The 72,089-nt window shown below is 41.0% G+C and overlaps 1 protein-coding gene and 2 long non-coding RNA genes across 3 annotated transcripts; 1 reads left to right on the forward strand and 2 right to left on the reverse strand.

Annotated features, from left to right (window-relative positions):
- The first annotated feature begins 4,625 nt into the window (after window positions 1–4,625).
- On the forward strand, window positions 4,626–8,269 carry LOC108789066. Its single transcript, XR_001941377.1, has 3 exons — window positions 4,626–4,662; window positions 6,451–6,514; window positions 8,050–8,269. It is a non-coding gene; the product is annotated as an uncharacterized LOC108789066 (long non-coding RNA).
- Window positions 8,270–25,930: 17,661 nt separating this feature from the next.
- On the reverse strand, window positions 25,931–47,695 carry IL13RA1 (interleukin 13 receptor subunit alpha 1). Its single transcript, XM_018558989.1, has 7 exons — window positions 47,653–47,695; window positions 47,370–47,531; window positions 45,459–45,607; window positions 43,019–43,169; window positions 40,982–41,078; window positions 40,194–40,257; window positions 25,931–26,267 (listed from the first exon to the last, which is right to left on the reverse strand). The coding sequence occupies exons 1-7, from the start codon at window positions 47,693–47,695 to the stop codon at window positions 26,163–26,165; spliced, it is 771 nt and encodes a 256-aa protein (XP_018414491.1). The 3' UTR covers window positions 25,931–26,162.
- On the reverse strand, window positions 29,055–38,149 carry LOC108789063. The gene is made up of 3 exons (XR_001941375.1): window positions 38,069–38,149; window positions 29,589–29,596; window positions 29,055–29,067 (listed from the first exon to the last, which is right to left on the reverse strand). It is a non-coding gene; the product is annotated as an uncharacterized LOC108789063 (long non-coding RNA).
- Window positions 47,696–72,089: the final 24,394 nt, after the last annotated feature.

Consider the following 72,089-nt stretch of genomic DNA (forward strand, 5'->3'; position numbering starts at 1 on the left):
AATTCAAAGACCCCTCTTACCTCAGAAAGCTATATCAGTAAGACCACATATATTTTCTTTAAAAAAAATGTAATAGTTTTGTGATATCATTTGTACAGACAGAATCCTCTCCTGGAGTCACTGTGCATAGTGCTACAAATCAACGTAATATAGGTAGAAATGGGTTTATTTGTGATTATTTCTTTGATTTTCCAGATATCTGCTAGCTATAAAAGCCTGCATGTTCTGCCTCATGATACATACACAGTTAAAGTGCGGGTAAAGCTCTCAAGATATTTGTTATCCGCCGAACACAGTTTCATCTGGAGTGACTGGAGTAATGTAAAGATAGTTAAAGGTATTTCTTTTCTGTGTTCCTCTTTAACGTTTCACAGTGTCTATGAAGCCGTAGCTTATTAATATCAAAAGGGTTTCCTGGAAACATAAATTCCTCTACTTGTTAGGTACTTTCCCTGTAGTACCTACAGCAGGGCAAAATGCAGGTGTTGTGTCTTGCTGAATTAATGCACACATCGGAAAGAAATCAACAAAAACCCTAATATTCAAGTAAAAATTCATATGCCTCTCATATTTAGACAATATAGCCTGGAGTTCAGCTTGAGGTGTTGCACACACAGATATAGAATATCCCTGCATAAGGAAAGAGAGCAGCAATGACTGGTCCTTACATCAGGATGCTCCTGCGCAGGGCAAAATGCAGGTGTTGTGTCTTGCTGAATTAATGCACACATCGGAAAGAAATCAACAAAAACCCTAATATTCAAGTAAAAATTCATATGCCTCTCATATTTAGACAATATAGCCTGGAGTTCAGCTTGAGGTGTTGCACACACAGGTGTATCAGGAATACACATCGCCGCAGGCGAACATGCCAAAAAAACATGGAACATGCTCAACTCTTCCTGAATTTGAGCTTAATAGGGATGCGAGCCAAATGTGGGAAACAAATGCCCATGAACACGTGGGAATGCATGTCCTTGCATACAAATTCAGAGTAATCCATGTCTTACAGAGATCTCTCACTTCTGACTATCTTATGCAGTCAAAAATTAATTACTACTCACCACATTACTCATACTTTTTATTACATTCTCCTGTGAGTAATTGAATTATTTATCATTCGATGTGTGTGCAGTCCCTGATTTCACCTTCGAAGTGCTTGTTTTGGAATGCACATCTTAAGAAGTGCCTGGTGCAAAGATAAATACCTGCTGTTACAAATCAGAGTATCCATAACATGTAAAAAATATGTTCCACATCCGAACCATGCCTATTAAAAAAAGATGACGTTTATAGTTTATTTTGTACAAATATTAGTACAAAATATTATAGCTCCCGATTTCAAAAGCAACGTTTCAAGTCATGACCAATTAGCAACAAGCCTGGCAGGTGGATTTGATGGGAAGCCATCAGATACACATCATGTACAGACAAAGAACACAAAAGGCAAGTGGGTGTTTGAAAAGTTTATTAAACAAGTGTATTGGTCAATGTATCCCAATAGGTAACAAATACTAAAAAACAAAATTAAAACCAATGTGGTTAAATTCTACTGTAAAAAAAAGCAAATAAACAAGACTTTTAAAAAGTAGAAATAGGAAGGGGCATTCACAGCAATTTAGAATTACAAGGAATGCCAAAGAATGCAAGGGAGCAATCAGGGCAGCTAAAATAGGATACGAGAAACACATTGCTACAGCAAGTAACACAAACCCCAAACATTTTTCAAATATATCAATAGTAAAAAGGTAAGGACAGAACAAGCAGGCCGCATAGAGGATGAACATGGTAAGTTGATCACAAACTTCAGAGGGAAGGCAGATGTATTAAATCGTTTTTTTGGGGAACAAAAGTAGCTAACTCATTCAGAGATGATTTGAGGCTATGCAATGGAGTGATGCACAAATAAGATACATTTCTGTTAATAGTTACGATACTTTAATGCATTTTTTATATTGAACCCCTGAGTTTAGTGTCACTTTAAATAAGCAGGTCAGTTTGATCGTTAATGCTCAGGAAAGATGTTCTTGAATTAGAAAGAGTTCAGCGAAGGATAACAAAATGAATAATAGGACTGATAAACCTCACCTATGAGGAACAATTACCTAGATTAAACTTATTCACTCTGGAGAAGAGGTGTTTAGAAGGAAATATGATCACAAAGTACAAGGATATCAAAGGTGACTATAGTAACTGTAATAAACAGTTTACTCTGAGATACCTGCAGAAGATAAGTGTTTAAAATGTGAGGTTAAAAGAAAAGAGGTTTAGCCTTAGATTGCATAATGGGTTATTTACTGTTAGCACAATGAAAATGTGGAACTCCCTTCCTCAGGTAGTGGTACTAGCCGAATGTGTTGAAAAATTCAAAAAACATGTAGATGTATTCCTCAAAGAGCATAGTATACAGGACTATGGGGATTGTTTGAGCCTATACTGTATATTACATACTTATAAATAGGGTTGCACAGATACCAAGTACAGTACTCGGTACAAGTACGAGTTCAGGTACCGATACTTTTGAGCTCCAAGACTACACTAGAGAAAAATTCAAAAATTAGGAGGCAGCTGTCACTTGTAAGGAGCACACGGAGCTCCTGGGACTTGTACATCTCTGTTTTAATGTAGGATTTTGTTTTTATAAATATAAATAAAGTGATGCACAGATACCAGTTTTGCGAGTACGAGTACTGGTACTGGCAGAGTACTTACATGTACAAGTACTGATACATTTTTGTTTATTGTCATGTGACAGTTTTTCTAAAACAATACAGACTAATGATTTCAGGACAGTGGTGGAGTGCCAGAGCCAGGTCCCAGCTGCAACCGCTGCAACTCTGGTAGTTCTCATGAAAATGCCAAGTATCTGCACTGGTACTCGAAAAGTATCTGTGCATCCCTACTTATAAAGGTTGAACTTAAAGGACCTGTGTATTTTTTCAACCTTATTATGTAACTATGATATTGTGATATGGTTGTGCAAGTGCTCCTAGCTTGATAAAGAGCTAAAAAAGAGATTAAAAAAAAGCTTACCTCACTGATGTGGAAAAATTGTTTATGTTGTGGATGTTCTGAATTGATAAAGGAGGTATTTGTGTTTGCACAAAGCACTTCTTAAGGTGTACATTCCAGAAATACAAGCACTTTGAATACAGGCACTTTTAAAAGAAAACAAAACAATTAAGCACAACATTTTTTCAACTGTGACCTTATAATATGATAAATGCCCTCAAAATAGCGGTGTTGCTAGGAATGTGAAAGACCTGGGGCACCCTGGTCACAATGGAGGAGAAGTTTGCAGTGCGCTTTGTGCACCATGGCAAAAAGTGGGCTTGGTCAACTCGTGCCTTTGTGCTTTACAGTGGGAGTGGCTTAAGTAAATAGTTAAACTAAACCAATCTGTTTAATGTATATACTGCACATACATGCCACAGTACTTATCACAAGTTTATTTTTTTTAGTTTTAGATAGAATGGCATCAAGTTTTTATTTGCTGGCTGTGTCCTCACTGGTTTGATTCACCTCTCTATTTGTTCTGATGACCTTTGCCACAGAAACAGAAAGTAAGGGGAAATTGAAAATGTGATCACCAGAGCAAAACAACAAACAAATCGCTAAGATGGGAATTTCCTGTTCCTGCGTCTCCATGACAGAAAGTGAAGGGAATCTCCCAAGCTGGACAAAGGCACCAGCAAAATAACCTGACAGGGGCTTTACACCTAAATAAATATGACAGGGTTTTTCACTAAAGGATAAAGAGTTTGGAGAAGGCAGGAGAAGTGAACAATCTCCTGCCTTCTCCAAACTCTTCACCCTTTTGTGAATAACCCTGTCATATTTATTTAGGTATAAAGCCCCTGTCAGGTTATTTTGCTGGTGCCTGTGTCCAGCTTGGGAGATTCCCTTCACTTTCTGTCAGGGGAGAAGCAGGAACAGGAATTTCCCATGTTCATCATTTTGTAAATAACCCTGTAAAAAAACTGAAAATAAGTTTTGCCTTTACATACACTTAAATCACTGTACCACAAGCAACAGTCTCACAGACACACATAAAGCTCAGAACAAAGGATCCTTTTAGAAAAATTAGACTTTTTCAATACATATAATATGCATACAGAACATACATGGAACATACATTGAACAGATTGGAACATACATCAAACATTTTCCTCTATGTATATGTTGACAAATGCTGTTTACAAAAAAAAATCCCCTTTGTGTTTCTACGCTATTCCAGTTTAGCGTAACTGAAAAATGTATGATGTTTAGCGTGCTAGATAATAAAAATTAATCCATCATCCTCCAATATTATTGACTATTGTTTATAATTTTATAAAACTTCTAAATTTGGATTGTCCTTTTTTATAAAACAGGGTTAGGCAAACTCGGCACTCCAGCTGTGGTGAATCTACAAATCCCATAAGACATTGCAAGACACTGACAACAGAGGCATGATGGAATGTGTAGCATTACCGCAGCTGGAGTGCCGAGGTTGCCTGCCTTTGTTATAGAATATATTTCTTGCTTATAGATTCTTGACTTGCTTGTCTCTGGTTGCTTTCTAGGGCATGATGACGAAAGATTGATATCTATAATTATACCACTCGTCATTTCAGCTATAGTAATTGTTGCAGCAGTTTTTTTACTTGTCCATATGGAAAAGTAAGTTTTTTTTAATAACTAATAGAAATGTACCCATTGAATAACAGATTAATTTAGGCTGAATGTGTTTTTCCATTTTAATGTTTCGTAATATACTGGTATGCATTATAGCCCTATCAGTCTTTATATTAGTTGTACATGAATTTGGTCAAGAATTAAATCTCACTAGAACTGATCTTGTGGGCGGGCAATGTAAACTAAATGTGAAGCTAGGGAGCATAGGGGAGCTGTTCATGCTCCATAAGAAAAGAGGCACAATGGCAGCCAAACATAGGGGTGGTAGAAGGTAGTGTCGATTGGCAGGGAACATAGCATGGATTGGGCTGGTGCGAGATGGATGAGAAAGTAAGGTAGATGGGAAAAGCTGTCAGGGAACAAAGCATGGATGGATAAAGCCTGCAGGAAATATAGCTTACAGGGTGGAAGGGTTGACCATTTAGGGAACATAGCATGGATGGGGGGTGAGAGCTGCCAAAGAATATAGCATGGATGGGGATGGAGAGAGCTGGCAGGAATGTAGCAGGTCCATTGAGAGGAGGAACAAGGCACGTGCCACATTCACATTGTTGGTATATGCATAACCTGCTAATATAATTAGTCAGGCTGGACAGACAAGGAGTCTCCTCACTTATCAGTTATCTTTTGCAGTTGGTGATGGGTGGGACAGACCAGGAGTCTGTGCAGCCCAGGTCCAAGTGGTAAGTATGTTGCCACTCATAGTAGAAAGTAGGGATACACCGATACTAGTACTCGTACTCGCCCAAATGTTCCGTTACCTACCCCCGTGACCGGAAATTCCAGTCAGAGCGAGATTTCCTCTGACCGGCAGTGCCGCGAGTTCTATCAAAGTTGTGACTAGGTTGGAATGTGTGACCGGTAGCCATGGGGAAGAGGGGGTATAGCAGCCACTAGTCTTATGAAATGGAAATGGAAATAATGGACACTAAGCCCTTATTCTGCACAATTCAATGTAGGAAATTACATTGGCTGCATTGCAAAACACTAAGATATTCGATGAAGAAAAGAAATTACCTTTCCAAAAATGACAACATTTCTGTCCAGCGTTTAACTTTAAGGAGGCAGTACTGTTATTGTTGATTCTAACAGAGTAATATCAAAATAATGTTTCCAAGTACAGCATTTAAAAAAGGATTCTCCAAAAATAAAAAATATAAAAGTATCCCAAAAACCATAAATGTAATATGCTGCAGCTTACCAGTCCTTAGATGTGATGGCAGCATTCGTCTCCTTTTTTCAGACTTTCTTCCTTTATTTTCACCTGGAAATCCTGCAAATAACACACTTCATGTCCTAGAGTAGCTATGCTTACTTCTCCAATATATCTATAGACGAAGCCATGGTTGCAACCCAGGTGTGACATCAAACATATCTTCCTCTCTTCATCTCCATTACATGTAGGTGGGAGAGTTATTCGTTTACAGAAGAAAGTTTGGAAGCAAGATAACATTGTTTGATGTATCAGTCCCTTTCACATAAATGAACAAGGGCACTGCATTTCTGGCAAGATGAACAGGTATTTACTGTACTTGCTGGAATTGTTCTTACTTTGAAAGATAAAAACAAATGCAGTCCCTACATCTAATGACTGATAGGCAGCAACATATTTAGTTCTTGCTGTTAGGTTTAGATATCTGTATTTAAGTATTTTATTTTACAGTAATTTCTGGTTTGCAAAGCAACGCTGCAAAAAGTCTGAAAATATACAAAAAGCGCATTTACTGTAAAAAGATTTTTTTTTTGTGATCCTCTTTTTTTCTCTTAACACAGACTGAAGGTCTTAATCTGCCCTCAAATTCCAGATCCTGCAAGGATTTTTCCAAAAGATTTACAGGTATGGGATGAGGAGGCATAACGATTACACCTGCTGTAAGGAAGGTTTGGCACCGCTAATGCCACTTGCACAATGATATAGATGTTTGGTAGATCTAATGTATTTATGAACAGGTTTTAGGGATGTGTAGGGGGGAAGCACATATATGTACGTATATATAAATATATATTTTTCACAAGGATTAAGACGTTAAGTAAATGGTAGAATAATAGTAATAAAATATGACATTTCATAAGGGGAAATGTGGCACAATAATATTTTAGGGGACTTTTTCCTCGATGAACTTGACACTAGGCATGGGAAGATGGATTTTTTTTTTTTTCGGTTACACTTTTCACAATGACATAGATGTATGGTGATTTTAATGTATTTATGAATAGGCTCGGGGACTGTATGTATATGCGCATATATATGTACAGTTGTTTTTTTTTCCTTCTGGGGGGCTGAGAAGAATGACGATGTAAGATATTGTGACTGTGAAATGATTTTTATATGTATGTTTAAACTTATTTGTCTAATGTATTGTTGGAACATAAAATAAAAAGTTGATACAAAGGATTTACAGGTAAACATTTACACCTAAGAAACAATTGTAATAATGCTGAACCTGTAATTTGAGAAATACATAAATCAGTTTCTTGCATTGCTTCATACTTAATTTCTCGATCCATTGAGCCTTGTGTTATAAATTGAAACCCAGACCCAATAAAGTGGACCTTTACCCCCTTTTACTAGAAATCATATCAGTATACAGCTCTGCATGCGGATGTAAAATCATCTTACATTCATTAGTTAAAAAAAAAAGTTTTGTTTTTTCGTACAATTACTGTTTTCACTTGTGATGTAGCCCTGCCCTTACAGATGCATTCTGGGAACGCTACATCACTAGTTGCTTCCTGGGATATCTAATTTTGCAGGATACTATTGGAACCAGATGTTCAGCAGCAAGCGAGATGGCAGCAGGGAAGACAGGATCATAGTCAGACGGGCCGGGTCAGCACCTGGCAGGCAATGAGGTGCAAAAACTTAAGGCAGAGGCGTAGTCACAGGAAAGCCAGATCAGAGCCATGCCGGCAAGCAGAGCCAAATTGGAATCCAGAAGGGTAGTCAAGACAGGCAGGGGTCAGCAGGCAGGGGGCACACAAGCAGGGTTCAGAGACAAGCAGGGTCAAATCCAAGATACCTGTAAAACAGGAATAGCAAGTACAGGATGAGGAGCTGATGATCTTCCCTCTGCTGGCAGCTGCTTCTAGCATCTTTAAATAGGCCACCTGGTGCCAACAGGTGGAACGGGCATGCACATAATGTGAACACTTAATCGGTTTCTATGCATATCCGTGCGCAACAGTGCGTGCAGCGTTCCGTGCACTTGTACTATGGTCGGCAGCCAGACCTTCCTGACAGCAACCTTGAAACAGTTTCCATTCTTTGAGAACATTCATTACCTTTTTTTAACTTCTAATGCAAATCATGGAATTATTGCCATAAACCGTGACTGTGTCCTCTTCTTTCTTTCTTTCTTTCTTTCTTTCTAGCAATGGTTAAAAAACGACATACACATTGCCTACAATAAGCCAGAGAAAGAGGAAATCTGCCCTGTATATCTGATGGAAAGCTCTCCAGCCACAAAATGTGTGTAGGACTTTGTTTGACTGACTTGAGAAGCATGGAGTTATGTTCTCTTCTGCACCTCAGTCCATTGTTGTGAAGTCTGTTTCAGATGTAAGGATATGTGACTCTGCGTTATCTGAGAAAGGAGAAAAGGACCGACCATAAATCCTTTCGTGTATTGGTGCTATGCCTGTGCCTTGTGACCATAGAGTAAGCACTGAGGAGAAGCAGATATGCTGAGTGCATGATTGTAAAACACGTAACTAAGACTAAAGATTAGTTATGTCATCCAAGTCAAACCATAATACACTGGAATCATGGTTTGTACTTATTATCATCAGGAAAGTCACTGGGTACATCATATGCAGGTCTGCAACTTGATATTCTTGCACTTAGCCAGAAGAGCTGGTATCTCTGAGTTTCTGTGGACTTGTTTGAGCGCCTCTGGGCACCTTTTACTTTGCTTGTTTGTTCAAATGCCAATGCCTAAGTTACATGCTATGGTTGCCTTTAAGTCAAATAATTTCCTCAATGGACTGTACTCCTAAATTTCTTAGAAAGTGTGCCCAAGCCAGTGGACAATTTTAACCCTTCCAGTATGTTCAAGATCTGCCTTACGGTCTTCTCCTACCTGCACAATCCTGGAACTGCTCTAAAAGGATCCTTACAAGAGTTTCCACTGAAATATACTGTATGTTCTTGGCTTTCCTATGTTCTTATTCAATGAAAATGTACAGAGAATAACATTTTAAAACCCAAAAATGTAAAGAACATTTCCAAAACATTGTCCCCAAGAATATCTGGGCAGAGGCCTTTGGAAGTCTGCAGTTTCTATTCAGCACTGACTGGAGATGTATATTTATTTACTGTTTGGGTGTTTAGCTATGTTTCTAGCAATTTCATCATTGGCACTGTATTGAGATTACATGGAAAGGACATGCAAACTGTGCAATTTTATTTTGCTTCTTTGGATATCAAACTTTTGAACTAATGTACTACATTTCATAGTTTTGTAAATGTTACACTTTATGCATTGTCATTAATAATGTACATGTTTTAAGTTTAATATAACTGCAGGAATATTTATTTTTTTACACAATCGCTTTTCTTTTCTTTAAATACAAGAACATATTTCAGAAAATCTATTGTGTGTGTGTTACTTTAAATGTTACTCTGTTCTTTATTTTGAAAAAAAAAAAATAGCTATTCAGTAGACATGCAACCTGTACAAAATTTGTTTTGTTTCAGATCCATTCAGTTTTTAATTTCTCTAATTTTTCGAATTTCGGATCCAAAAGCCAATTCGATTTGTTATTCGGTTTTCGGATGCGAAATTTGGTTTGGTTTTCGGATCCGTCCGAATTTTTGTGTGGGAACAATACTCAACAGGAAGTCACATCACGTGCCTGTGATGCAACCCCTAACAGTCAAAAATTACCCATCTGATTGGCCAGAGAACAGTCACATGTCTGATTTAGTTTTGTTTTGAATGAAATTCGTATGAATCCGAATTTTCATTAGGGCTGATTCCCACCAGATGCGTTGGGGCTGTGCTGGCTGTTTTTTCCAGCACAGCCCCAATGCAAGACAAGGCAATTTGCCTTGTCACAGAGGAGATCGGTTCACACCACCGTGTTGTGATGGGAATGCGGTGGTGTGTGCTAAAAAAAAGTATGACATGTTGTACTTTTTTTTAGCGCCTTACAACGGCCTCGCACCTCACTGTGCCCATAGAACTGAATGAAATATCACTTTATTTCAATAAAGTTCTACCAAAAAAACAACACAGTATCATGTGCTGGGATCGGTGCATCTGCATTGTGCCACAGCAACCAATACAGGATGCTGCACTAATTGAAAAGTGTCTGGTGTGGGTTGCCCTGGCAATCGTGCTGTCAATCATGTCTCTACTATACAGATGTTCCTCACTTACCGACTTACCTGTTTTGCGACCACTCGCACTTACGACGGACCGCCGATCGACCTCCGACCTTCCGCGTCAGCGTCAGTGCGACGGGTCGCCGGCGGAAGTGACATCCCCCGATCTTCACTGCAGGTCTCGGTAAGTATTTCCATTGCCGGATGTACAGTACACTGTTCGGTACTGTACATCGGCAACGCTATACAGTACTGTACTAATGCAGTATAGTACTGTATAGAGTTCCTCACTTAACGACCAATCCGTTTAACGACCTGGTCGTAGGAACGGAACTCGGTCGTTAAGTGAGGAATACCTGTATATCCTGTAACGATTTTGAAATCATATAACTCACACTGTGCTTTTTCTTGCATTTAGGTGCATTTAGTTTACCTAATAGGGCAGATTAGATACTCTGAATACATCTAAACGCATGTAAACGCATATACTTTCAAATGCAAGAGAACCTGTTCTGGGAAGTATAAAGTTCTACTTCCCAGATCAATTTCGCCTTCATTTAAATAAATCGAAGGTAGGAAGCGTGTGTGAATGAGGGTTTAAAGGAGAACTATGAGGTGAGTGATTTACACTAGTCCTCATAGTTAGAGCCAACGTGTGACAATGAAACGGTCACACGTCGACTCTATAGATCGGGAAGTGAGCAAACACATACCGTCGCTCACTTACTTCCCGCTTACCTACCTGCAGAGAGTGATGACTCAGTTCTCTTTTAAGCATACAATTCCTGATTAGAATTAGCAGAGCACCTAAGTAAAAGGGGCTATGCATAGGTACCCTCCATTGCTCTAACCTCAGAGGAGCTTCTAACCTCCAGTTGTTTGCAGGATACCCCATACACTATTGCTTCTTATTGAATTATTACACTGATGGTGTCATTAGCATATGGGGTCTAGGAACAGGAAGAGCTATTCCGCAGAGACACTGTGCAATGGATGAAGGGAAAGAGGTCATGTCAGTGGTCTGGTGGTATGAAAAAAAGAAGAAGTGTACATTAGGAAATTAAATTGAAGTGATGCAATGTGTGTAGTCTGTACATTTACTGTACTATTTCATACAGCTTCATTTCAGAGGCATGTTCCTCTATTCATGCTGGGTACACCAGCGGCACTGAGGATTCGCTGTGAGAGCACACTGATATTTATACTGAGCCATAATGTGTGGACGGATGTGCTGTAAAATGTTCCTGGCTTTCATTAAAAATCTGCTCACCTGAAGTTAGGGTTGTAAATTAGGTTTCACTGTTCACTGATGATTTTGCAGCCTAAGAAAGGTCTAGTTTTATTGTTTTAAAATAGACCCATCATTAATTTATCGATTTATAAAATTTAAAAAAAATACTCCCAATCTGTCACTTAGAGCCTTATGCATTAATGTATTCTTATTAAGTAACAGAGTGGGATCTCAAACACCTACCAGCATCAGACCTGTCCTGAAAGTCTTCCTTTGGGTACCTGTAGGGAAATAACACCAATTGATGTGTAAGGCTCAATTAGAAAAACACCGTCTGGTAGACTTGCAAGTAATCAACAAGGCTCAAAGAAAACAGAACCTGCATATGAAATAAGCAAATATGGCTGCTCCATGTACAAAGAAAAAAAGTTTTTTTGCGGCATACACACACCCTCATAAGAATTTGGTTGTTACAATTGCTCTTGATAATGTGCTAAATACAGGGCTGGATTAAAATAGGGGCTACTGCAACCCCAGCTCCAGGCCCACCTCTAAAAATAGGCTAGGCCTGCCCAGATTGCTTCGGTATGCCCAATTGCAATCCAGGCCGGCCGAGCTGAACACAATCAGGCAGAGGCGCACGCGGCACTCTTATCAGGCATATTAGGCGGCCGCTTACTGGGGCCTCATGGGGCCCCATCGAGGAGTGAGCGTCCTCCTAAATAGAGAGAGCAGCCTCTGATGCTTCCCGTCCGACTGACCGATAGCACCAGGCCCATGATGCTTTTAATCCGGCCCTGGCTATATATTTAAATACATCTTCCCTTATGTTAATGCCCAGTTATGTAAAATGTGAGCATTGGAGCTTGCAGCTCCATTATACAACTTTGTGAGCAGTTCCATTCTGTTCTGCTGGCTGGTGTTACCTTTTTCCAACTTGCATCTCTATCTCAATATTCATAATATGAATGCCTGGAGAAACTGAGCAGATAATTAATTTGGCAGTGGATGCCATGCCTGGTACATAGACTGCATGTGTAAAGTATATCATCCCAGATACACGCATAGAGAACAGAAGCCATATAAGGTACCTACAGATGATGGTCAGACATGCAAGCACTTTGCAAATGCTAGGGTTTTTTGGTGTTGGTACAAGATCTTCCCACAAATACCCACACTTAAATCAGCTAAATCAGAATGCAGTGAGCTTGCAGTAGTCAACCCTAATACTGGGCTATCTTGGGGAAAACATGAAACCAGTTCCTCAAGGTACAGCTGATGAATATATACTGACATACAATATTTCCATGATTTAGTAGATCTCGTTTTTGAAGTCACCGCAAGACTGAAAATACCGTTTAATTTTGAAGCAATATACATTTGCAGAACCGAGTGCAGGAAGAGAACTATGTCTTTCTCATGCCTTCTTAGAACTGTTACTCATCTTACTATGAAGTGATAAGTAACTTCTGTGTACTGTATTTTGAGTAGAAACTTGTGCCCAGGGGCGTAACTAGAAATCCCAGGGCCCCATAGCAAAATTTTGTAAGGGCACCCCCCCCCTCCCCACAACGAAACCCCCCGCCCCCATTTTAATAGAAATGCGCTGATCATTTTCCTGTTGAATTTTGTGTTTATCATGTACATTAAACCCGTCTGTTTCCTTGGTGAATACCGACGAGAAAAAAGTATTTAGCGCCTCAGCCCTCTCCCTGTCGTTTGTGAGTAACGTACCATTTATGTCCTTTATTGGGCCCATCTGGTCCTTTCTCCCCTTTTTACTGTTTATGTATTGATAAAAAATTTTGTTTAGCCATATTGGCTTTGTTTTCGATCTTTTATTAAACGATGAAAATGATCATGTGACCCATCCAGGCATGTTCTTCATTGTTCTTTGAAGCGACAGGAAGTCTTTCACAACTGAAATTGTTTAAGTCAAACCTATCTATAAATAATGTTCATGAACTCCTTCCTCTATATGTTGCTCCACGGGAAACCACAAAATCAAGATCTGATAATGATTATGGAAGTGAAAGCATAGAAGCATGACATTCAAAGCCAAGTGCTGTGGACAACAAGGTGCTGGATGCAGCAATGCATGCAGCCCTGTGTAACAGAGCCAGAATTGGCCCACTTTGCAATCCAGGTTGGACTGTATTTTCATTTTTGAACAGGTGGAGTGTTCTGTCCCTGCTACACGTTACCCTGTGGCCTGTGTATAGCACCACACGCAGCTCAAACCTCCTATTCTACAATAAGCTAGACTGGAAGAAATCTTGAAGCTTTATTAACAAAACAGGGTGGGTGAAAAATAATATACACAGAGAACATACAATCAATACATAAAATATGTAAATACAGTGTTAACTCACAAATATAAAGTGAAACAAGTCTGTTCCTACAGATCCCTCTAGGCAGTGTTGCTGCCTAGAGGGATTTAAGCATTTTCCTCCAAACATGTGCTGGAGATGGCTCTGGATCCTCCTCTCCGCTATTCCAAGATGCAGTCCAAGGTATCAGGATACACCTGTTTCTTTCTTGGGCTTTAGGTTGCTGGGAACCTACCATAGAAGAACAGTCTGCTCTGTTGTAAAAAGAGATGTTTCTCTACAGCACCATTTTGTGGCCGATTTTGAGATGGCAGGTAAGTAAGTCAATACATTTTATACCTGTGTGGTAGAACATGGAGCATCGGTCTTTATTTTAAAATGGCTCAGCACAAAGTAAAGCTGACTGTTTCCTGAATGGTTGCCTGTACTAAGCCATACTCATCATGCAGTGGGGCCTGATAACCAAGCTGTGAGAAGAAGGAACAATCCATTCTGACAATGTATATTGAGGTCTAAGTCCTAAAGCATATATTTAATTTTCTGATGTAGCATCAGAGACAATGCGTCAATAGCTCGGTCACAGATGAAAGACTATCAATACAGCACCTACAGTTAAAAAAAAAAAAAATCGCACTACTAAAATAGACCTCACCAAATCCACAAATACCCAAATTTCCTGTTTCTCAAAATCTAATTTTATATATACACATTTAGTGGAGAAGGTGTTAGGAATACCTATCCATGCATTCTCTTCACTAAAATGCTTTCTGGATGTTTGTTTAGCTTTTGTTTTGAGTTCAACAAGGATCTCTTCCTGTTCTCTGGGCAAGCAAGCTACATATAAGCATACCTCCTAAGTTTCTGAGATGCGAAAAAGGGACACCATCTAGCACATTGTATTTAGGCAATGACACACCCTTTCTATGCCCCCAATTAGGCAGACCATTAATAACACTGGGGGGCATAGAAAGTTTGATGTTGCATTGATACCAGCACTTGTTCTTACCTAATTGGAGTGTGCTGAAGTAAAATCTGAATTTATTTTTTCTCTGTAAGCTTTTTTCCAAACTTTTGACACCTCTCGTATGATGACATGGTCTGTCTGAGGAATTTATGGTCACACAGTCTTAAAATTAGGCTTAAACAATTGCCTTGGCAAAGATATTCTTTATGTATTCGCAAAAATATGTAGGTGCATCACAGTATGCATTAGATTTTGAAAAAAAGGCAAAAAAATAACTTGTGTGGAGTAAAATATGTATCACCGCTTGCCAAATCTGAAACAATTATCCATTATAGTCAAATATGAGTATGCACTAATGCTTTTTGCTTTAAATTAACATGTATTTCAAAATAAAGATGATAGGTGATTCAGAACAACTGAAAAGGATGGGATGCAAAGCAGGGACGTGCGGTCAGGGGAGGCAGATGAGGCAGAGCCTCACCTAGTATTATGGAGGAAAAAGCTGTCAACTTCAAGTCTGAAGCTGACAGCTTTTTCTCCATTCAGATCAGCTTGTAACAGGTTGCACAGCAGGCAGAGCCTCCCAACTGTGTAACCTGTCATGGACGACGGAGTGCTGCCTGTTAATTACAGGCAGTGCTGCATCCGGCTTTTGTCAGGTAGTTAGGTTACACACCAGCAGGCTTCCCCACTGCTTGTGTAACCTAACTAGTGAGGCAAGAGCTGTCACGGCCTCTACTCTTTGTTAGAGGCGTAAGCTCTGTGGATGCTTTGGACCAATGGCAAAGCGCTATTGGTCCAAGCTGTCCAATCAAAAAAAGAAAGAAAAAAAAAAACACTGAGGTGATCTCAGCAGTGACAAGCAAGTGAGGGACAGGAAGGCTCCTCCCTTCCTCCTCCCTCCCTCCTTCACACTAGCCCATGCTTTGTCGGGATGGGGGTGAGGCTTTGGTAGGATATGGGTGGGGCGTAGGCATGCTGGGGGCGGGGCTGGGCGTACTAGGGGGCAAGGGTTGAGGAATGCTTCACCAAGAAGCAAAGGTACCGCACTTCACTGAGGCAAGGTTCAAATATGTCCTATTCAGGCAAGAATTTGTGCTTGTAGCTTGTGCTTGTAAATTCCTCATCATGTACAAAGGCACGAATTTGAGGTCCATCGAACGGACCTGCTTTGATCTTCTCAAAAGAAAAAAACAGAAAAAACAGAAACTAGCCGGGTTATTCACAAAAGGGTGAAGGGTTTGGAGAAGGCAGGAGAAGTGACCAATCTAGGACAACATAGCTGAACTAGAAAAAAGGGTGCTGAATTGGAGAATTTTTCCAAATCGGCTATTTGGTCCTAGATTGTTCACTTCCCCTGCCTTCTCCAAACCCTTCACCCTTTTGTGAATAACCCTGCTATTATGTGGAAAACATTCACCATCAATACTTAATGCCTTCACAAACTGTTTCATCAAGAAAATCAAGTCAATCAGATAAATCTCTATAATCCAAAATTAACAAAAAAGATAAAGACTATTGATGCTTGCAAAAAAAATAAGAGTCATCAGTCTGAGGTTAGGGTAGATGTAAGCCTAGTTCTCAAGCTATCCCTAGTGTAAATAGCAATGGGTGTCCTTTTTTTTTCAAACAATCACAAGTTTTAAATTGCATACAGACTAGAACATGTAGAGAAAAAACGATTTCATATTTGAAATCAGCGTTGAAAAGACACTTAGAATCAGCTGAAAAATCTCATGCAACATAAGAAAAAATGGTTCCCCAGTGTAATTTGTATGCCAAAATGATTGGTTAAACCCAGGATTATTTTTTTTCACCATTACATTTTCTTTATACTGTTTATTTTGAAATAGCAAACAAGAGAATTCATAGATAATATAAAAGCTTTAGTTCAGAGTCACTTGTAGTTAAATAGAACCTTTTCATAGATATCTGTACATCAAACCACAAAGGGGGACAACTGAGGAGGAAGGAGGGATGGAGAGATTTTGTTCCCAATGATGGACAGTTGGGAGATATGCATAGGTGGCCACTTCTGGTTTTCCCACACCTTCTCCAGACCTGTAAGGTTCAGAAGATCTTGGTGAACTTCCAGCTTTGAGAATGAAGCCTACACTGTTTTTTTGGGCCCTCTCTTCGAAACATCAGTGCTGATAAGATGAGTGCTCTATGTACAAGCCTCTATTTAACTGTGAAACACATGGGCAGGTTGGGGAGAACCAAAAAACATTGAGCAACCCATTTCCTGGTATGTCATAGTTATCAGTTAATTTAAGGGAGGTTGTACAATCACGCTGTAACGTGTGTTTAGATAAAAGACCAACTCCAGTCAACTGTTTTTTTAGCCTAGAAAAGAGTTTCTCTGCTCCAGTTTTGATCAATTCCACTTACATTGCCTTGTTCTGTAATACTACAGGGCACCACTATACACCACTGTCACCCAGTGGACACCAGCTACATGCTAAACTGATATAAGGCTCTGTTCACATTTGCAGCAATATGCCTGCATGTATGCATGTTTTTGTGTGTCGTTAACAGGGCAGCCCTATCATTTTAATGGGCCCCCCTATATACAACAATCAAACCAAGAAAGTTCCTACACCTTGTTGTAAAAACACACTGCACCAAAGTGCAATGGTACATGGGTACCATGAGTTTTGGTGCAATTTCACGCATGTGAAAGTGCATTGTGCAGCAAGGTGGATTGGGGCGCCATTAACAATGATTGGCACAGCAGTATGTCTTACAAAGTGTCAGGTGTATCAGCACGCTGTGTCAATGCGCATCTTCATGGACTGTGCTCCAATGTATAGATGGGAACAGAACATGGAGTTGAGCATGGTTCCATTCAGATAATGCATATCGAATGCATAATGCTTAATATATGCGATGAAAGAACACAGAGGGAAAAGAGCAAATTGTAATGCAGATGTGTGAATGTACCTTAAGGATGCATTAAGGTTCTGGTCACATGTGTTTTGGAGCAACATGTGTTTTTATGCATAATGATGCGGTGCACCAAAACACTTGTTATTTTGTAAAACACGCTGCTGTGCCATTCATTGTTAATGGCACTCCAACGCATGTGAACTCATACCAAAATGCTTGGCAACAAAGTTGTGTGTTAAATGTATATATTTTTTAAAGGTGCAGGGACTTCTTTGATGCGATTGCTGTGCGCAGGACAGCACATTGAAATGAATAGTGCATGGTGCATATGCATACACGCTCTCGCACCTGCACAAGTTCAAATGGAGCCTAACATTTGTCTGTTTCTAGGCTCATGCTTTTTTTGTCAAAAAAGGTTTTTTTTGTATTTCATATGTCAACAAGACATATGAAGAGGACTTCGACATAGTGGGTATAGCGGAAACCTGGCTGGACAGCACGCATGACTGGGCTACTAATAACTCACATTGACATGTTTTTCATGCATTATTATTGACATAAACTATGATGCTGCTTGTAGAGTATTGTTTTCATGCAGTGATTATCTGCTGCCCTCTTGTGGCCTTCTCAGGAAATACCTCTGTAATGTTAAAAACGAGCAAATATTCTTCTATTTGTCTTACAAATTGGGATGGATATGAGTTTGCCTCAAGCTGGCTCACTTATCCATAATCATCATTTTATGGTGTCTGAATTTTCAGAGATCCAGAATACTGCCTATTCCATTATTTTCATTACTTTTATCATAGGTGGACTAGGTAATATCACTCTGTGTTTTAGCGGCCTGTGATTGCTGTACTTTGCATTAGGGCTGCAGCTAACGATTATTTTCATAATCGATTAGTTAGCCGATTATTAAGTTCGATTAATCGACTAATCGGATAAAAAAAAAAAAGGGTTCAGTGATGGACTACTAGTTTCTATTGAGATTGTAGTCCATCACGGGAGCAAGCTTGGCGCGGTGGAAGTAAAAAAAAGAGTGTGGTGTGCAATATAGTACATTATACAGTGGCGCAGTGCAGAATACCAGCAGCTATAGAGGAATGTAGCAATAGTACATTATACTATAATGTACTATTGCTGGGATTTGTAGCCCTCTGTAGATGGGGTTATTCTGCATTGCACTGTATATAATGTATTCTTGCTGGGATTTGTAGTCCTCTATAGCTGGTGGCATTCTGCAGTGCGCTGTATAATGATTATACGGCGAAATGCAGAATACCAGCAGCTATAGAGGAATGTAGCAATAGTACATTATACTATAATGTACTATTGCTGGGATTTGTAGCCCTCTGTAGATGGGGTTATTCTGCATTGCACTGTATATAATGTATTCTTGCTGGGATTTGTAGTCCTCTATAGCTGGTGGCATTCTGCAGTGCGCTGTATAATGATTATACGGCGAAATGCAGAATACCAGCAGCTATAGAGGAATGTAGCAATAGTACATTATACTATAATGTACTATTGCTGGGATTTGTAGCCCTCTGTAGATGGGGTTATTCTGCATTGCACTGTATATAATGTATTCTTGCTGGGATTTGTAGTCCTCTATAGCTGGTGGCATTCTGCAGTGCGCTGTATAATGATTATACGGCGAAATGCAGAATACCAGCAGCTATAGAGGAACAACAAATCCCAGCAATAATATATTAAACACCCTGTATAATGTATTATTGCTGGGATTTGTTGTTCCTCTATAGCTGCTGGTGTTCTACAGTGTGCCGCTTTTTTTTTTTTTTAAACAGGAAACATTAAAACAGGTCCCCCTTACCTGTTTCTGAACCCTTGTAAGTCGCGGCGTGCTCTGCGGGCGTGTGTCCGGCGCGGTGTGCGCGGTGGGCATGGCGTCCGTGGCGTGCATAGCGTCACTCGTGTATGGAGCTGCGAACAGGTGGGTGTGAGTGGGAAATTTAAATTTTAGTCGACGAATCGACGATGGAAAACGTTGGCAACGTTTTCCATCGTCGATTTTAATTGACTTAATCGAATAATTGTTGCAGCTCTACTTTGCATTTGTTCTTGAGGATATTTATGTAAAGGACCTCTGCATGAAACATAGAAAAGTGATGGCAAAAAATGGCCAATCAATTATCATGCATGAAGGCAAAAGTGATGGCAACAAATCATCAATTATGACCCCTATTCATTTTTTCCTTTTTTTTTTTTATAGGTCTATGTTTGTCACAGGCATGTTTAAATTCACTTACTGTTGACTGACACCTTCTCCTGGAAGTCTGTTCCAAGCATCAACTACTCTTTTGGTGAAAAATTACTCCAGGAATGATCTAATTTTTAAACGTACATAGGGCCAGCTTGGTTACATGTAGTTAGCCATGTTTCACATCATGAAGGCTGCTGGGGATGCGGAAATTCACTGTAGTAGTCTGCGCTACATACAGTCAGCACTGTGCTGTTTTGGATGCTGCTGGAGCGACTTGCCATGTGTACATTGAATACAGGGAGTCACTTGCTCTAGTGTCTCTGCCATTTGACAGATGTCTTGTATTTTTTTTCAATTGATGCAAGGTATTCTCTGATTGGATGAGGCAGAGAGGAGGTGGACAGATGACATCATGATCACCATCTCTTCCAATAAGGGAACACCTGGCTTCTGCCTTGCAACACTGGGTGTTCCCGGTCCGAATCCTGGCCAGGTCACTATCTGCAAGGAGTTTGCATGTTCTCCCTGTGCTTGCGTGGGTTTCCTCCGGGTATGCCGGTTTCCTCCCAGACATGCTGGTAGGTAGGTAGGTAGGTAGGTAATTGTCTCCTCTCTAAGTTGGCCCTCTCTAAGTTGGCATGTGAGATAGGGACTTTAGATTGTAAGCTCCTTGAGGGTAGGGACTGATGTGAATGTGCAACTATGTAAAGTGCTGCGTAAATTGTCGGTGCTATATAAATACCTGTAATAAAGAAATAGCCATTGTAAAAAAAAAAAATACAAGGCATTCTCTGAATGGCAGAGGTACGATAACGAGCGACTCCCCGTGTTCAGCGTACAGAATGCTCCAGCAGCATCCAGAAAAAAACCCACAAAGGGGATATGCAATAGGCTTGCTTTATTAAAAGGCAAATACACTTTTCACTTTGCAAGGGAAGTTCCACTTAGCTTAATGAATGTAGTGAAGCTCTGCTGATTTCTATCATCGATTCATGTGCAAGCAAAAACACTGTTTTTTTATTTTGCTTGCATGTGATTGGTTGTTCTTTGTGAAGTGAATTTTCACCTCATTCACTAAGCTAAAGGAAAATTACCTTGCAAAGTGAACAGCCTACTTGCGTTTACTAAATCAACCCCAATAGCTCATTGAGCAAACACTTCATATATGTAATTTGCTCAACAACACAGTCTTTGTAACTGTAATGTGATATCCAAGAGTCTGGCATACCTGGCAACCCTGCAATAGTGGAAAGACATTAGCACTGCTGGTCTCTCTTGCAGTACTTGAATGGATAACTGGTAAGGTCTTATAGCGTTCATTGCTGCTTCACACAATAACAGCAATCACATTCCCCTCTCACAATCACCGACAGAGGCTTTTCCTTGCAGCACACTCTCCAGTAGACTTCTTGTCCAGGCCTTCTCTCACACTCTCGCCATAATGTTCTATACTGTTGGTAGCAAATTTTAACTTCTTGAAAAGCCAATCCAGGCTTGCCACTCACTCCAGCCTTAGTCCTGTGCACATGGACCCACCTATTGCACACTGAAAGTTCTTTCTTATAGATCATTATCTGCACTCCCTTTCATAGCACTTCCCTGGTTCACTTTAGTGTTGTATTAACAACCCCCAGCTGGTTCTGCCCTATTCCTCCCCCCGATAGACCCGCCGCATCACCCTGGACACAAAAAGTCCCTTTCTATACTACATGGCCACACGGGACAAATTCTGTAAGGAGCAAACCTTCCTTTACACATTTACAGTGCTACACCTTATTTATTTAGAGTTGCATTTTATTCTTTTACAATTTTTTTTATTAAAGGTCAATAATGATATACATGGTTGTTACAGAATTTTATGCAACAAAGGTACTTGTCAAAACACCAGGGGTTTGGTTTACTAAAGGCAAATAGGCGCATCACTTTGCTAGGGAATTTTCCCTTAGTTTAGTGAATATGGTGAAACTTTACTTTGCAGAGAATACCCAGCCACGTGCTAGGAAAAAAAACCGAGGAGTATTTTTGCTTGCACGTGATTGGATGATGAAAGTCAGTAGAGCTTCACCTCATTCACTAAGTTAAGGGATAATTCCCTTGCAAAATGAACAGCCTTTTTATATTGAGGTAGGTTTGTGGGCAATTATTTTATTCTTTTAAAGTGAACCTTTCATAGGAGAATCATAGAGGCTGCCATTGCTACATTATCCTTCTAAAATGTTTCCTTCTGGTAACTGATTTAATCAATGAGCATTTTTTTAATCAACAGAGAACACACAGACCAAACTCTCACATCGTTGATAAGTGGATAAGTCCCGCAGCAATGGTGTATGGTTCTGATTCTCCAATGACACTGTCTTCACTGAATTTATATGTTCTCCAGTTTCTTCTATGTTCCAAAACACACTGGTTGGTTAATTGGCTTCCACCCAAGCTGGCTGTAGAGTATAGGGCTTTTAAAGGGGCATTGGTTTTTCAGCATATTTTAGGGCATGGAGTGGTGCGAGTTGCCTACATATTTAGTAAAGTAATAAGGAATTTGCTGGTATTATAAAGATTACATAACAGATAACACCTGAGTAATGTGAATCCAAACCTTGCTGCCCAGGTTAAACTAACTAGCAATAACAAATGATGCAACTGTAAGTTGGGGAGGGACAACAGTGATTCACATTTTTTTGCATGTGTTCTTTGCAGACTGGGAGGATTCCTTGAACGCCCTTCAGTATAAAACACATGCAGTATATTATAAAATGTATTTATAGTTAAGGCATATAATCATTACAATGACTATATATGAGAAACAAATAGAAACTTTATTATTATAATAAACTCTGTGTTACAAGCTCAAATAATACATAATATATACACCTCACATTTTCAGCAATTACACCATGGTGTGTGTAAGTATAAAGAGCGTCATTTTAAAACAAATGCAATACACATTGTCCTTAAAAAGTAGCTACATATTTACATGTATTTACAAGAATAATAAAACATTTTAAGTGCTGCTTATAGTTTAACTCCAGGCAAATAGCCAAAATACAAAGTTGAAAACATTTGTGTGAACTGTTTTAACTTCCAAAATAGATGTAATTCTTCAGCCACTTTTGCGATCTAGCAACATTAACAGAGAGCACTGCTAGGCTAGGGGCATGACATTTCTTAAGTTATTCAATAAAGCTTGGTCACCAATCCGCCCCAGCCTGTGGATGGACAATGAAGGCACAATAGCAGACTGAGGTGTGTGTTAGCTGAAATGTTATCGCAGAATAGGGATCCACAGATACCGATAGTAGTATTCGGTACTCATACTTGCCCAAACAGCTGGCTCAATGCTGATGCCGCCCGGCTTCTTGATTGGCCAGGAAGCCGGCTCCATGCTAGCGGAAGTACCGGTATCAGTATTCGGTGAGTACCGATGGGTAAATATTGGTACTCGTGCTCGATACCGGAAAAAACGGTATCGGTGCATCCCTACTGCAGGAATAACCATACTACCTGACTTCCATAATTTTGCGCTGCTGAACTCCTCAGGCCCCGATTCTTAATCTGTATGGGTGATGTGTATAAGGCACAAAGTGAGAAGTCCTTGTTCTAGAAATTGTTTATAAGTTTTATGCAACAGGGGCACATGGACCAATTCAATGCTCAATTGATTTGCTTAATCCATTAAGTATTTCTGGCAACATTTCTCTCTATAGGAGCAGTCACTTCCACTGTAAATTATACATTTGTATCTGCTACTTAAATAAAACAAAAAAAACAAAAAGGCCTGCAACCACCTGGAGCTTTTTATGTCCCCTTTAAAATCCACTCCTGTGTCCCAAAGTCAGCAGACTTATGCCTGCTATCAGGTAACAGCACAGAGCCCTGCTGCAGTCAGGAGGATCTCAATAATATTGTCAGGATCCACCCCGGCTTCAAAATTGACAGATGGCTACGCCTCTCCGCACACAAGTGTGAGCTAGAGCAAGATGCACCCGCTCCTCCCCTTTCTGTAGCGCCAGTGAGCGTTAGAGAAGCAAAGAGGGGAATCCCTGTGGGGGACAGTGAATGACAGTCACTGTGCTCTACTAGGAGAAGAGAGAAGAGGGGGAAAGCTGACTGGACAGCAGATACATCTCACTCAACACTCCTTTAAAAAATGACTTCTTACTGACCTATGTAGAAGCCGTCACAGTGGAGCAATTAATTCTCAAAGTTTACTTCAGTAGCATTATGGTTGCCTAAGTCATTCTGCAAACAGCTCAGCTTGCCCTGATCCCATCCCCTCCCAGAAGTAACTAAGGAGCCTTTCAGCCTTATAATCTCTAATGTAAACAGGTGTCCCAGGAGGTTGAGCTGAGTTGTGAGAAAATTACTTGTACATCAATGCTTCGGTTGTAAACTTTGAAAATCAATTTTTCCACAGTGCCTGCAGCTAGAGTGGTTGATGAGGGCTTCATTTGAGAGCTTATTTACTGCTTGCTATGAATAAGTAAAGAATTCAATGTCCATATTCTGGCTACAGGTTCACTGTACAGCAAACCTGTACTGAGAGAAATACAAGGGCTGCCATTGCAGCACTAGTTGACTGGCTGTCTCTGGTATCAAAGCTTCCTGAGATACTGACCCAGAACAGACATGCAGATTAAAAGCAGATTAAAATATTAAAGCCATTGAATCAGAGTGACAGGCAGGTAGCTGGGGAAATCAGCAATGACAGGGACCATGATCTCTTAATACAGGTTTCCTTAAACATTAAGCAGGCCATTTACAAAGCTGGGAGGATGAGCTGTTCCTTTGATAGTAATTCTAACCTTGAAAAATCCATTGTATAAGCAGCACACATCCTCTGTTTAGTTTATTCTTTTCAGACATTCCTTAGTTTGTGAATTATAACAGTAACTGATATATAAACTTTCTGCATCATTATATAAATACCCTTTACACTCACAGTGAACAATAAAAAAGAATCTTAACATCTATTTCCACCCAACCAGTCAAATTGTTTTTGTCTGATTTTGGTACCCTGTGGTTTAGCGATATTTTCTAGTACATATTGCACAATTGAGGAATAGCCATTCATTTTAAAGATGATTTTTACAAGAATGTCAGTGCTCCTTTTTTCCACATGTGGACACACTACCAGTTGCCATTGACAAGCAGGCCGTTTTGAACATCTTTCATCATCTCAGAGGCAAAGAGTTCCCACTCTAGTCTAATTGAATTGTAAATAGGGATGTCCCGATGCCACTTTTTCAGGCCCAAGTACAAGTACATCCCCTCATGTACTCGCCGATACCAATATAAAATGGCTTAACGCATGCCCATTTAAAGTGAGCCTGTTCCTATTTTATTGAGAATAAAGAAGGTATTCCTTCCAAAAAAATAATTAATACTTACCATTTCCCATTACTGTGACATTGAACTCTGTTGCATTGAAGAAAGAAGCATGCTAGCTTTCTTCTTGGTTTTTTGGATGCTTGGTTTTCTGCTGCCCTCTGTGGTTCCTTTCACCACCCGCTATGTCACTACTATGTCCTGCAATGATGTAGGGGATGGTGGAGGAAGCCACGCATTAAATGATAGCATTGAGCACTCCTGGAAGTCTTGAATGCGCAACCTTTCTCAGCAAGCCAGTTCCTTCAATGCAGAGGAGTTTGGTGGCATGAGCAACAAGACAGGTAAGTAATAAATTTTCTTAACAGGGATGTATTCTTTTGTTTTGCTTTTTTCTAGAAAGCAGCAGGGTTGCTTTAAGTTTTGGATGATGTTTGTCCAGGAAAAAGTAAACATTTCACATTAAAAAGGGGCTTCTATATGTTACTCCCCCAATTCTAAGATTCCTATGGCACAATTTCTAAGAAAGTTTAAAGAAACCTCATGAAGAACTGATGAGCCATGTTTAATTTCAGAAGTTGCAAAATTAATCTGCAGCATCTGTTTTAAATTCTGTTCAGATATGCCATAGCCCAATGTAAACTGCTGCTGATAATAAGTGTAGCACACCCTGATGTATACATTTTGCAGACACCTTTGACCTGAGAGGTTGCAAATCTAATAAACCGGTGTAAAATTATTTAAAACACTATTAATCTCTCTTGAACTGGTAAAAAAATTGTTTTTCTTCAAGCAAGGCTGTGTTCAGTTATCAAACCTGAACAGCGCTGCTTTTCATCCAGGGCGCCCTCTAAGTCATCCACTTTTTTTCCTGAGTGTTTTATAGAGTGTAAGTAGACATTAGCTTAAGTATTAAGATTGGCAACCTCATTGGCAGTAGCACAGGGTGACAGAATGATGCTTAATATAGAAAGATCCTCAGCTTGTTGATGAACGGTCAAAACCATTAGCTCTCCTTGGTGGATATATACACGAAGCGGAGTGCTTTTCTTCATCACCTGAGTCCAGAGTTAAAAAACTATGGCGGTGATCGGTCACAACAAAGCTTGTGTTTAACTTTCAGCTGTCACGAGATGTAAACCTAAGGTCCAGAATAGAAATCGTCTTCACATTTTCCATTTGGTTTAAAGAACGTAGAGCTATTCCACGGGAGGAGACGTTAGAGGGGTTTCCAACATAGAAATAGGACATATCTCCTCCTTCCTGGGCTCATTGTATACAGTCCTGCCATTCTTTAGCCATTGCTGTAAGGAAAAGAAAGGTAGTACTGTTAACAGGAACAGATAATAAAAATGTAAAATAAATCATAAAAAAAGCAGTATACAAGTTGGGTAACCATGTTTGTGTATTTGTTTAAACAGATTTTAGTACATGACAGCCTTCTGGTTGTGGACTGGGTCTTGTAAGGTCTCCCTGATTGCCAGTCAGTGCTTCCAATTCTCAAATCATTCATTATCACACGCAGATATTTTTTGTATAGAAATCTCTGCACAACAGATTCTGAAGGGTTAAAGAAAAGTATAACTTTGCTCACATTGAGGACATTTGCTCACTACTAACTAATAATGGTGAGACATCCAACTGCCTTTGGCTAGCCTTTTGCTCCACATTCATGATCATTATATGTCTCACCCAACAGTCTATATCAGTTGATTGGTTTGTTCAGCTTTATTGCTCTAGAAATATTTGTCCATTGGCCAGAGCTGGATGGACCAAATTAGTATTATTGCTATTATACAGGATTTATATACCACCCACAGATTTGCACAGAACTTTACAAAATGAAGGGAGACATTTATAAAAACAATTTCAATACAGGAGGGTTAGGAAGACCCTGTGATACAAAATGCATTATTTGCGAGGGATGTGCTGATGTTAGAAGTAGAGTTATTATGTAGAGCTAGGATAGGATACCCTGAAGACATGGGTTTTAAAGGATCGCCTAAAGGTGGACAGAGTAGGAGATAGGTGGACAGATGGGGGTAGGCAGTTCCAGAGGATGGGAGAGGCTCAGGAGAAGTCCTAAAAGGTGAGAATGGGAGGAGGTAAAGAAGGCGTTAGAGGGCAGGTGGTCTTAGGAGCAGCAGAGAGGATGGCTGGAGTAATATTTTATATAAAATACAATGGACCTGCCTTGTGTAATCGAAGGTGTGTGTCTGTGCTGCTAGCTTTGCGTAACAAGTTCTGGTACTTGTCTTGTAAACAACACAATATAAACTGGGTTTCCCCTTTATCGACAATAATCATTTTATAGCAAGCATTTGTTTCCATCCATCAAACAGATGTAAATTGTTTCAACAATCCGAGCTCTTCCTGTGGGAAGTGGTTAAGACATTTCCACAGCAGACAGGAAATGTGCATAGACGGAGCATAGCTTAAATCCTAACACTTATTTTCCACTGTTACTTATGCACACACAAATATGATGGATTGCATATTTAAAGGGGGAACTTCTGTCAATAGAAGAGTTACCATTACACCCACATTACATGGGAGTATGTACACGTGGTTTACAAGTGCCCATACTGAAGATTAAAAAATCGGGCTTTGATTGTTAAATGTATATGCAGTAAAGGTGTTTTCCCTCATATAATTTTTTTCTATTAAATACGATATGGATATGCTTGTTGGTATGCAAAAATACCAAACATTTTTGTAACAAATGTAAGAATACACTGAGTGGACAGATTATTATGACCACCCCATCAGTACTTTGTTGGGCCGCCTCGTGACTCCACGAGATGTTGAAAGGTGATGCGAGGAATCTGACATTGCACTGTTGCCCTTCTGTTGTCTTGTACCAGTCTTGCCACTCTCCGTTCTGCCCTAACATTGACTAGTCGCTGACGGCCACAATTTGAACGTTTAGACCCAGATTTTCAGCTGACAGTCCAGTCTTTAAAACACTTTAACAACAGCTGCTCTTGAACATTTAACAAATTCTGCTGTTTTGCTGATACTCGCTCCATGGCTCCAAGCGCCAACAATCATCCCACGTTCAAAGGCTGTTAAATCACGCTGTTTACCCATATCTTCAGAAAAAAAATCACTTCTACTGTCGTGGTAAACAACCTGCTTCCCTATTTATGATGGTCTGGCCTTCTAGCAACTTCAGCGTGAAATTATAGCTAATTATAGCTAATTTGCCTACAAACGTCAGGTGGTCATAATAATCTGGCCACTCAGTGTATACATCAGTTTTATTCATGTCTAAATAATATCACCCAGAATCCCATAGTAAAGTTACTACTATGAATCTCAACGAGATTCAGTGATTCTGGAGCTTTAAAGAAGAAGAAGTTTAAAAAAAAAAAGTAGGGCTACCCCCACACTGCATGGACTGCATTAGACGTGATGACCTCAGTGGGGCTTAGACTGCCGGAGCTTGGGGGAGAAGAGCAGCCAGGCAGGATCAAGGATGAGGTGAGTATATTTCTCTTATTTGAGCCCCTAGACCATAACAAGCAGTTAACCCTTGCAGTGGAGGGGTAGCCCCACTGCAAACGCTAACTTTTTAGATTCTCTTTAAAGGAGAACTATGAGGTGAGTGAAAATAACTCATCCTCATAGTTCGAGCCAACGTGTGACAATGAAACTTTAAACACGTCAGCTCAATAGATCGGGAAGTGAGCAAACACATACCGTCGCCCGCTCACTTCTTGATCATCTCCCTGCAGGGATTCTGCCCCTCCCCGCCCCGATCCTCTAGCGCTGCCTGTAGGAACGAACGGGGGAGGGTACAGCTGCTTCTGCCTCTAGATAGGCAGAGCAAGCTGTCACTCACGCAGCTGGGTGGATCTGGACAGTAATGTCGGGATCCGTCCCGGCTGTGGCGGTCTCAGTATACTGCGAGCTGTAGCTCGCGATATACTGAGCTTTGGGTCATGGGAGGACGCTAGTATATGTCCTCCCATGACCCTTAAGAGAACTATGGGGAAAAACACTTACCCCATAGTTCTCTTTTAAGCTTGCAACTATTGACGTATGGTGTTTTTTTTTATGGTGCTGTTTTCTAGTTTGATTGCAGACCAGAACTGTGCTGCACTTCATAAAAAATAAAATAAAAAAAATGTCTTGAGCTGAGCTCGAAGTATTGGTGAAAGTTATGTACTGTGGCTTTATTTCATTTTAAAGTGTTAGAAGGAAGTTTAAGAATTAAGGGGACTAAGAGAAAACCTAGATGCACATATAATTAAGTGTTGCAGTGCATATCGTTTTTAACAGGAGGCCATAGTTCTAAATTCTAAAGTAATTCTATAGGGCAATTGCAGATTCTGATTAAGTTTTCTTTTTCTATGGTTATTAATTTTATAATTTTTTATGCTATTAAAACTAAGGTCTATTCACTAAGCTGCCAAAAGATCTAGCCGTAGCTTTGGCCGATCCTTCGGCTAGCTTCGGCCCCAGGACCCCTACCCGGCCGCCAAGGAGAGAAACACTGCTGTTTCTTTTTTTTCTTTATTCTGACACGGAGCCGTGTCAGAATAGAAAAGTTCCATAGAACATAAACTTTGAGGGAGCCCCGCTCCAGATCTATCACGACCTCTCATGGTACACACTGCAACAGCGACGCCTTTTACAGCCACTGCTAACACTGCTACGAGATAACAATATCCCCTATCGCTGGGGATATCCTTTTAGCCTTATAGCCCGGAGAGATGGGAGAAGCGCTACCTTAAGAGTTCCAGAGGACTTACCTACTTTCTGCACCGACCTACGGTTGGGCTGTCCAGTCCTGACAGGATGGGACCCTTTACCCAAACTGGGTCCGGAACCTACCACATGGCAAAAGGTCACTCCCGGTAAGCGGAATGTCAGATTGGATGCGACTACAACCACCCCTTTCCGCAGACCACCACGTCCTAGGGAGGCTTCCACTCCGAGACGCCCACGCTGAGGCCAGTGATTCCTCCTATCTTGGAGCCCATGATCGGCAACGTTTTGTGTTTTATGGAGTGACATTGTGCAATGATGTTGTTTCCAAAGCCCCCTTTCAGAACAGTTTTGCCTCTAGACCCTGATGGGACACTAACTTTGGTTGGTCGCCTGACCGCGTCGGTCTAACTGTACCATGCAAACTTTGAGCACATGCTAAGGGAATTATCTAACATGGCCCATACAAAGGGGTTCGAGACATGTTGCTCACTGAATCTCCATATAATGGCTGTTAGGCTGCAGCTCATTAGCACTTTTCTAGAGCGGTTCCGGGACCAGACGCCTAGAAAACTGGTTCTTTTTGAAGCTACAATCTATTAGGTGATAGGAGGAGTATTTGATTGTAGTATTCCCTCACCCACCCCCCTCCGCCTTGATCACACAGTGGGAATTAATAGATATTATAGTCTTCAAAACTAATAGTTGATAACGTGTAATTACTGTTGATCTTAGGAGATGGTAATATTCCCACCAACTAGAGTTATTTTCAACATTGTTTATGCATATGCTTTAAAAGGGAGCTATTAACCTCCCATGGCTAGTCACTAAGACTGTTATATTTAACGTTGTATATTTACTTTTTAGATTGACTCTACTTTGTCTTTTTCTTTCCTACTCTACTCTGATGTACCGGCAATTCCAGGACCCAGATTTCCTCCACATTATCCGAAGCAACAGATGCCAGGTTAGTCCCCAGAACCCTTTATTCAGGGCATGGACATACCCATTAGACTTACTAAAGACACCTGCTCTTTCCTACCCAACTTGGTCCTTACGGATAAGGGGGGAAGATATGTAATACTACATGGAGACTGGCAGGGTGTACCGACTACCTTATGCAACATATACGCCCCAAATTCAGGACAGGTCCGTTTTATCACCCAAGCTTTAAATAGAATCGCCACTTTAGAACACACATTCCTTATTATCGGGGGTAATTTTAACTTACCATACTCAAATGTCATGGACCACATGGGATCTTTGGGAAAGGGGGCTCCAAAGGCCACGGAATATAACTCGCGACACTTCCGTCGCCTGTTAAGAAAGCACTCCTTATTGGATTCGTGGTGAGTACTACATCCCTCAGAGAAACGCTTCACATTCTACTCCCCGGTTCACCACACACACACTAGAATAGACTATTTCTTGGTGAATACTCCAGCCCTGAGAAATTTGAAATCGGCTGATGTGGGAGTGATTTCATGGTCGGATCATGCACCAATTGATCTGACCCTGACTTTGGAACCCACTCGGATCAAAAACTGTCAGTGGAGGCTAAATGAAAGTTTACTCAAAGATGAGATTCCTAGGCAAGACATAATGAGGGCCATTGGCTCCTACTTCGAACTGAATGACGGCACAGTCTCTCAAGTTTCAACTCTATGGGAGGCCCATAAAGCTACGATCCGAGGTCATTGCATAGCACTGGCGTCAAAAATCAAAAAAGACAGACTGGCCACCACAATTCGTTTGAAGAGGGAGATAATCACCCTAGAACAAAATTTAGCTCTGACAACTTCCAAATCACTCCTCCGAAAACTAGTCCAAACTAGAACGCGTCTGCGACACCTGTTGACACACAAGGTCGAAGCGTCAATGACTCACTTAAGGCAACGGTACTATGAAAGGGGCGACAAGGCACACACTATATTAGCCCGTAAGTTACGTGAGGAAGCCAGTGGAAGGGGGCTGACGGCAATTAGAGATGCAAGGGGCACTATGCAACATCACCCAGACATTATAGCTAACGTGTTTAGGGATTATTATACTGAACTTTACAATCTCACAGACACTGCCTTTACCCCACTTGATGCGCACTTGAAGACTCGTGTACGGGACTATTTAGCGGGGTGTGACCTGCCGAGAATTTTGAATGAGGCAATGGAAGCCTTAAACGTAGATATATTACGCCAGACGAACTTAGGAATGTCATCCGTGCATTACCCACAGGCAAATCACCAGGGCCAGACGGATACCCATACTCGTACTATAAAACATACACAGAAATCCTTCTCCCCCATATGACGAACATGTTTAATGGTTTTCTTCACGGCGCGATAATACCAACATCGTTTCTAACCTCTCACATAACGGTGTTCCCCAAACCGGATAAGGATGGTCACTGTGTGCCAATTATAGACCAATTGCCCTTCTCAATTCGGACTTCAAAATCTTTACAAAAACTTTAGCTAATCGGTTAGCCCAACTATTGCCAACACTCATACACAATGATCAAGTAGGCTTTGTGTTGAATCGCCAAACAGGGGATAACACCCGTAGACTGGTAGACCTGGTAGACATTGTAAACAAAGAGAAAAAGGAAGCGCTGTTAATCAGTCTAGACGCCGAAAAAGCCTTTGATAGGCTTAGTTGGCTATTCTTACATGCAACGCTATCCCATATGGGAATCAGGGGCCCCTTCGCCCGAGCAATCCACGCATTATACTCAACTCCCTCTGCCTCTATAAAACTGAGAGCAGCGACTTCCACACCGTTCCAGATACGCAATGGTACTAGACAGGGTTGCCCGCTGTCCTCACTGTTGTATGCTCTCTGCATTGAACCCCTTGCGGCACGGATTCGTGAGTCACCAGACATTAGGGGAATACAGATAGGAACACAACAATTTAAACTAGCATTGTTCGCAGACGATGTCATCCTTTCTTTGACGTCCCCAAAACGGTCACTGCCGAAACTACAATCGGAACTTCATAGTTATTCTATGGTGTCGGGTTATAAACTGAACTTAGGCAAAACCGAAGTCCTCCCATTGAATATATCCCCCGCTAAATTGATCTCCCTACAAACTATATTTCCCTCCAGTTGGAAAAGTGATAAAATTAAATATTTGGGAATTCTTCTTACAAAAAATATACACTCGCTTTACGCGACCAACTATAAACCAATGTTTCAAACACTACGCTTACAATTACAGAGATGGAAATCCTTGAGATTGTCATTCACGGGTAGATTGACTTCAGTCAAAATGACATTGCTACCAAAATTGTTGTATTATTTTACAACATTGCCAGTTAGAATACCAATCACCGATTTAAGATCTTTTCAAAAAGAGGTGTTAAACTTTATATGGGATGGGAAGCGACACCGGGTATCACAAAAGATACTATATGCTTCATCAGCAAAGGGAGGCCAGGCTCTGCCACACTTTATTACATATTACCATGCAGCCCAATTGAGAGTGGTGCCGGCTCTATCAAGGTTTGATCCTCCTATGAGCTGGGCGAAAATAGAAGGCCTCTGGCTTGCACCGACCCACCCCAATGCTCTACTATGGGCTGACCCAGTGCAAATACCTAGGGGCGCCATGCTTTCCTCCACAGGGCTTACGCTGGAAATATGGAATAAGTTTAAGTTAGCCAAAGGACTGACGACAGCTCGGTCCCACTGACTCCCTTTCTGCTGAATCCAAAACTACAGGCAGGGGTGTCTAAGGACTGGGTGAAGATGTGGCAATCCAGGGCCCTTTTTCACCTTAGAGACCTACTGGATAGGGTCACAAATAGGATAATGCCCTTTGAACAACTTAGGGAGAAACTAGATCTCCCTATCAGCGCCCAATACGCATATTTACAGATTAAACATTTTGCTTTGTCAATTGCTAAAACACGGTCCTTCCCCTCACGCACCCCATTTGAGACTCAATGTTTGGCGCCCCATTCCTCTAAGGGTGTGATTTCTTTTTTATATAGCATACTAAATGAAGATCCAGTGCAGGAAGAGGTAAACCTACCCTATATGCGGAAATGGGAAAGCGCTCTGGCAACCACAATCTCACCCCAGCATTGGGAACGAATATGGAGGATGGCAGCAAAGTCCTCAATTTGTTCGGTTTATAGAGAAAATCAATACAAAATAATGTACCACTGGTACCACACAACGGACTTTCTCCATACACTCAATCCAAAGCTATCCCCAAATTGCTGGAGATGTGACGGTTCTAGAGGCACCCTGTTCCACATATTCTGGACATACCCTAGCATTCAACCCTATTGGGGAGAGGTCAAACGCATTCTAGAACAGATAGTGGGTCAGCCACTCTCGGACCTTCCCATACACTACCTCCTGGGACTGCCCTTCCCTGACCTCTCAAGGGCTAATAGGAAATTGACTATGCATATCCTCACGGCAGCCCGCTGTCTCATACCACTGCAATGGAAACTCCCCCCATCTAAACTGGATCTTTTTGCTAGAATTAAAGATGTACAGGTAATGGAATACCTGACAGCACGGCTAAATGACACAGTTGAAGCCCATAAAGGGGTGTGGAGACCGTGGGATGCCTATGAGGTGAGCATGAACTGAGAGGTTTGAGGGGAGTAGACGGAGGGGGGAAACTGACACAGAAGTAAGGAACCAAGGAGAACAAGATTTGGGAGAAGCCTTGGTATGTGTTGCTCATGATGTCCATACAGACTGTTGTCCTGGAAGACGCTTACATACTTACATCCACTTTCTCTTATTTTCTTCTTTCTCTGCTATATTTTTGCATTGTTATAAAGATGTTCAGTTAATTGTTGATGCATCACATTTGAAAGGTATAAGCCAGATAGTTCAGATTAGACAAGAGAAACCAGAACAAAACTTTATTTGCTATATAGCCATGACATACAGAACGGTAGGGTGGCGGATGGGGAATATCCCGTCTTCTACGCTATAGTAAAACAACAAAATTATGTTGGTATAATGGTCTCTGGTTGAATGTTGATTAAGCTTGATACCTCAAATGATGTCATAAGTTTTGTATTCTCTATATGCAACCTTCAAAATAAAAAATGTCAATTTAAAAAAAAAACTCCAAATCCTGTATCGCTTCCCATGCTGGGAAATTGTACTGCAGAGGGAGTGTGACTTATCACCATAAAAGTACTAGTTAGAGGCTCCTGAACACTGATGAAAATAAATGTATACCTGCATAGGTGACAATAACAATCTGACAATGTTTCCCCTAATAAGCTCAGTCGGCTGTGTTTGCATATGCTTTGTAGACATTACAGTGTTGTCTGATGCATCTAGAATGTCCAGGTTGGGAATCTGTCTCTAATGTCTGTACTTATTCTGACGTGACAAAACTGTCGAAAGTCAGTTCTTCTCTGCCTACAGCATTGCTCCATAGCTACTAGAACCAGTAAAGTGTCCTTCAGCCACTGTTTCCTCTCTAGTGACTGAGATTCTGCAGAATTTTAGGCAGGGATGCAGTGACATTTATTGCAAAAAGTGACAGATGGATCTCAGTGATTTTGACACCTCACCAGCATGACATTGGCCAAAGGCAACAGGAGCTTCACCCATACACTGCAACCTGACAGGACATCAAACAATGTGAAAAGAGGCTGTATCCTGCCCAAATGCCCTGTGAAAAGCTTGATGGATGTGTCGGTAAGTGATGATATGAAACTCCAACCAAAGGAAACTATGGGCCCATTTATAATAGAGCATACCAAGGCCAGCCTATTCCTAAAATGTGGGCCACAGTATGCAGTGGTATCCTACAGAGTACTTTTTGCTTAATGAAGCAGAGACAACTATATGATTGGAAGAAAGCTGGTCATGTGACTTTGACTCGTCATGTGACCAGGCTCTCCTTCTCCCAGCTTTTTTTTTATAAAACAGTTTTACATTTATTATTATTGCACTTTACTAGCTAAGGGCTCCCCAAGCCAGAGGAGTGCAATGCACATTTGTAAAGCAGTCATTTTTCCAAAGCAGTTAAAAGGCCATACCAATACTGCTTAAATAGACCCTAAATATAATTTTGCATAGCATTCAATTGACATTAAACTCAGGAGCTTAATTTTAAAAATGCATTCAAGTACCCAAACTAGTAACAAAAATGTATCTTATTTGTGTATCACTCGGCTGTAGATCCTCAAATCATCTCTGAATTGGTGCTGACACTGTCCTTCCTTCTGGAGGGTGGCTACTTTTATTCCCCATGGTCCCTGTGTGTGTTGTAAAGTAGCCACCACTCCAAGGTCACTCCCATGATGGACTACTAAATGTGAGATTTTAGTCCATCATGGAAGTGACCTTGGAGTGGTGACTACTTCACAAAAAACTCAGGGACTATGGGGAACAAAAGTAGCCTCCAGAGGTACTTGAATGTATTTTTAAGATTTTACTCCTGAGTTTAGAGCCACTTTAACTGTTCATTAATTGTTTTTAACTGTTGTTTCCTGGAGTTTCTCTTCAATCAGCCTTTTAACACCTTCTAAAACTGCAGGGAAATATTTACCCACCTTTAAAGCAGACCTTCACTCTCCCCACCCACTTTACCTCTCTGCCCTCCTAACCCCCTCTTCTCTTGTAATTGAACAGTTACATTTTTAAACTGAACAAATAAATACCTTTTTCCCTTGGGACGCCTCCTGTCACATCTGGGATTCTCACCTACGTGTAAATTACTTTCTATTCTCCCATGCAGCAGCACATCTACCACAGAGCTACTCTATGGCAAAGGCACAGGCTGTTTCTTGCAGCTGAACCCTGATGACACGTCACGACACAGGCACGTCATCAGGGGACAACTGCAAGAACCTGGAAGAGACAGCCTGGCCCCTGATGATGTAAGTGAAGAAAATAGTGTTGCGGGACCTGCGGCGGGGGATCAGAGGACTGCAGCAGGACAGCACTGTAGGTATAAGTGTATGATTTCATGATAACACTGCAAACAAGGTTTGGAGGATTTAAAATAAAATAAGGGGGACTGAGGTTCCTCTTTATGTAGCTAAGCTTTCTGTCCTAACTGCAGGTATCTGGTCTCTGCTCTTGATTAAAGTGTTTATAACTGCAGCAAAGCTTTGCATGCCCTGTGTAGATGAGGCCATGCGATTTTGTAAAGAAACTTTACAAACACTGACTCCAGTGAGGAAAAACACTTAAATACTTTGAAAAGTTTACTATAACCAGCTGTTTCTTTCCAGGAAAAAAAATCAGGCTTGGTTTTAATCTTAGTGTAGGCTAACAATACTACTATTTGTAAACGGAACAGGATCACTTGGTAACACGCTCCACAAGGATTATATAGTTACTTTTCCCAGAACCTCCTGCCACCCAGTCTATTACTGTGTCCATAAAAAAATGCTTGGGCAAGTTTTGACTTTTACAAAGTAGAAATTTGTTCAGGACTGTCAATGCTTGGGCCCCGAGCACTGCATAGTGGGAGGTAGAGCGAGTGTCACGTGTTACCCAAGTACCAGGTTTTTGCTAAGCTGTAGCAGCAGAGGCATGCAGGAGGCATGGGCTATCAAGGTCAATGGTATTTTATGTAAGCTAGTGGTAGTACCATTATGCAGGCATATAACATTTATTTCCATATTATAGGAATGCTGAAACGTTTAGTTTAGTTAGAACTTTCACAGCGGTAACCCTAAACTGCAGGATGATTTATGTGAAAAAGCTATCCATAAAATGAATAGTCCTCTTAGGAATCATTCAAAAGTAAACCTGTTTTCTCTTAACAAAACATTTGGTCTGCAGGGCAAGTACAAGAGAGCAATTTCTAGGCAGAACAGACAGGTAACTAGCTCAGCAAAATGTCATCCATAAAGCAGAGGCAGAAAGTAGGCCCTAACTCAAAATTAAAAGGATATCAAAAGCCAAAAGTTTTTTTTTGTATCCAAAATATATTGAGGGACAGGGTATGGCTCTAGTGTTCCACATGAGAAGTAAAGTGCCCTCCACAGGCACCAAGTCTTGAAAAATAAATACTTTAAGCTAGGGATGCACCGATACCGATACAAGCATCGGCATCGGCGGCGATACCGAGTATTTGCATGAGTACTCGTACTCGTGCACATACTCCAATACATAATCTAAATCATGGTTTTGTATTGCTTTAGAAAAAATGTGACCTGTCCCTTTAAGAAAAAGTATCGGTAATTGGTATCGGCGAGTACTTGGAAAAAAGTATCGGTACCCGTACTCGGCCTTAAAAAAGTGGTATCGGTGCATCCTTACTTTAATCCAAACACAGGCTTTACATGTATTTGCCTCGGGAACAGTTAGTGCTACTTCCTCTGGGAAGAACAACCTTCTGTAGATTGAACCTTGTCATCAGCAGGCTGATAGAGGACACTTGGGAAGCCAACACACTGCACCACGGTCTGGGCATGGCTGAACGCGGTATTGATCTTGTAGCATCCTGAACATTTGATGTCCATGAAGTAAGGGTGGTGAATGGATGGATTTGAATTCCCTAATTCTAACACTTCCCTACTCTAAAGCAAAACAAATGACCAGAGTTGGGCTCTCATGTAGGAAGAATCCTTGTTTCTCTGCATAATTTGTAATTACATTTATACATGGTGGTGGTGACCATGTTAGCTTGTGACACACTTCCTGGTCGCATTTTGCTGATTTTCTTATCTCATTGCAAATCTAGTAAACTGGGGCTGGACAATAGACTCTTTTAAAGGATATCTAAGCCTAAGAACAAACATTTCATATTTTGTCATATTCTTTTAGTTGCTCTCTAAAAAGACCAAAACGCACAAAATTGTGCATTTCCCACCTTGTGGCAACAGTTTGGAGAATAAACTTTTCTGTTCCAGCACGACTGTTCCCTGAGTACTAAGCCAGGCCCCTCAAGATATGGCTTGGTGAATTTGGTGTTAAGGAGCTCAAGTGACTTTCACCCCAATTAACACCTTTGGGATAAAATGGAATGCTGACTGTGAACCAGGTCTTTTAATCCAACATCAGCGCCTGACCTCACAAAAGCTCTTTTGACTGAAAGTGAAAGAGCATAAACTTCAAATAACACACTTCAAAATCTTGTGGAAAGTTGTCTGAGATTATTATACCCACAACTTGGGCGACGGGGGGGTCAACTCTATATTAATAGCCATGGTTTTTGAATGGGTTGTCTAACAAGCTCAGGTAGGTGTGAAGGTCAGGTGTCCACAAACATCCATATGATGTATGTAGAATAGAAGTGTGTATATGAGAAAGGAGTTTATCTATAGGAAAACTGGGATAATCACTATCATATACATGGGAAACTGAAACAACTATGTGCAGAACTTCTATAGTCATAATTTTGTCTGACTTGACATGGTTTAAAAAGTTTTAAACGCAGGTTCAAGGAGCTTCCAAACCCAGATCAGGTGGGTTAGACTTCAGTTGATACACTACAGTTTTTATATTTATTTATTACAGGTATTTATATAGCGCCGACAATTTACGCAGCACTTTACATAATTGCACATTCACATCAGTCCCTACCCTCAAGGAGCTTACAATCTAAGGTCCCTATCTCAATTTTTTTTAGAGAGGAGCCAATTAACCTTCCAGCATGTCTTTGGAGTGTGGGAGGAAACCAGAGTACCCGGAGGAAACCCACGCAAGCACAGGGATAACATGCAAACTCCTTGCAGAGAGGGACCTGGCTGGGACTCGAACCAGAGACCCCAGTGCTGCAAGGCAGAAGTGCTAAACACTATGCCACTGTGCTGCCCTTTATACTTAGTACAAACATGCATTGCAAAGAGGTCACTCAATGTGACCTCTTAACTAGTAAATTAAATTACAAAAGTTATAAAAAATATATTTAATTACATATAATTATAAATTTCAATTATAAAAGTAATTTGAATAATATATTGTATAAATAATAATTTTACTGGAAATGTTTAGGAGAGCAAGCAATATATATGGTTCGACATATAGGAAAATATGCCAAACCTTGATCACCAGGATAAAATTACTGAAAGTCCAATATTTCCTGTTAATGTAAAAACAGACCTGATTCTGTAGTCCCATGAGCCATTTAAATCACCAGCTTACCCTCCAGTGCTTGCTAAATGTGCCAAAACATCGTTGTCTACGAATTATCACAATATGAGTGTGCAGAGCTTTGCAGCTGGCCATACACCTTACAATTATCTGCAGATTTTCAGTGGTCAGATGGAAAAGGTGCAACAGATTCCTCTATCTACACTTAACTGTGTGGATGGAGTAATCTACACCTGGGCCAATCTGTTGCACTTTTTCCATCTGACCACAGAAAATCTGCAGATAATTGTAAGGTGTATGGGCACCTTTAAGCAGTAAAATAATGCTTTTTTGCTCCCATGAAACTATAAGAAAAAATATGCATAACAAATATTTTTTATGTTATTGAATTATACTGCATGTCTTCTATTCGCATTCATTTATATGCTGAGTGTAGATTTACCTTCAGGGGACATTGTAAGCCTAAGAGTATCTGTATTTACCTGCAAGTCATTGGATAACACTTTTCCAGGGTCAGGAATTCGAGGAAATATTAGTATCTTTAACCTAAAGAGTATATGTAAAAAAAATATCATAACCAAGCAAAATATAATAGCTGGAACACATATTAGAAATCACAAAAACTCTTTTAAAGAGAAATAGGGAGGCCACCATCACTAACCTCCTTCTGAAAATGCTGGCTGCGTGATCAGGAAAATTGGAGTAAAGTTGCAACTACTTATCTGCATACTTATGGTTAGGTGACTTTAAGTAGAATTAAAGTCTTTCGTTTTTTGGCACATATCTAATGCTAGCAAGCAGAAGATATAATCCCCATGATTTCAAAAAATAATAAAAATTCGACAAATAGCAAATTACTTACCTGTTTCAGCACCGCTCACTCCTGGCTGAAGAACACTCGGCTCACAAATGGCAGTGAAGGAGGAAGTATGCGGGAGCATGCACAGTATAGTGGAGGGAAAAAAACACAATGGCAGTGAATGGACGCAGCCGGGAGCGTGCACGCCAGACAGACACTGTGGGACACAAGGAGTCTGCGATGGATCAGAGACCGACACCAGTGCTGGAGGGACTGTCAGAAAACGAGTGGAATGAAGAAGATGATCGCACCACAGGGTCAGCATTACAGCGAGCTTTTACAGAATGAGAAGTCAGTAATGGCATTTACCAGGTTTCTCTCAGAAATTGTATCCTTTAAAGCAAAAAATATAAGTACTTGCCATATCAATCAGTTAATCAGATATTGATTATCATAAATCTGTGAAATTACCTTTTCATGTAAATGAGCAGGAGGACTGCTGCAACAATTAGTATTGCTGGTATTAACAGAAGTAACAGGATATATGGAATTATCCCACTGTTTGTTCCTAGAAAGTAATAACAGACAAATGAGCACTCTGTAGCATTGAAAAGCACAAATACTGAACATACATTTTGACAGACAATGCTGAAACAACAACTAAAAAACAAAAGTGCTTTGTTTTTGCTTTGATGAAGGGGAAAGCCCTTCACCATCATCAGCCTAGGATCTCCCCTAGTAACAGTAAGCATGTCAGAGCTCAGTCACTGGAGGAGACGGAACACTATTGAGTGCAATGATTTTATCTATACACTTTCATTAAAGTCTAAATTGCTACACTATGCCAGTGCTCTTCTGTGCTTTGTTTTTTAGTTTATGTGACTGCTCTCTCCCTGTGCAAGGCAGGACTCTAGCAAATATTGATTTTATGTACCCATTTGTGGCGATTTCACCTGTCTGTATCTGATTTAGATTCAGATATATAGTAAATAGGTTGGAACAGACTATTCTCTGAATGACATGTACTAGAATTACAATTATTATTTTGACCTGTGCTCTACATAGTATAAGTAATGGTGGTGTTTGCAATGCTGAGAGCAGAATACACTTGTAACTGAGACATCAGAATACAACTGTAACTGAAACAGCAGAACACACCTGTAACCGAGACAGCAGAATACACCTGTAACCGAGACAGCAGAATACACCTGTAGCTGTGACAGCAGAATACACCTGTAACTGAGACAGCAGAGCACACTGTAACTGAGGCAGCAGAATACACCTGTAGCTAAGACAGCAGAAGACACCTGTAACTGAGACAGCAGAATACAACCATAGCTGAGACAGCAGAATAGATCTGTAACTGAGACAGCAGAACACACCTGTAGTTGTGACAGCAGAACACACCTGTAACTGAGACAGCAGAATACAACCGTAGCTGAGACAGCAGAATACACCTGTAACTGAGACAGCAGAATACACCTGTAACTGAGACACCAGAATACACCTGTAACTGAGACAGCAGAACACACCTGTAACTGAGACAGCAGAATACACCTGCAACTGAGACAGCAGAATACACCTGTAAGTGAGACAGCAGAATACACCTGCAACTGAGACAGCAGAATACACCTGTAACTGAGACAGCAGAATACACCTGTAACTGAGACAGCAGAATACACCTGTAACTGAGACAGCAGAATACACCTGTAACTGAGACAGCAGATTCTTGAATGGCAGAAAATATTTACTATAAGAATGTATATGCTCTGTGGCACTGCCAACCTGCAATAAACCATAGTGGTGCCATTGCTTAAGAACCATAAACATCTGTGTGGTTTAGAATGAAAAAAGAAAAACTAAGGTAAGTTTCTTATAAAGGTGTTACCTTTTGTAACCAATAAGGATCCAGCTGCTATTCAATCCGGTCACAACAATAACATGAAGACTGCCCTTCATCTTCTGGAATGGCTAATTTGCTGGCTGCCATCCTGACCCTTTTGCTTTGATACTTTGAATATATGGAGATAGTGGATACTGGCTTTTCTATGTCTTTCCTAAACTGTACATGTTCTGGGTTTGTAACTCAGAAAGGTTTGAGGTCATAGTGTCAGCATCACAGCTAGACAACTAGCATTTCTAAAAGAGCCGGCCTGAGTAGGATTTATATAGGGAGAGAGATAGAAGGCTGGACAGGAAGTAGCAGGAAGCATGGTATATTAAGCATCAGGTGAAGCAGGCAACACCCATAGCCGCTAGCGCTGTTCAACATGACCAGAGCCCATGCTTAAAGAAAAACACAGGTGCCAGCAGAACTACACCAGCAAAGGAGGTAGGCCTGTAGAAGCACAAGTAACAGATCAGCCCTGTAGCTGATTTGTAACATAACATGTATGTATAAGTACATTATATTAAAGTTTAAATGAAATCCATTATAAATTGACCTTGACACTGCTATTGCAGGTTCTGTTTATAAATAAAATCATTTATTTCCTCTTTCAACTTTACCTTGCAATGTCCACTCTTCACTCCAGTCACTCCAAAGGAAATTCATGTCATTTGATTCTGTGGCATATCGTGGTAACCTCACCCGTACTTTCACAGTATAGGTGACATCAGAATGAGCGTTGGGAATTTCTTTGCTTACACCTATAATATCCTAAAAGATAAAAACAAGGAAGCCGACAATAGTCATGTATTACAGTTAAAGCGGACCTTTACCCATATTCCCAAAATAACAACAAACACACGTTTAGAAATGTTTAGTAATGACAATCTACAAACACATACTTCTAGAGAATTGCCGGCTTTGCATTCTTTGCATACCTTATTTCTCTTTTCTTCCCCAGTCTTCTGACAGTGGCCATGTTTACTAGGGGCAGATTACTAGCTCTCTTATTACTTCCTGGATTTCTGCCACATGTGACTAGACATGTGACTAGGGCATGTGACCATGCACATACTCTCAGGGGAGGAAAATGGCTTTCCCTGAGATCTTATGAAATGACAGATGAGATTTCCCAGCAATGATCTGCTGATGACAAGGCAATCCATGTGTGCATTGCTTTGGCAAACTGAAGTCATTTTGCCCTTTCAAGGCAGGAAGTGAATGTTCTGCAAGTGTAAGTATTTCAAAATCACAGCATTTTACACCTGACATGTCTACGTTATTAATAATCAATATACATAGAAGGAGTGCATATGCATGCTTCACGTGACAGCTGATATGCAAAACCCCCTTCCTACAGCTCCCGGGATTATTAGGACCAGAAGCTGCAATTACAGATCTTACTCACAAACTATAATTTTCAGTAGATCAGTGTACAAGTTAGGTGCTTTTCAAACTGTGATTATTTTTTATATATGTATTTATTTTAATTATTATGTATTATTTAAATAATACGTATTTATACATTAATTAAATAATATTGTATTATAAGTTTAATACTGGCAATCCTAACCTGTAGGAACTAACATACCCCCATTATATGCAAAAAATGTTTGCCATTATCATAAGGAAAACACATGTGGGCCTTTAAACAATGCTTTTATGCTGATCCTTTGGCTTCACCAATTAAGGAGCCACTGATTAAAAAAACTGCTACTGATAAGGTTAACCTCTATTTAATGTCTTTCAAAAGGCACATTTCTCATACCCACCCAACAGGCTACAGTAATTAAATCTATTTTGTATCAGCAACTGCTGGAGTTAGAAGAAGCATTCACTCGGGAACTGTGCTCCCACCTACACTGCCTGCCAGGTCCCATTGGGATACAGGGAAAGCCCATAACCATTTATAACCCTAATAAAACTAGCTTGGCTTTAGGGTGTAACAGAAACAAACATGGCAGCAAACAGGCAGTAGTCCCTAAAAGGAACAGGAAGCGGTAAATGACTGCTGACCTCTGTAGTAAAGTTAAAATTTAGGCACACATTAATGCAGCTTTGTATCCATTAACAAATTATTAAATATATATATTTTTTTGAATGCAACTAGTGTAAGCACATGAATTTGACTTGGTTTCTTTCCCTTGCAATACATTGTACAGCTGCACTCTGACCGGGGCAGGAAGGAACAGGACTGGCAGCCAATGCTCCAGGTGCACCACATGCAGATGTGTTGACAAGGGACAGGCTGATAGGTGATAGCAGAGTGAGCAGAGGGATGACCTGCTGTTGCTCTTTTGCTGCCAAGTCAGCAGGCTTGCGGTAAAGAGAGGACACCATGGTGGTGTTATCTACCTGATTGCACAACACTTAGAACTGAATGGACAGAGCTGCAAATGATTTGCCAGGTAAAGCAGCTCATTTATATGTATTTCATCTGTGTATTTAGGGGTTTTCCTGGAGTTCAGCATTAATACAGCAGGGATATTCTTGTTATTAAAGAAGAACTCCAGGAAATCTTTTATTAACCCTTGCAGTGGGGCTACCCCTGCACTGCAAGGGTTAAGTTCTCATTTGTGTCTATGTTTAAAGAAAAAAAAGTTAGACTCACCCGAAGCTTAAAGCCGGCTTCTTTTTAGACCGGTCCTTCCAACGTCTCTCCCCCTCCTCTGCAGCCATCTAAGGTCCCATAAATCATCATATCTATACAGAGTGTATAGACATGAGGACGCTGAAGAAGATTCCAATGCTGCAGGGAGGAGGAGGCAGGCTGGAAGGAGTGATGTGACAGCTGGCTGGCTTGGAGCTTCTGGTGAGTATAATTTTGTTATTTTAGCACCTAGAAACAAACAAGCACTTTACCCTGGCAGAGCGGGGGTAGTCCCATTACAAGGGTTAATTAAAAAAAAATCCTGGAGTTCTTTTTTAAGTAATTTTATTTGGAGGATCCTCTTTTCTTTTTGATAAACAAGCTAGCATATGTATTTCAATCCAAAGGTTCAAGATCTTAACTTTGCAGAAATGTATTATTTTAAACATTCATTCACAAAAAGTCCCTACCTTGTAGCTGTCTTGAATATCACTGTTTGACTTTTGTACTAGGACTTCATGTAACAATTCTTTATACACTCCCATGTCATTCCAGCTGACGTTTATATTGTCATTTGAAGTGCGGTAGGCATTTTTTATGACTGGAGCTTTTAATTTTGCTAAACAAAATCAATAGTTAAAATGAATCACATGGAATACAAAATGACTTTTATGACACAGCATTGGAATTCACATAATGTTTTATTTATTTAGTAAAAGTATTTGTTTTATAACAGTACCTGCACGTACGTGCTACGGCCACTGTACATTTTAATGGAAAGCCTGTCCGCAGCCTGAAAGAATGACAAAAAGTGCTTTCCATTAAAGAAACAGAAGCTGCATACCTACAGGTGCTGTTAAGGTGCCATAGGGACAACTACCCAGCAGCAGAATTGCTATGAGAGCAGGAGAGTCACTCACCTCCTACTATGGCTGCTGCCAGGGATAGAATCATTTGATCTATAGTGTGTGGTAGTGCCCACGTATGATGCTGAGCCTCCATGAGGCTCAGAGGCTGTAAGAATGAAAAGGCCAACCAAGGACAGTTGGGGAGGAATGAGCTAGATGTACCTTGACATCCTCTAGCCAGGATCTATCTGATTTTCTGCAACATCTAATGCACAGTGTAGGAAGCTCACAGTGTAAGCTTTTTCAGTACAGTGGATGAATCACATTGGTGCAGGACTGAAGATATGGCTGAGATCGGCTTTAAAACACAACTGGGATTTTTAATGGAAGGAAGGTGACAAAGATGGTAAAACAAGGAGGGTTACTTTATAGAGGAACAAGAAGTGCTGCAAAGGAATCTATACTCTTTTTAATTATTGTTTTTTGATTTTTAAAAATGTATGTGTTTAGTAATGCAAATACGGTTTCTATGTATAGATTGTAAATTTAAATGTACAAAAACATGTACTGTATGTAATTATGTAAATAATGTTATCAATGTTTAGTAATGCAAATACGGTTTCTATGTATAGATTGTAAATTTAAATGTACAAGGGAGCAACCAAATTTGCTCATGACGTATACACACTCAGTACTTTATAATGGTTGTGCTTTACTGCTCCTTCTCACAATACAAGTCCAAGAGCTGCAAACTCATTGAAAACAATGTTCTTTCAGCCAATAATTTATCACAACAGCTGTTAGGCCTCATTCACACTGCTAAGAGCCGGGCCATAGAGATCCGTGCGGTGTGCACGACTGTATCAGGCCGCTCCCAGGAAGGACCCGCACCCGCATGGATGTGCAGCTTGGGTGAGCGTACGGCTGCACACTCCCATAGAGAAGAACAGGCTGCTGCGTACAATCACACTCAGAACCTGTCCTTCCCGGGAATGGCCCGATACAGCTGTGCACGCCGCGTGGATCTGTATGGGCCAGCTATTATCAGTGAGAGTGAGGCCTAAAACTGGAAGGTTAATAAAAGGCTGAGTTACATCCTGAGTTCTTTTTAGTCGTCCAAAGAATCTATTATATATTATATTATATTTAAGAACCTCCAATGGAGACTGGCACTGAGCCACAGAATAAGACAATGGCAATGTTCATGAAGGTCAAGGTGGGCTTCTAAGGGAGGTTTTAGCATGATGTAAGATTCCCTTTAAGAGACGTAAACAGAATTCTAGACAGTCATTCTAAATGGTCACGGTTGGTAGATAAGTATGTCAACTGTCTCCTTATGCCCCAAAGAAACATTTTTTGAGGTTGCTTGTATGACAACATCTAGAGTAACAGATATGAATGAAGAAGTTTCCCTGGCATTTTGCACAGGGCTCTGACCTGAAATGCTGCTTAGTAATATGACAGTACATAGGTGCTTTGTAACAGTGATACGTATAATGTGACATCTATTTTTATGTCTTCAGTTATACCCACCTATGTTATTGGCACTCACGTCGTAGAAGTATGGCTTGACCTTCTTTGACCAGTCTGACACCACTATTACCAGCTTGCTTAATTTAGAAAACAATTTGTCAAATTTAAACTGGCATCCATTAGGAATTTCATTGTTATAGGTATAGTTGTAGCAGGAACTCCCTGTAGATAACAATTCATGAAATCTAAAAGCAAGAGCACAATGAGAAACACGTTACACTAAAAATGACAATGTAGCATAACTAAATAAAATCCAAGATCACAAAATTATTTTGCAGCTTACCAGTCCTTTTATCTTTCTCAGTGTTGCACAAGAAAATGTGCATATATTCCAAAATAAACACCTTTTTTTTTTTTATTAGTGCATAACTTTGCCATGTTTTGCACCAGAAACATCATTTTAGTGTACTTTACATTTGACTAATATAGACTAAATTATATACTTTTTAGTCACACTAATATTTTTAAGCTAACACAACCTATCAATAGAAAAGAAAATTAATCATTACATCTTTTTTTGCGTATAGATTTCATAGAAAATATTGTTTTAAAATGATTGCCAAAAGAGAGCATAGTCCCTCATCCCCACAAAAAAACCAATGTATGTATTTGTTATCTGTACTAATGACAAAGCTATTGCTGAATAAACAGGCCCATTGTGGAAATGTAACTATTGCTCTGGCCCATAAGGAGTATACAGATACAAGAGCTGAAGTGGTTAACTTACTGTTTGGAATGTGAGAAATCCACTCCGGTACATGTTTTTTCTTCACTTGTCCTGTATGGAATGGAAACAGCATGTCACATGTACACCATATATAGAATCTTGTTAGTGCCTGTAGCTTCTTTGTGTTTAAAGTAGTATTAAACTTTCAAACTTTTTTTTTTCCATAATGAATCCAGATCAAACAAACATACATTGCCAAGCAAAGTATTTCTTTCTATTTGTGCCTAAACACTTACAGCCATCATGCTTCCAAACAGCTCCAACTCTCTCAGCTCTGCTTCTCAAAACTTCCTGCCCAATACAAGATCATAAGGGAGAGAGCAGTCTCCAGCAGCTGTCCATCTACTAGCATGGAGAAGGGAGGAGGGGGAGTGCATTGCCGTGCTGTGCCTGTGTTTGTGAAGATGCATCAAATACCTATCATTTTATTTTCTGCTTGAATGCAGAATTGTTAGTTTGTTCCCTAGTATCACAATTAAATAATTTTAAATTAAAAATACATTGAGCAGAGTTAAGGTGCCCATACACCTTACGATTATCGTACGATTTTCGTATGCGATCGACTTTTCGGCCGATAATCGTATGTGTGCATTGCAGTGTCCGACCGACAGTACTGTACAATCGTACGACTTTTGACGGTCAAGCATGTTTGAAAACTTTGCTAGATCGTACGATTGTCGTAAGGTTGCTGGCGTTTCCGTCCGTCAAAAGTCGTACGATCTACACTGTGCTTGCGCTAACGAAAATACGGCAAATCAATTACCGCATTTCGTCCAGGTGCTTTGCGTTAATTACGGCTAAATTAATCTTGCGATCATCGGGGCAGGATGGGGCTGCCGTACGAAAATCGTACGACTATTCGATCATCGGACGAAAAGTTTCGTCCGATAATCGTAAGGTGTATGGGCACCTTTAGAGGTGATGTCTCAACAATGATTTGATAATCATTGTCCAATCAACAGGTGGCAAAACAGGAGGTGTTACCGCTATGTGAATTTTAAGGGCCCATTCACACCAATGCGGTTCCATGCGAATAATGCACAGTGCAGCACAATGCACTCATTGTGTGTTACAGTGTGACAGGTACATTGTATTGCGATTAACACACGACTTTGGTGTGAACGGGCCCTGAAGGTGGATATGCACTTCCTTGTATCCTTACTCTAAGCCTGCCGTCTGAACTACAACCGCACAATTTGTGTGCACAATTGGCGCGCAGTCAGGAGTCGCCAAGGTGTGAACCGATCGCGCTGTGGGTGCCAGGTGTGTTGCAAAAAAAGGTTCTTGTACCTTTTTTTAGCGATTGCCGCGCGGATGTCACACCGAGTGTCGTGCGGTGTAGTGCAGGTGTGAATCTTGCCTTAAAAATCAAGATGGCATCACATCAAGCAGCAGGGAAAGAGATGCAAAGCACACTGGGATCCAGGATGTTGTTGGAAGTGATGGGCAGATGGAAGGCAACAACTCTAGTATGTATCCCTATTACAATGCTGATGTTATAACAGGAGAGTATAGACTGGGACATTCCAACTCCTTTAATTTGCTGTGTGTTGTAACTGCCTGGAGTTCAGCTTTGACATCAGTTTCAGAACTTTTTATAAAGAAATGAACAGCTTTAATAAATGGTTTTCTCACAAAATTGTGTATTTTGCTGGATTGCAAGAAAAGCTTGTAATACATGTTGATCGCTTTATTTTATTAACAAGAAACACAAATCACTTTATACCAACCAATAAATCAGGGTGTAGTTGACATCTGGGGGAGCTTCTCGTCCTGGCTGCCAGGTGCATTGAACATACTCCGAATAGTACCAAATGCAGCTGAGGTTCCTCACTGAAGTATTTGGATCACCTGTCAAGCAAAAGTAAGTACATACCTGTGAATGTCTACTAAAAATCTACACTACCATTTACAAAATATAAACTGATGTACTAAATTCCAGACATACCATTTCAGAAGTAGCATTTTTATTATTTTTAAGAGGAATTTTGCTGGGCATGGAAAATATATCACCCTAGTGCTTTCATAGTGAACATATGCAGTATACAGGTTATAGCATAAGCTATGAGCTCATACCCTTACTTGTATGACTGATTAGTACAGCGCAACCTATAGCTTTCTCCACACATCTTGGTAAGGGAGAATAGGCTTCCAGATCCCCCAGCAACCCATCATCAGGCCTTGGTAGATAATGAGGGGTTGTGAGTCAATTTTTTTCCCCCACATTTGGATAGGAGTGGGAAAGGATAAGAACCACTTCAGGTTTTACTCTTTTCCCTCACTCACTGTCCTGGGGGTATCTTCTCCCCAAACAGAAAGTTAGGAATTTTCCTACAGCAGCACAGACAGAAATATTGTTTTTACAATTAGTAGGGGAATGTTAGAACCTCTGTCAGCTTTTCATTGTTGTCTGTTTCCCTGTTGCAGATTTTCCCTTACTTCCTCCTCTGGTAAAAAAAATGTTGTCCCCAGAAGAAGAGATCACTCGAACAGAGACCCAGATTGCAGTACAACCCAACCGGGGTTCTATTACTTCCCCACTCTATCCAAAAACTAGAAAAAACGTTTTGGCTATAGATACACTTTAAAGAAGAACTCCAGAAAAACTTTTTATTAACCCTTGCAGTGTGGAGTTAGCTTGTTTTCGTCTAGGTGGTAAAATAACAAAGATATACTCACCTGAAGCTCCGAGCCGGCCAGCTGTCACATCACTACCTCCATGCTGTCTACTCCACTGCAGCACTGGAATCTTTCTCAGCATCCTCACGTCTAAGCACAATGTATAGACGTGATGATTTACGGGACCTTAGACCTCTCCAGAGGAGGGGGATTGAGGCAGGAAGATGTGGTCTAAGAACATGCCGGCCTGCTTTTTTTTAAACCTAGACAAAAATTAGCAGTTAACCCTTGCAGTGCGGGGATAGCCCCACTGCAAGGGTTAAGAAAATGTTTTCCTGGAGTTCTTCTTTAATTGAAAACTCTACTTTCATTAAAAAAATTAATACAACATAAATGCTTCAAATCATATTGTAATTTAATGCTATTAATATGACCTTTACATTTTAACCTTCAAAGGCTGTAATTTTCCAGAATGGTCAAAAAATGATTTCCTCCTGACAATATAGAGGCGTTCTGAACACCGTTGGTAAATACTGTAAAATGCCCCCAGATATCACATTTTCCACTTGTGTGATTGGCTCACAGCTTTTCACATTCAAAGCATTGCTTGGAATGGGAACTTCTGGTGATCTTTCTTTGCTCCGCCTCACAAGAGTTGAAGAAACTGCAGCTTCTCTTATCACAATACTGAGATTGCTGGGGTAAATATAATGAATAATGAAGGCGGATCCTCTCATTAAGAACTATTTTTGAAATATGGCAGAACAAACAACAGTGTTTTTTTGGGGGTAAGTAAGATATACATCTACAAAAATGGTTTGTATCTGTGCAATATATACATTTCAACTAGAAGGGCTTTGTGTTTCCTCAATAAAAATAAAGTTACTCTTTAAAACAATTGAAACACCCTTTACCTGTTGCCAGTAGTATAGCCAGAGATGTATTTGTACTAGTGATGTTTGTATTATTACATTCAGCTTTAACAATAAAGAGAATTTCCTTATTTAAATCAACTTTTTCAACTGGTACTGCAAAATTTGGAAGCTTCCCTCTTTCTCGTGGCTGAAAAACAGAAGATTCAAATTAGCTGACCGCCCATCTACCTGAATTGTGATGCATATGATGTACAAAATAATATATTTATATATATATATAAATGTTTTGTTTTGAAATAAATAGCACTGTAACCATACAATGCTCTCATTTTAGCCAATTTTCGGAATCGTCCGAAATTCGTTCAAGCCATGGGTGGCTTTGTTAGGAACCCCCAGTCAACAAAAGTACATTTTTCTATCAACTTTTGTCATAGGAGCCAGTCCGAAAATGTTTGATGAAACGCCTGCATTAATCGCAATCGGCACTGTTGGGGTATTCAGCAGCCTCTGGATACACGGATTTAGTCATTAACTCTGCAAGCTTGTTATCCTACTTGAGTCATACAAAAGGTGAATACAAGAGAAGTTTGTATATAAAAGTTGTTGTCTTGGTAGTAACTAAGTATGGAACTATAACTTTATGCTGTTCCTTTGTGAAAACATATATCTTCGCGTCAGGCACATAAAAGTCAATATGAACGTGAATGCAGACCTCCAATATTAAAGTAAATTCAACTGCAATGTCAAGACAGCAACAAAGTCATATAGTTCAATAAGAACCTCTTGTCCAAATGTTCAGACCAACATGCATATATAACTTGGTGGACTTAAGACCGTCGCCCAATGCTGGTTTGTAGAGAACTGAAGCTGAGACAATATATGTGTTGGTATGTTGAGATCAAAGCTGCTACTTATTATTGTCACTCTGCTCTGGATCTGGACCTGGATAGCAGGCCACTTGGGATTATCACTAATATACACAATACTCAAAATTTGCTGTTGTATGTCTACACGGTTCCAGTTCCGGCATATAAACAATGGCAAATGTATATATTTCTATGTTGTACTGCTAGACAGCTTATCCATAAATATGAACCCAAAACACGTCATGAAGTCACTTTCCTGCTACTGACAACTGCGGATGGGATAACGCATAAAATCTGATTAATTAGTGTCTTTCACAAAAGTAGTAAATGCTTAAAGAGCCATAAAGTTTATCATATGCGGGTGGAAACAAGTTCTTTACATTGTGGCATTAACACAGTGGTCCCATGTAAAGCTTTGATTGACCTTACCGATCCCAATAAGTTCTGCCTGCCACCAATACCGTGGAGGGTATATGGGTAATCTGAAGAAATTGGGTTCCAACAACTGGTCTACATGAGCTCCGCCATGTGTCATCTAACGCAATTCATCCACTGTGAGACCTCCTGAGATGGGCATGGCTCAAATAATTGTCCTTCTGGCTGTGCCAAAATGTTCCATCATGGAGAGGGAAGAAAAGTGGAAAGACGGAGGATGGAAGGGTAAAACTTTGTGTTGATGCGGGCTGATGTACACTATATTCAACTATGTGTTAGTCGTTAGTGTTATACTCTGCCTCCATGTTTGAACATCTAAATATGTATAATACACCAAATATCACTTTATTCACAATAAGCTTATAAGGAAAATGGGAACTGTCATGATTAAAAGCATACAAAATAAATCAATTGAAAGGATAAACCCAATTACAGTTGGTCAACGCTCTATCCAACCTATATAAAACAGCTAAAGTTAATTGCTTCAGTCATTCCTGGTGGTTCACAGGCTCTTCATTTTTTAATCCATCTACATTCACTCAGGACAATATTATGATCCCAATCCTCCTCTCTTTTGCATTTATGTATCCTATCAAGGGCATAAAAACCTTAGTTGTTCATATTGTCCATTATGTTTTAATATCACGTCGTACCACAGGAGAAATGAGATTACCAGAATGAATGCCATATAAAGTAACTGATCTGAAATCCTATCCTTGACCATCCATTTAATTTACCAATGTAAAACATTCCATATCTACAGCCCATCGTGTAGATTGCTCTTTTCAACTCGCAAATGGCTTATTGCCTCGTCCTGATAAGTTTATCTGCTGAAATGTTTAACTCTTTACCTAACTTAACATACCTACAAACACTGCAACTTGGGCATTGGTGCGTGCCCTTATATTTGCAACATGCACCTTTCATGTTCGTATCATACTCTTCTCTTTTCATGTTGTTATCATACTTTTTTCTTTCAAGGAACTTGACTTACTGTATACTATTGAGGGTTTGGGTGATACAAATTTACTTAGACTCAGATCTTCCCTCAGATAATGCCATTAAAAAAAAAATTTTTGCAAGATCTTTCAGGTGATCCTGTGCTGATTTGAATATGTGGCAAAAAATCTCAATTGAATTAAGTCCTTTTCATTTTTTCTATATTTTCTTGGTATATCCACTTTGTCCATCTTTCTTCTCAGTTTAGCTTTTTTATAGACCTTGGAAAATATTTGTATCTTTATTACTTCTTTTTTTCAATCTCATCCTAACTAAGGCAGATGTTTCTTAAAAATCCTGATCTAGAGTGCAATTTCTGGTATTATTGGGATTTCTGATATACTAATATGCATAAATTGCCCATAGGCAATACTATTTTTGAAAGCCTTTGAATGAATACTAATGGCCTTCAGGAAGCCTGCAGTAGGCTTCCTGAATAATGTTGTATAAAGTTTACTTTCTATGCCTTTACAGATCTTTATGTTCGGAGATTAAACGTGATGTATCTCACATGAGGGTCGAGTTTCTACATGAGATTCGAAGAAGAAATCCGCATAAATACTACCCTTTTCCATCAATGTGTTTTTTCCTGAAATGATTGGCCTCCCATGTGGGGTTTTATATTCTTAAACATTTTAGAAACTGCATAAAATACTGGTGTATTTTTTTAAAAAATCTGCTATTTCCTTATCAATTACAATGTCCTCTGATTTCTCTATCAAGGAAAACAATCAATTTTTTGGCTTATTCCACCCACTCTTCATTCAATACTATTCTGTATTATCCACAATTTTTTTAATACTGCTAACATGTCATGACAACCAAATATTCACCCCTGTCTGATAGTTTGATCATTATCTTTCCTTTTTTGTAGATTAGTAAGAGCTATTCTTTGTTCTTCAGTGAGATTATTCCCCATATTAGTGGTGACATTTGTCTGCATAATTTCATGCGTATTGGTAGTAATCCTATGCGGCCTGCTATTCAGGTCCAAATTCAGGATATAGTGATAATAAAAAGTAACAGCTTTGATCTCAACGCCCTACACATATATTATTTCAGCTGCAGTTCTCTACACACCAGTGTTGGGTGAAGGAGTAAAGTGCTCCAGTTCTATATTCATGAACATGCTGTTTTGTCCGAACATTCAGACAAGAGGACCCCCAAAGCCACTGCAGCACTATGCACATTTGTAAAGCACACTGCTATGTTTTATTAAAGCGCAAAGGTTTTTTTTTTTTTAAAGTGATATAGCCATACTGCTACTTTTACTTTGACCCCCTAAGTATTCTTAACGTTATAAAAAAAGAATACATTTGTGAAACCTTTTGAAATTAAAGAATAATAAATAAATTCTCATTGAAAGCGACTTTCCTGCCCTTTAAAAAAAATTAAATAAAAAGTTCCCTGCAATAGAAGATTGTTAAGGGCCTATTCACACCAATTACAGTGCGTTCTTACATGGTTAGCTGTTGGAACGCACTGTATCACATACTAAACTCCCCCCTGCATTCTGGGGCAGGAGGGGGCATGGCAGTGCATTTAAGTCAATGGCTCCACAGTTCAATCGCCTGCACCAGAACACGTGGCACAACAATGCCTGCCACGCTTTCTGGTGTGGGCAATCACAATGCGGGCAGGGGCCAATGACATGAATGCACCGTCATACTCCCCTACTACCAGCCACACACTATGATTTCACCTAAGCGTTACTACAAGGACCAGATTTACTGTCTCAGCTGCCCTAAGGCCAGGTTCCTCAATGCGCCCCCCTCCCCGCCAACCCCCCCACACCACCATTCTCGTCATTTACCAATGCCTGTTAGAACAGATCAATTAAAAACATATTTCCATACACAAGAACATTGTGCAAACTGAAAATACTCTGTACTGCAGAACTCTGCATTTTATAAAACAAACCTACAAGGTTCAGGAAAAAAGACCTCAATCCAACTGGAGATCTTAATGCTGCAGGTATAGCACTGTCAGTGAGACAGGGGCTCTTATCCGACAGTGCCGCCCCTCTACTCCTTTCTTTAACATTTGCATTGTATAATGAAGCATACTGGTAGCCATTGCTGGGTTCTCAGAAACCCTCGTAAAGAGCTCTGCTGCTACTGAAGGAGGTGGTTGCCATGGAAATGGAACGCTTGGGGAGGGAGACTCTTCTAGCTGGCCAATCAGAACACACTGGTTGTTTGTAGGCGGTCCAGACAAGAAAGTTACACAAGGTTCGGACAGAAAGGTAAGAGAGGGGCAGTAGTCATCCATATGTACTACATCCATCCCCGCTTATATCATGATTTATATTTCTACCTGCGACTTCACGCTCCCTGAAGTTATAAGTGTCCATGGGCTGTGCTGCCCCTCTACACCCTGCAATTCTGAGGCCATGGCCTTGGTGGCCTTGTGGGGAATCCGGCCTGGTTACTACAGGAAACAGTAACAGAACCAAGTGGCAGGTCGGCTCATAGACTTTTGCAGGAAAGAGCTGTAAAGAGCGACCACAGTATGGCACTGCAGGACGCAGAGCATACATATGGCAATATGGCTGCCCCAATGTACACAAAGGCTACATTTACACATTCATAAAAAAATGCAATTTCTTCATTGGTACAGCATTTTTTTTTCTTCTTATGGATCTGAACGCAGGAGTTCAGAAAAAAAACACGAGTATATGATCAGTGAATGTAATACGGCCATGTGCACGTGGTTTTTTCTACAACATGCATAGCCTAAAAAAATTGAGAATAAAACAACACATTTATTTTAACAAACATACAAAACAGTTTAAAGCCCTATCTTTACTGAACAGATAAGTGATAGGAGAGAAGGAAGTACGGAGTACAAGGAAGGAAGGTTAAGACAAAAGTATTACCGATGGCATACGCCTGTTGTTTGCCACAATGCTTTTATTATATCTTATAGAGCAGCCAGCCGTGTTTTCGGAGGGATTCCACTGGAAAAGAAGACAAAACATTCCATCCATTCCAAAAGTGATGTTGGTTGGTGGCGGGGGATGATCTGCATGGAAACAGAAGACATTTGTATGTCATGACCACATGTTCTTTGACACAATAAGTCATAAATCATCATTTTTATATCATAGCAATAAACCTGTTTACATTTCACATGGAGACCTCCTTTGGTTAAGAATTTTACACAGATACACTTACTGAAGTGTGATTCACTGTAGCAAACCAGAAAGATAAAATGTAGCAAAAAATATAGTATGGCCATACATTCCCAGCTCTTTTCCACCATCCCTGACCTCCGCTGCAGCCATCATAAACATTTTAAAGGTAAAGTCCACCTTTTAAAATAAATAAATAAATACATGCACACATATTCAGAAGAGAAAAAAATATGCATTTATTATTATTATCATTTTTTGCATTAAAGCCAGTGAAGCTTTGCAGATTCTCCCTCCAGACCTCAGGACGGACACTCAGTAACAGGAATGGAAAGAAGGATGTATGGAGTACAATGTGGTGAAATCACAACACTTGTATTCCATTGAGAACTACTTGCGGTGGCTTATGGGACCTGAATTTTCTCCATTCACAGATCTTGTCAAAGGATCTGTGGGTGGATGATGTGGCTGTGTGGGCGCAGCCACACCAGTTTAAAAGAACGTGGAGTAGCCTAAGGAGAGAAGAACACCACAACTTAGGTAAGTAGACTGAAAACACGAAGCGCACAGCTCACCCCTATCATGCGTCCCCGCAATCCACATTCGCTGCACAGATGACTCTCTTTCGGAGAGATGGATGATGGAAGTCATCAGAGCTTCACCTGAAGGGAAAATTCCCTTGCAAAGTGAACCGGCTAAATGCCTTTAGTAAATGAACCACAGAAGCATGAATGGTAAGTAAATGAACCACAGGATGCATGCTATACATTGGGGTAGTGGTTATTGTGGCTTTTACCACTGGTTCACTGGACTGATGTGCATTCCATTGGGAAACACCTATAGCTAACAACTGTCCTTATTTTGACCAGTGCACTGACTCACTGAGGAACAGAATATTTAAAAGCAATTGAACAGAGCTGGGCAGAATGTTACACAGCATAGTGGCTTAGTGGTTAGCAAGGCTGCCTTGCTGTACTTGGAATCCCTGTTTCAAAACCCACTCAGGACACTATTAGCATAGAGTTTGCATGTTCTCCATGTGTTTGTGTGGGCTTCCCACATGTTAAAGATATGCTGGTAGGTAATTAGCCTTAGTACAGCATATGTGTATGTATGCATATAAGATAGTGACCTTAGGAGTATGAGCTCCTTGAGAGCATGGGCTGATGTGAATGTAAAGTGCTGCATAAATTTTTGGTGCTATATAAATAATTGTATAAAATCTAAGTATCTAAGCAAAGAATGACATTCCTTACAAACTTTGACTTCCACAGAATCTTAAAGATGGGTCTATTTACCCATTTTGTGCTAGGAGAAAGTGGCTATACATAATTCTTATAGCAACACGTGATGTGGTCTATATGATGTAAGCTAAGAGTAAAGTAAAAAAGCATATTTCCATGAAACCAGTCTTATTATGAAGAATTATGCTCGGTACAGACTGAAGGAATGGATCTCATTGAGCTTATTGACTGATGCAGGAGGTCTACCTTGTTGTGGAAATTTTATTAGGATGTGTTTTTAGTGTATTGTAATGTTTTGTCATTAGTCTCTCAGTGTCTCGGTAAATAGACGCTGGGGGATTAATCCATTGGAGGAGATTTCTTATGCGCAGCGGAGCAGTGTGTTCTTGGCGAATGTATGGACGCCGGCTGGGGCCCCCCGTGCAATGCATGGATTTATTGGCTTGCGTGGATACATTTGTCTTGAACGCAGTATATGAAAGGAACGTGCGTTTGTTCTCTCTGGGGTGCCTGATCAACACGCCTGAGATGATATAACGTTGTCCCTGTGAATGAGCGCGCATGAGAATCCTAGTAACGTTATGTGGCATTGCTCACTGAGCCACGCGGGATAAAGTCACTCCGGTGGTCATTGATTGTTATTACATGTGATTTGTTAGCTGACTACTGTTCACTTCCTGTCTGACATCACTTCCTGTCTCGCCGTTTGAGACACCCCTTCCTGTCTGACATCACTTCCTGTTGGGCAGGTATAAACAATAAACATACCTGTGTTCAGGGCTCTTAGCATGGGATTATCGAGCAAGCAACATCTGTCTCCTGACTCTACATGACTCTATAAAAGGGGATACTTCCAGTCCTTGCATAAAGGAGCGTAGTACAACGGGGGAAATTCTTTGCGTTTGGCGCAGCTTAATGCGACATGGATTTGTGCGTTGAACCAAGTGAATTTCCATAACAACCTATACCTCTTTGGAGTTTGGAGGTCCCACCATTTTATTATTTATTACACATCTCTGTATAGTATGTTGCCACTTATAAATAAAAGATGATAATAATAGTACGGTAAATAATAATAATGGGAAAATCAACTGGCAATAAGTCATGCTCAGAGTGAGAAAGGACTGACACACTACAATACATTATATATGATACAGCTATTCCAGAGTAATCATGACAGATCCTGTTCTCACTGCAAATGGGTTATGCAGACACTCATAGCTCATCCAGCCCTAATTCAGGCTACAAGATATGGCTTTCCCTGATTTCAATCTGTATTGTTGCTCAAGCCCTTTGGAAGGGGGCGTCTAATCCCCCTGATACGCATTGACTGTATCTGACATTTCCAATCATATAAACAACCTAAACAAACCTTCAAGCGAGAACCTTCACCATTATATAAGAGGAAATCTTAACCAGACACCCAGGATTTGATCTTCTGTTGGAGTCTCCCATTATGATCAGAGAGACAGCAGCCTTGTTGGATCATAACCAGGTCAATACACTACACGAATACTGTGATCACAGGTTACCTCCCTCAAGGAGTACACCCCCCATTTTTTCTGATTTACATCAAAACCTATTCCTACTACCACTACTCTAGCACTACCGCATATCTATCAGTTCCCTAGGGTAATCGTTTAGGAATCCATTGTATGGGAAGCCTAGTGTCTGCTTCTCATCAATGACAAACTGACAATATGACAACCAGGCAACATGTTCTGGTCAAACTTGTTGTCAAGCTACTCATGCACTGGGAACAACTGACACAATGTATTGGTACAATTGGTTTCTTGATTTGCACTCAGCTGAGCATTATTTGGCATATGACTGCAGAAGCATGTCAAAGCATGTAAATATGCAAGTTATATACATACATAATGGAACACAAATAGACAAAATATAATGGTATCATATTATATTGGACCTATTAGGACAGTTTCTTGTGAGATACAGAGATGTTACGTATTAGGATCAGTATAGATAAAAATCACCTGCAGATATCACCATCTAGTAACTGATTTAAGGTTTATGTAGATATGCAAATACAGTGTGCTTTCAACTGCATTCTGCTTGTTTGCGAGTTCAGTTTCAGATATTTCAGAGTTCCATCTATGTTCCTTCACAGGTGCATTTCCCCTGAAGTTGACCCCCTTCTAAAATTCATCCAGCTGCTTTTGCATTCCTATTGACTTGTATGATGAGAAAAACAGATCTGAGGGGAGTCAAATCTTGTGTACCCTTTTTTTAACGGTAATCACCCAAAAAGACATTTGGGGAAAAAAACTCCCCCAGTACAGTGTGGATGGGGAAATCTCCCCAGCAGTCTATTGGATTCTGAAAGTGGCTGATTAGCTATAGTCACTGTTTTGACTAGAGATTTTGCGGGCCGACTCCTTCCACAAAAGTTGATTGAAAAATCGACTTTTGTAAATCGGGGGTGGAGGTGTCGGGGAAGGGGGGGAGGGTCAGGGCGTCCTGGCAGGGCCACACTGAAAAGTCACTCTTCAATCAGTGCATAGCCTAATAAGCTAATGCAGCCAAAGCAATTTTCTGAATAATCCTATGGAGATTTACCTATGGGTCTCCTGGTTTAGCAATAACATTGTCTTTACTTAAGACACCAAATGCATATATCATTTTTGGTAGGGCAAACAATACTTTCTTTTTAGCAGTATTGTTTTTGAAATATTTTCTGTTTTCTAAGACAAAGTTAAGTTAAAAAAAAGCTTTCATCAGTAGTAGTTTTAAAGTGCAAACTTTATTCTGCAACTTGTTAAGTTTATAAACATAGCAGTTATTTTCAAATAATATTGGCGTTTTAAATTAAAACATCTGTTTATTTTTTTAATGCTGTGCTACAAAAACAATGAAAATAAATAAATACACTATATATAATTATAAATATATATAGAGATAGAGAGCAAGAGAGAGAGAAAGAGAGAGAGAAAGAGAGAGAGAGAAAGAGAGAGAGAAAGAGAGAGAGAAAGAAAGAGAGAAAAGAGAGAGAGAGAGAAAGAGAGAGAGACAGAGAGAGAGAGAAAGAGAGAGAGATAGTAAAATAATCAACATAAGGTACACCAAAGGTATTTAGAGGAAGTTATTTGTGGCATATAATTTAAGATCACAGGGATGTATTTATAAAACGTTTGCAGAGCTGTTCACCCTGTGAATGTCTTATTTTTAGATCCACGCCGCATTATGGCCACTAGATGCAGCCGAGGAGCTTAGGAATGTCCTATGCTTTTCCTATTTACAGGGTGAACAGCTCTGAGAAAGTTATAAATAAAACACTAAGGGGTCTATTCACGAAGCTGCCGAGGGCAGCCGAGTGAATGACCGATCTGAAGTGAAGTGAGCCGAACACTGTTCGGCTATTCACTTCAGGCTGGTACGGCTAATTTCAGCCGTACATCGGCTGAAATCAGCCGTACATCGGCTTGCTTCGTGTGGCTTCAGGTCGGCCGAACATGCTCAGCATGTTCGGCCGACCCGAAGTGCAGAAGGAGTTCGACGGCTGAGCCGAACCCCCGGCAGGCTTCTCACTGCTGTTCGGGCTATTCTTAAAGATCCCGAACAGCAGTGAGTGAACAGCCGAATGCCGCCGAGCGGCATTCGGCTCGGCTGTTCTGCTCGGTCCCTCAGAGGGACCGAGCAGAACAGAAAAATAGTTAAAAAGTACAAAAAAAGTTCATAGAAAACGATTGTGCGGAGCTAGCAGTGACAGCTAGCTCCGCCCAATAGTTTCCTATTGTCCGGTGGCTCTGCTGCTGAAAAAGAAAAAAAAAACTCTCCCGGTTAAGTTAAGAAATGCATCAGCTAGTCATAATTCTAAAGAAAAAGGTTTTTTTGTTTTGTTTTACGACAATGATCGCCTTGAAGGATCTTGAAAACCCACCCGACCGCTACAACAACCCCCACCAAACCCCTGGTAAAAAAAAAAGCAGCAAACAAAAAATTGAAAAACAAGGAGGCAAGTGGATGGTAAGTTCACTTAAAGTGACAATAAACCCTCAGATTTTTTAACATAAACCAATACTGTAATGTGCGCCTTACTGTAATCCATGGTTGTTTCCCTTCTCTTTGCTGCTCTTCCTTTTAAATCCTCATATCTTCTCATGCTGGGGGAGAACTTCCCTTTGCAGCTGAGTGCCTCTTCCTGTAGTGCTGGCTCAGGTTGCAAACCTATACACAGACACCGTGTATCCATTTCAGAGACAAGGCAGTCTGCTGCAAAACAGAAGTTCTGCCCAGCATGAGAACAGATACAGATTTAAAAGAAAGAGCAGCAAAGAGAAGGGAAACAACCATGGATTACAGTAAGGTGCACATTACAGTATTGTTTTATGTTAAAAAATCTGAGGGTTAATTGTCACTTTAATGACTGACTCTTTTAAGCGTGTGGCTCCCCTCCCAAACAATAACAGACCCAGAATTTTAGGAGGGACCCCATCTACAAAAAACAAAAAAGTGCATGGGGTTCCCCTTCAAAGGTATACCAGGCCCTTAAGTTCTGGTAGGAATTTTAAGGAGGAACCCCACCCCCAAAAATAGGGGGGGGGCGTGGGGTTCCCCCTAAAATTCCATACCAGACCCTTGATCCGGGCATAGTCCTGTTTACAGTTGTACGGCATCTGACAGTTAAGCCATGATTGGGCAAAATCATCATGGCTTTGCCCAATCATGGCTCTTACAGAGTACTGTGCCCTGATTGGGCAATGTATTGCCCCTGACCTGTGGTCAGGAGCAAGGCTTTAACAAATGGGGGCTCACAAGGCACTGTGCGGTGCACAGTGCATTGTGGGGTGCTCGGTGGGGGGCGAGTCATGTAGACCTTACGCCTATTGACTTCAGCCTGCTAGAAGTTTCACTGCCTTCTGTTCAAATCTTTAAATCTATAACCTAATGAAACATGTGAGAGATGAGCAGGCCTTGGCCCTCTCAAGGGCCGAGATCTTATTGGAGTCAATAAAAAGGTGTTTTTATTGGAGTTCCGCCCCCTTAGCGGCAATAAATCTACATTGCTGAGATAGATAAGTAAATGCTTCTTACTGCACAGAGGGGGATCTGTGACTAGACAATCCTGAGCTCTGACTTCAGCCCTTCTATACTGGAAACCGCAGGTTAGTTTTCCTAATAAGCCCCACCAATCCGGCCCCCTCCTACCCCAGGCCCCATAACAGCTGCATGGGCTGCTATGGCTATTGTTATGCCACTGCGACCAATGGTGGTCAGCATTACAGCAGATGAGCAATTGTAGAGGTAGGTAATGAACTTCTGCATTTCCCTGTACTCTTTCCAGAGTGAAACCTTTTCAGCATAAGCAAGGCTCCCACCTATGCAGTGCCGGAACTACCGCCGGTGCAGGCGGTGCCGGGGCACCGGGGCCTGAGGCTGTAGGGGGCCCAGTGGGGTCCGGTCCTGGGCACCCCCACAGCCTCAGTGCGGTCCGGTCCTGAACAGAGGGGTATGGCTGGTACCCATTTGAGGGGTCTGGGGGGCCTCTTACATGGGTATCAACTGTACCGAGGCGGCATCCCGACAACCAGACCAGACCAGCCCACCTAGGACCCTGCAGAGCCCACCATAGAGAGTGTCAGGTGTGCTATACAGGATCTATGGTGTGCTCTGCAGGGTCTCAGGTAGATCCAGCACGCTACTGCAACATTAGAGACCGCTGGGGGGGGAGAGCGGGGGCCAGTGTGATCCGCTCCCGCGCCTCCCCCCCCATTGTGGGAGGGGGGCCCAAGATAAAATCTTGCACCAGGGCCCTTTGGTTATTAGTTCCGCCACTGCACCTACGTGCAGCTCATATTGTCTGCATGGAATGCGGTAACTACTAAAATTCTCATTATGCAATACCTGAGTATGCCGTCTCAACAACAAGTGACAACAGTGAGATCTGTAGGTGCGGCTGGAAAACCTGCAAATCCTGCTATCGACCATCAGTGTAACAAGATTTCCTTGTTGACAGAAACAAAAAAATTCTAGTAATACAGACTAGCACAGACATAGAAAGCTGGTTTAATTAAACACAAATCTGATAATGTTATTAAATAAACAACTGTGAATAAATCTAATTCATCATACTGGCTGACAAATGCTGAACTACAGCAGGAAAATAATTACTGTACAACCACTATCATTTTTTTTGCCGAGACAGATCCTGTCAGACCTGAAGAGGAACAGATACATACAGGAACACGGGTGAAAATCCCTGCCTGAAAACCAAAAATATATTACAGTTTTATGAGCACAGACATAAAATCTTTTCCAGGAATAACATCATTTACTGCATTCCTTCCAGGACATAGAAATGCATGGATATAAGCACTAGTATATTATTTTTATTTCAGAGCAAAGGAGGTAAAATATACATTTGCAGTATAACAATATATACTAGGGATGCACTGATACTAATACTAGTATCTGTATCGGTGCTGATACTGAGTATTTGGGCGAGTACTTGTACTCGCCCAAATAGTCCCGATGCTTATCCCAATATGGGAACTTCCGATATCAGGAAGCCGGGTGGCGAGTCATTACACCCCGCCTGACTTCCTAAATGCTCCTTTGTCATGCTCCATGCTCCCTTGTCACTTAGTCGGCACTTCCTGATTGGCCAGCTTCCCGACAAATCAGGAAGTGTCATTATCCGCCCCCTGGCTTCCTGGTGACAAGAAAGCCATCTCCATGCTTCCTCGTGACCTGGTAACGAGGGGGCATGGAGTCGGCTTCCCAGCCAATCAGGAAACCGGGCGCCGTGTCATAACTCGCCCCTCTGCTTCCTGACTGGTCGGGAAGGTGGCTAACCAAGAAGATGAGCGGCAAGTCATTACACGCTGCCCGGCTTCCTTAATGGGACTTCCGGTATCAGAATTCTGTATCGGCGAGTACCGGAAAAAAAATATCGGTACTCGTACTCGATACCGAAAAACCGTTATCGGTGCATCCCTAAGATATACATATTATATTTAGCATATATATTTCTATATGTTACACATACATACAGTATATAACAATGGCAGGGGTGAACAACACAACAGGTTGGATTCTTCTGGCCAAGGATACCAAATAGAAGAAAGCATTCTGTTCAAAAAGTGAAAAAAAAATTAAAAAGGGCTGCACGTGCCAGAAATCCAGTGGGCTGATATCTTCCTGGCAAGCAAAACAAATAGCAAACGCACTCATCAATTTGTTACCAGCTTTACAGCAAGGTGCACATGGAAGGCTTTAAACAGTAATAGCAAAAAGTATCCCAGCACACTCACCAGCCAGCATGCAAAAAAACTTGTCTCACCGCTAAGGTTCAAAAACAGAGGTTTAGATTAGAGGTGCACCGAAATGGAAATTTTAAAACTGAAACGAAACCGAAATAAAAAAATTGTCAGGCCGAAACCGATACCGACATTTTTTTTATTTTAATTTGTTAATTTTTTTTTATATTTTATAAACTTGTTAATTTTTTTATATTTATTTTTATTTATTATTTCATTTTTTATTAAATATTTGTGTTTTTTACTTTACTTTTAGGGGCTACAGGGAAATATTGGGCGTCTAAACAGACCCCTGATATTTCCCTTGTAAAATAGAAAAAGAGATTGAGGACACAAAGTCCTCAATCTCTTTTTCTGTTTCCCTGTTATCAATGAACAGGAATCCTCTATACTGAGTGTTCCTGTTCATTGATAACATGAGGACATTGTATGTTTACTATAACCACAATCATGAATGAGCAGGAGGTGATGTAGATCACTTCCCATTCATTCATAATTGAGGATATAGTGACCATACTCTGTCCTCAATTATTAATAAACACTCAGCGACCACTGATCGCTGAGTGTGTGTACCTGGCTCTTCTCTGACACACACTGTCACAGGAGGCTGATCAAGTGGTGTAGGGAGGAGAGCTCAGCCTCCTGTTACAGCGCGGCCTGTCTCCGCCCCCACACCGTTCTGCCGGACTGTGATAGGAGGCTGAGCAGTGTGGGAGGAGGGACGCTGGCCGCTCTCAGCGCTCTATTCCCGTAGCGCTCGGCCGGCTGTCACTTTCTCTCCTCCCCGCTGGGACACAGAGCCGCGCCCAGCGGGGAGGAAAGAAACCTGGGATGCGCCGCTGTATCGGCAGGAAAATTTTCGTCCGATATATCTGTGCATCCTGTAACGGCAACCGCCGTCAGCGCTCACCTAGACTCCAGGGACTGCATGATTCCGCCGCTTCTCGCCGCCGGCCATCTGCGTCCCAGGGTGGAGCGCACACATCCACTTCCAGGTTCGGACGTCGGATGAGTTCCACCGTGGGACGCGGAAGTGCGCCGCCTCGATCAGCGGCTCCGCCTCCAGCCCCTGGCCCTATATAAACACCCCAGTGAGACAGTATGGCGTTCCACTATTGCAGACTGAACGCCTGCTGTCTCCTGGGACCCCACAGCTCTCCTACTCGCCTGCAGCCAGCTACTAATCCGTGGACCGATTGCTGTTGGACCCCTGCACCTTATCTGCCTTCACTTAACCGCAAGTACTTGTGCTTATTGCACTTCAGCTTAACCATATTGACTGTGTAAACTGGAAACCTGGATTAGCTCCTGTGCTCTATCTACTGGGCTGTTGGGATATTACACCACTGACTCTAACTAAGGCTGCAAACACTCCTGCATTTCAGTTGTCATCCTTAACCATTACAGCTTCCTGGTACTATTATATTGAGATTGGGCATATGGAGTAATATCCCTATCTATACTTTATTCCTTGTTGTTTCTTTGGCTGTGATGCTTGAACCCTAACTCCCCGTAACATTGGGAGTGAAACCAGGGTTCCGTCTGAGTAGCCTCCGCAGTTGCGATCCATAACCCGAAACTAACCCAGGTGTTACACATCCCTAGTTTAGATACACGTCTTCTGCAGAAAATGTGAAAGCCCACAGCCGCTCTCATTTTAGCTTTACAAAAAACATTTAATGCAAGGTGTATGTACTTTAGTGTAGGGGTAAAACACTGGCCAATTACACTATTCACATATGGTTCTCATCACCGGGAGCCTCATGTCAAAAACCACCAGCAACAGGCTTCTGGCACTGCAAACACATTTACCACAACTATAAATACAAGATGATTACTTATACCTAAATTTACTATTAGGCCCCATTCACACGGGTACAGCTCTGTGCTGCGTGCACGGCCGTATCGCTCAGCTCCCGAGAAGGACAGGTGCTGCGTGTGATTATTACGGGCGTAGGGCCGTACGCCGCCCTACGCTCACCCGCCCTGTGTGTCTGAGCCAGGACACACGCACCCGCACGGACCTGCACTTGAGGTGTGTGTACGGGGGCGTATGGCCGCGTAGTCCCATAGAGAAGGATGGGGGCTGCGTACTAAATCGCACACAGCACCTGTCCTTCCCGGGGGCTGAGCGATACGGCCAGGCACGCAGCATGGAGCTGTATGTGCCAGCCGATTCCCGTTTGGATGGGGCTTAAGGGGCTCATTCACAGATCAACACAGGCTTATCATGAGGGCACAATTGCTTTTTATGTGTCTTGTTCATACTAAAATGCTGTGGTGAGGTGTGGGACGTCTGCATTTTTACGTAGCGTGCCTTCCTGCACTGCATGTCACTGTAGTGCATTGCAACATGCTTTGGTTCATAGAGTTGAATGAAGTGTCATTTTGTGACAATTCAATAAAGTAAAAAAATTAATAAACATTGTGATGCATTATAACAACACATCACACCAGACATACTGACCTGCAAAACCCTATTATTTCAGGGAGGTGCCCTTCTGATTTCAGGGAGGTGCCCTTTCTGGGGTTTTTGTTTTTATTTTGAAAGCTGCTGCCATCAGAATAAAAAAAACTTCAGGTCCACCTCTGCTGACTGCCAGCAGTAGTGGGCATGTGCAAGAGCAAGCCTGCTATTGGCTATTGCAAATTTAAATAGCCAATAGCAACTTACCTATTCAGTCCCATGCTGTTTTTTTCTATTTTTTTTTTTTTGCCTCTCACAAAGCGGCAGCCGCTGTCAAAATAAAAAAAAACATAGATAGCAAGGGGGACAGAACCACAAAGTATCCTGCTAGATAGAGCAGAGTAAACCTTTCCAGATAAAATGAATCCTTAAGGTATTTTAAATTATAACCAATTAAGATTTTAGGTCTGTTTTATTTTAACTTTACATTTATAACTTTAAACTGATATTTTATACGTTGTTTTCTGTACATACTGAAAAATATTTGTTTTTAGAAATAAACATCACATACGTAAAGAATTCTTAGTGCACTATGGGTGAGCTAGACATGAGAATACATAATATCCAAACACAATATATCAAATCTACTTGCCTTAAAAATGGGGAAGACGTACCAACTGTTGCTAAATGTATCTATTTATAAACAAAGTTGTTTAGCAAGGCTACGCTATTAATAAAAAGGATATTGTGGTTAGCACTTCTACCTTGCAGAACTCAGGGTCCCCGGTTCAAATCCTGGTCAGGACACTATCTGCAAGACGTTTGCATGTTATCTCTATGCTCAGGGCCGGATTTACTCTCCCTGCCGCCCCAAGGCCAGGTTCCACAATACGCCCACCCCCCCCCTCCCATCAATGGAGAATGGCAACCAGATGGCAGGGCGGCAGGGTTAGTTTTAATTTTTTTTATTGTTTCTTTATTTTGTTAAACTTTTTTATCACTTTTAATTTTTTCATTTAATTATTTCTTATTTTTTAAATTTTTATTTATTTAATACCAGTGAGGAGACAGACTCGGCGACGGAGCCAGCGAGGATTGAGGTAAGTGCAGGGGGGGAGGAGGACAGGCTGCAGACCTTTCACATGTGATCTCGGCGACATCGCCGAGATCACTTGTAAACGTACAATCGGCTGCCTCACACTACATTTAGTCCGGCTTGTGCAAAGCAGGACTAAATGTAGAGAGGGCAACTTACTGCCCGGCGCCCGCAACTTCCCCACAAGGACACCGCTGCCGCCCATCTGCGCCCTGCCTCCCCGAGGCTGGGCCTCAGTGGCCTTGTGGGGAATCCGGCCCTGCCTGTGCTTGTGTGGGCTTCCTTTCGGTACTCTGGTTTCCTCCCACACTCCAAAGACATGCTGGAAGGTTAATTGGCTCCTGTCTAAATTGTCCCTGTATGCATGCATGTGAGATAGGGACCTTAGATTGTAAACTCCTTGAGGGCAGGGACTGATGTGAATGTGCAATATGTAAAGCACTGCATAAAACTGTAGCCGCTATATAAATACATGTAATAGTAAATAAATATCATAAGGATGATCAATGGAGTATAGAAGTTGTAATTAAATATTCCTAAAATCAGTATCAATGTGTACATACTGCATATATAAATAGGTCTGCCTCTCTCTTATCAGTTCTGGTATATGATGCTATTGCGACAGAACCATCTTATGCATATTTGTACACAGTATTAGGGCTATCATGGTTTAATTATATTTTATGCCGTACATTAATCATGATATCTAAATATGTGTTCATATGAATCATGAACTCTTGTGAAATGAATGTTATAAATAAACACATTTAGCTGATTGTATTGGTTTACTTATTGCATCACGTTTACATATTTCCCTGAAATCTGGCTTTTCACACGGCAATGGCAGTACTCGGGGGGTGCTGCCACAGTGGAAGTGTTACGTGGCTACTACTATTTAACCAAATTATCACTTTGTAGTCTATAAATAGATTACCTGTACTAAGAGATATATGAAGGCTATTATTGCTGATTTATGCTTCTGAAAAGGCTAGCTGCCTGTCTGTAATGTTGATCCAAGGACTTTAGTGCTTTCTGAATCATGACATGGAATACATTTGCACGCATAGCCATTGCTAGACCCTGGTATTTAGGAGACGTGCCGCAGGTCTAGCAAGACTGCTAACAGTATATAGTATTTTTGTGTTTTAAACAGCGCTAAGATTATTATATGTAAATAAAATGTGTCCACGTGCATCTCATTTTCCTTGTATCTACATAAATATGTAAACAGCGATTCTACGTGTAAACATAATGTATCAAAATAATATCCCTACAAAACCAATGCTATACAGTGGAAGGCATTTAATATGCAGACAAATGAAATCATGATTAGATAAAATAAGAATATATATAAATGATCCAACAAAACAAAGGTCCCAAAAAAAAAAAAGGAGAATTTCTTCTACTTTATGCTCCCACAAAATGGTGAATATAATAGCCTCTCCCACGATCCACACATGGTTCCCCTTCACCACCGTGAGAACAAGTAAACACACTCACCAGATACAATGTGACCTCTAATGTGATAAAATGTCATAACGTTTCCTTTCCTCCTCCTCTGATTATCAGATCTCTCTCAGGACCCCATGAGGAACCTCATGAGAAAAAGCTAATAAAACCGCTATAAACCGCACCAGTATCCCGCTCATGATAGAAACAGTTAAGTTCCTTGTTTATTTCCGTCACTTGCAAGATACTGGTGGGACCACTGTAGCTTCAATGTAAGTGATCAGTAAAGCACTCACAGTCCACCAATGAAAAAGGAAGAAAATGACCACTGAGCACTAAGAAAGGGGAGGCACGGGCATGCTGACCACCAATGAAAGGGTGGCACACTGTGTGAGGGCACACTGGCTACCAGTGAAGGTGGCACATTGATCACCAACATAAGCAGACTCCTGACCCCTGCACTCTGAAAGCTGTGCCATTACATTAGTCCTGACCCCTATAGTCTGACTGTTGCACTGTATGCATTGTGTTGTACATTATATAGTCCTATTACCTGCCCTCTGAGAGCTGTACTGTATGTGTTGAATTGTACATTACATAGGGCTAACCCTGCACTCTGGCCGTTACACTGTATGTGCTGTGTCGAGCATTTCATTGTCCTGTCCACTGCACTGTATGCAGTGTGTAGTACATTACATAGTCCTGATCACTGCACTCTGACCGCTACACTGTATTCACTGTGTTGTACGCTACATAGTCCTGACTATTGCACTGCATATGCTATGTTATACTAATTTTATGTTATGTATGTGTATATACATATATATAACTTCCTCCGTCTTCCCTCCTCCGTCGCCGGGCCCACTCCCTCCTCCGTCGCCGGCCCCGCCTCCTGCTCCGTCAACGGCCCCGCCTCCTCTGTTGCTGACCCCCGGGCACCGCCTCCTTCTCCCCTGCCAGGTCCAGCCTCCTCCACCGGTGCTGCTGGCTCTCATTGACTCAGCAGCGGCTGTGAAGAAGAATGCAGCCCTGCACAGATCACTGACAGTGATCTAAACAGCGGCGCGTTCGAAGCCATAGAGACCCAGGCGGACCGCACGGCATCAGGGTGGTGTCCTGGCCGGGCCCCCCTGTGCCAAGGCCCCATAGCGGCCGCCTGGGTCGCAATGGCGATTGTTACGCCACTGCGCTCAGTTGTGGCACAGTAATTAAATCACATTTTGTGGGTACAAGGACAAAGAGACGCTCAGTTGTGGCACAGTAATTAAATCACATTGTGTGGGTACAAGGACAAGGAGACGCTCAGTTGTGGCACAGTGATTAAATCACTTTGTTTGGGTACAAGGACAAGGAGACGCTCAGTTGTGGCACAGTCATTAAATCACATTTTGTGAGTACAAGGACAAGGAGATACTCAGTTGTGGCACAGTAATTAAATCACATTGTGTGGGTACAGGGACAAGGAGACGCCCAGTTGTGGCACAGTAATTGAATCACATTGTGTGGGTACAAGGACAAGGAGACGCTCAGTTGTGGCACAGTCATTAAATCACATTTTGTGAGTACAAGGACAAGGAGATACTCAGTTGTGGC

The sequence above is a fragment of the Nanorana parkeri genome, unplaced genomic scaffold (genome assembly GCF_000935625.1).
Source record: "Nanorana parkeri isolate BGI_ZX_2015 unplaced genomic scaffold, ASM93562v1 scaffold373, whole genome shotgun sequence".
Taxonomy (NCBI): domain Eukaryota; kingdom Metazoa; phylum Chordata; class Amphibia; order Anura; family Dicroglossidae; genus Nanorana; species Nanorana parkeri.

Bases quoted from the DNA above. Each gene is read 5' to 3' on its own strand.
- IL13RA1 (XM_018558989.1), bottom strand. From the start codon at position 47,695: ATGCACATTTTCTTGTGCAACACTGAGAAAGATAAAAGGACTG. The intron at 47,532-47,652 runs GTAAGCTGCAAA...TGTTATCTACAG, and splicing joins TGAGAAAGATAAAAGGACTG to GGAGTTCCTGCTACAACTAT. The intron at 41,079-43,018 runs GTAAAGTTGAAA...ATTACTTTCTAG, and splicing joins TGAAGAGTGGACATTGCAAG to GAACAAACAGTGGGATAATT.